The sequence below is a fragment of the Coregonus clupeaformis genome, chromosome 7 (genome assembly GCF_020615455.1).
Source record: "Coregonus clupeaformis isolate EN_2021a chromosome 7, ASM2061545v1, whole genome shotgun sequence".
NCBI lineage: Eukaryota > Metazoa > Chordata > Actinopteri > Salmoniformes > Salmonidae > Coregonus > Coregonus clupeaformis.
Genome location: NC_059198.1, coordinates 34,728,161 through 34,782,026, shown reverse-complemented (window position 1 = coordinate 34,782,026; position 53,866 = coordinate 34,728,161). Strand labels below are relative to the sequence as shown.

General features: G+C 43.1%; 1 protein-coding gene across 2 annotated transcripts; it reads left to right on the top strand.

Annotated features, from left to right (window-relative positions):
• The first annotated feature begins 7,703 nt into the window (after positions 1-7,703).
• Positions 7,704-44,450, top strand: LOC123491217 (matrix metalloproteinase-25-like). 2 transcript variants are annotated; one of them, XM_045221339.1, is made up of 10 exons: positions 7,705-8,345; positions 9,026-9,158; positions 20,653-20,800; positions 29,290-29,600; positions 31,457-31,636; positions 31,812-31,908; positions 32,034-32,116; positions 35,418-35,567; positions 35,798-36,079; positions 43,942-44,450. In XM_045221339.1, exons 1-10 carry the CDS (start codon positions 8,244-8,246, stop codon positions 44,202-44,204), a joined length of 1,749 nt encoding a protein of 582 aa, XP_045077274.1. In that variant the 5' UTR covers positions 7,705-8,243; the 3' UTR covers positions 44,205-44,450. The 2 variants fall into 2 exon arrangements, with proteins under 2 accessions (XP_045077275.1, XP_045077274.1); XM_045221340.1 differs by lacking the exons at positions 31,812-31,908; positions 32,034-32,116 and having other exon boundaries at positions 7,704-8,345.
• The last annotated feature ends 9,416 nt before the right edge of the window (positions 44,451-53,866 follow it).

The window sequence follows — 53,866 nt, the reverse complement described above, 5'->3', positions numbered from 1 at the left end:
TACCGTCAAATCTTGGGTGAGAACCTCCTTCCCTTGTCACGATTTAAACTGAATATGAACCCAAATGCAGACAACTCCACCGAGCCAGAGAAGGTTTAACAGGTTTATTTCAAAGTTAAATTGTCCAGGTTTCCAAAAATAGGGGAAGAGCAAGTCCAGGTCTACAGGGAGGGTAACAGATCCAGGGTTCTGAGCAGGAGTGGTACCGTAACGTCCTAGTGTCCGTGGTGAGTCCAAATGTGAGGTCCAGTAGTGGAAAGCAGGATGGTGGTGGCAGGAGTGAAGCGGAGGCAGGAGTCAGGTTCCAATAATCTGTGGCACAGGAGAAATATAAATAGAACAGGCCAAAAACACAAGAGCGAAAACAAGCAGGTTGTGTCAGCAGCGAGACTAACATGGTCGTCTTGACTATGATCTGACGATGAGTGGCAAGTTTGACCGGGTCTTTAAGGCTGAGGTGATTATGGTGAATGAGCTGCAGCTGGAACCCTGATTCCCGCACACCAGACTTCACTCCTGCAATTAAGAACAGACAGAGGGGAGGGGGAGAGCAGAGAGAGAGAGCTACCTAGCAGCAGTAGGCCTAACAGTACCCCCCCCCCCCCTCTACGGACGCCACCCGGCGGCCGACAGGGTTTATCAGGATGTAACCGATGATGATAATCACGGACCAGAGCAGGATCCACAATGAAGCTCCTGGGAACGTTCCTCAGGACCATAACCCTCCCAATCCACCAGGTACTGGAATCCACGACCCCGGCGGCGAACATCCAGAAGTCGCCGGACAGTGTAGACAGGACCCCCACCCACGACCCTGGGCGGAGGAGGGGGACGAGAGGGCGGGCACAGAGGGCTAACAGACACAGGCTTAATCTGGGACACATGAAAAGTGGAATGAACCCGTAGGGAGGCAGGAAGCTGTAGTTTAACCGCGCAGGGGTTAACAATAGACAGTATTTTAAACGGTCCTATAAAACGCGGCGCCATCTTCTTAGATTCCACTTTTAATAGAAGATCACGTGACTTAAGCCATACCTCTTGACCAGGAGAGTAACCGGGAGCCTGGGACCGGTGACGGTTGGCTTGCCTCTGCATGTACGACGAAGCTCGGGACAGAGCTACTCTGGCCTTCCTCCAGACCTTGAAGCAGCGGCGCATGTGGGACTGCACCGAGGGTACCGCCAGTTCCCTCTCTTGAGAAGGGAACAGGGGAGGTTGATAACCAAGAGCACACAGAAAGGGAGACAAACCAGAGGAAGTGTTAGTCAAGGTGTTATGAGCATATTCCACCCAGGGGAGCATGGAGCTCCATGACCCAGGGTTAGACCCTGTGACACAGCGGAGAGCGGTCTCCATCTCCTGGTTCGCTCTCTCGGCTTGCCCGTTGGTCTGGGGGTGATATCCAGAGGACAGGCTGGATGTGATGCCCAAAGCTTTACAGAAAGCTTTCCATACCTGGGAGACAAACTGGGGACCCCTGTCAGAGACAATATCAGTGGGTAGACCATGAGAGCGGAACACATATTCAACCAAAATATCAGCAGTTTCTCTGGCAGTGGGCAGTTTAGGTAGGGCCAAAAAATGAGCAAACTTAGAAAAATGATCAATTACAGTAAGAATGACAGTCCTTCCAGACGAGGGGGGGGGAAGTCCAGTGACAAAATCCAATGCAATGTGGGACCAGGGACGGCTGGGTATTGGCAGAGGTCGTAGATGACCAGCGCTGGCCTGGGTGGAGTTCTTACTTCGTGCACATACCGTACAAGCAGCAATGAAGGCTCGAGTGTCCGCCTCCATCCTGGGCCACCAGAACTTCCGTCGCAAAAAGTCAAGGGTCCGAGTAACTCCAGGGTGACAGGTAAGGGGAGATGAGTGAGCCCACTGAAGTACCTGGGAGCGAACAGACTCAGGGACAAACAACCGGTTAGGAGGACCGCTCCCAGGGTCAGCTTGTAGATGTTGAGCCTGTCTAACAATCCCTTTGATGTCACATGTAATGGCAGCAATACTGCAGGTAGGAGGCAAGATGGATTCAGGGTTACTACCAGTATCAACAGCAGAATGAACACGAGACAGGGCGTCAGGCTTGACGTTGCGTGACCCAGGACGGTAAGACAGGGAAAAATTTAATCTACCAAAAAATAGTGCCCACCTGGCTTGACGGGGATTGAGCTGCTTCGCTGACTGGATGTATGCAAGATTTTTATGATCCGTCCAAACGATGAAGGGTTGTTCCGCCCCCTCCAACCAATGCCGCCACTCCTCGAGAGCCAGCTTAACGGCGAGCAGTTCACAATTGCCAACATCATAATTCCTCTCTGCCTGAGAAAGTTTTCGTGAAAGAAAAGCACAGGGATGCAGTTTGTTATCTTCAGGTGAACGTTGTGACAACACCGCACCTACCCCAGTGTCGGATGCGTCCACCTCCACGACAAACTGGCGGTCGGGGTCAGGCTGCATCAGAATGGGAGCCGAGGCAAAGCGATGTTTCAGCTCTTTGAACGCTGATTCGGCCCCTTCATTCCAAGCGAACGGTAGTGAGATGGAGGTGAGAGCGGTGAGTGGCGCAGCAATGCGGCTGTAGTCTTTGATGAACCTCCTGTAGAAGTTCGCAAACCCCAGGAATCGTTGAAGTTGTTTGCGGGTGGAGGGGGCTGGCCAGTCCGTGACAGCAGAGATCTTAGCTGGGTCCATCCGCAACTCCCCCTGAGCTATTATGTAACCCAAAAAATAGGTTTCAGACACATGAAATTCACATTTCTCCAACTTCACAAATAGTTTGTTTTCCAACAACCTTTGCAACACCTGGCGCACATGCAGTTCATGTTCCTGGGAGGACTTTGAGTAAATCAGGATATCATCCAGATAGACAAAAACAAAACGATTCAACATGTCCCGAAGGACATCATTCACTAGTGCCTGAAAAACAGCAGGGGCATTAGACAAACCAAAAGGCATAACCAGATACTCAAAATGTCCCAAGGGTGTGTTGAAGGCAGTCTTCCATTCATCGCCTTTACGAATGCGCACCAGGTGATACGCATTTCGTAGATCCAGTTTCGTAAAGATAGTTGCACCATGAAGGAGGGGAAAAGCAGAATTAATTAAAGGCAGATAATATTTGTTCTTAATGGTGATGTTGTTAAGTCCACGGAAATCAATACAGGGTCTGAGGGTCTTATCCTTTTTCCCAACAAAAAAGAATCCCGCTCCTACAGGTGACGAGGAAGGACGAATAATACCTGCCGCCAAGGAGTCCCGAATGTAGTTCTCCATAGCCTCCGTCTCCGGGCGGGAGAGATTGTACAGGCGACTGTTAGGGAGAGGGGCTCCTGGCTGGAGGTCAATGGCGCAGTCGTATGGCCGGTGAGGAGGAAGAGAAGTAGCTCTGTGTTTGCAGAAAACGGATGCCAGGTCATGATACACGTCAGGGACAGCAGAGAGATCCATGGACTCCAGTGGAGGTTGAGGAACAGTGCTGGCAGGGGTCTGAGCAGAACACAAACAGTTAACATGACAAAATGTGCTCCATGAAACAATTCTACCTGTCACCCAATCAATGTGTGGATTGTGTCTTATGAGCCAGGGGATACCAAGGACCAGGGGGGTCTGTGGGCAGTCAATTATGTGAAATTGAATGTTCCCCTGATGATTACTCGACACTCTGAGACAAACAGGGACAGTCTGATGAGTAATACGGGTCAACAATTGTCCATTTAGACCCTTAGCCTGCAGCGGACGGTCCATAGGAACAGTCTCTAAATCCATTTGTTGAGCCAACTCTCGATCTAAAAAGCTTTCATCGGCACCAGAGTCAACCAGCGCACTAACAGGAAAATTCTGGGACTGCCACTGGAGGGATGCCTGGAGCAGAATGCGGGGAGAAGAGGAAGTATCCGCTGCTCGGCTCACCAAAACTTCTCCCATTAATGATGAGCCTGCCCTTTTCCCGGACGAACTGGGCAGGAAGGAACGAAATGACCAGCTTCTCCACAATACAGGCAGACACGAGCCTGAATTCAACGTGCACGCTCCTCTGAGGACAACCGTGCACGACCCACCTCCATGGCTTCGGGTTCAGTGCTCCTAGTATTGACTCGGCCTTCTCCGTAGGGAAGAGGCGGGGAGGAGTTGGTTGACGACAGACAGGTTGCTTGGAACTAACACTCCTCTCACGGCGGCGCTCCCGAATCCGATTATCCAACCTGATGGTGAGTGAAATAAGATTATCCAGCGTAGGCGATTCATCATATGACACCAATTCATCTTTCAAAGTCTCAGACAAAGCATTAATGAACACTCCTTGTAATGCCTCGTCATTCCAACCACTCACTGCCGCTAAAGTCCGAAACTCCACTGCCATCTCCGCCACACTGCGAGACCCCTGCCGAAGAGAAAACAACTGTTTAGCGGCCTCCTTGCCCCGTACGGGGTGGTCGAAAACCTTCCTCATCTCAGTGGTGAAGGCAACATAAGAGTTGCAAACGTCGGACTGACTCTCCCAGACCGCTGATCCCCAAGAACGAGCGGAACCGCTAGTAGAGTTGATAAGGTAGGCAATACGGGATCTTTCTGAGGCGTAGGTGAGTGGCTGTTGTTCAAACACTAACGAGCATTGAGTCAAAAAATCACCACAGGTTCCCATGTTCCCGTCATAGCGCTCTGGAGCAGGAACAAAAGGCTCTCTGATCTGGGCTGGAGGAGCAGGAAAAACAGGCGGAGCGGGAGAAGGAGCAGTTTGTATGCCATGAACGAGGGGTGCAGTATTAACTTGGGTAGTAAGGGCAGACACTTGATTGGTGAGTAATTGAACCTGATTAAGCAGCATCTGACTGTTCTCAGAAATAGTCTTAAACAAAGTATCATGTTGGCCAAGTAAAATGCCCTGATTGGCTATGGCAGTCCGAATTTGAGTGAACTCTGGGGTGGTATCTGAGCTACTGTCTGCTGGGTTCATGTTTGGTCAGATCATACTGTCACGATTTAAACTGAATATGAACCCAAATGCAGACAACTCCACCGAGCCAGAGAAGGTTTAACAGGTTTATTTCAAAGTTAAATTGTCCAGGTTTCCAAAAATAGGGGAAGAGCAAATCCAGGTCTACAGGGAGGGTAACAGATCCAGGGTTCTGAGCAGGAGTGGTACCGTAACGTCCTAGTGTCCGTGGTGAGTCCAAATGTGAGGTCCAATAGTGGAAAGCAGGATGGTGGTGGCAGGAGTGAAGCGGAGGCAGGAGTCAGGTTCCAATAATCTGTGGCACAGGAGAAATATAAATAGAACAGGCCAAAAACACAAGAGCGAAAACAAGCAGGTTGAGTCAGCAGCGAGACTAACATGGTCGTCTTGACTATGATCTGACGATGAGTGGCAAGTTTGACCGGGTCTTTAAGGCTGAGGTGATTATGGTGAATGAGCTGCAGCTGGAACCCTGACTCCCGCACACCAGACTTCACTCCTGCAATTAAGAACAGACAGAGGGGAGGGGGAGAGCAGAGAGAGAGAGCTACCTAGCAGCAGTAGGCCTAACATCCCTCAGCCAGGGCATTGAAAATGGGTCGTGGATGGGTATTCCAGCATGACAATGACCCAAAACACACGGCCAAGGCAACAAAGGAGTGGCTCAAGAAGAAGCACATTAAGGTCCTGGAGTGGCCTAGCCAGTCTCCAGACCTTAATCCAATAGAAAATCTGTGGAGGGAGCTGAAGGTTGCCCAACGTCAGCCTCGAAACCTTAATGACTTGGAGAAGATTTGCAAAGAGGAGTGGGACAAAATCCCTCCTGAAATGTATGCAAACCTGGTGGCCAACTACAAGAAACGTCTGACCTCTCTGATTGCCAACAAGGGTTTTGCCACCAAGTACTAAGTCATGTTTTGCAGAGGGGTCAAATACTTATTTCCCTCATTAAAATGCTAATCAATTTATTTAAAAAAAATTATGCGTTTTTCTGGATTTTGTTGTTGTTATTCTGTCTCTCACTGTTCAAATAAACCTACCATTAAAATTATAGACTGATCATGTCTTTGTCAGTGGGCAAACGTACAAAATCAGCAGGGGATCAAATACTTTTTTCCCTCACTGTATGTATTTCTAATTGTCAAATAAATGAATTCATTCATTGTTCAATTTCAATACAGTTGTACTAATATGATTTAAAGTCACATTCTGCAAAAAAATATGAGTCTCTGGAAATCTTGCAGATTGTGGCTTTGTTGTATAATTTGTGTACATGCAGGTCTCCCTTGCAAAAGAGGCCTTGGTCTCAATGGGACCTTGTTAAAATAAAGGTAAAATACATATTCCCATAACTCTGTTCCTGAGAATGTACACTATATATACAACACTCACTACCGAGTTCCAAACTGCCTCTGGAAGCAACGTCAGCACAACAACTGTTCGTCCGTGGCCAAGCAGCCGCACACAAGCCTAAGATCACCATGTGCAATGCCAAGCGTTGGCTGGAGTTGTGTAAAGCTCGCCACCATTGGACTCTGGAGCAGTGGAAATGTGTTCTCTGGAGTGATGAATCACACTTCACCATCTGGCAGTCCGACGGACAAATCTGGGTTTGGCGGGTGCCAGGAGAACGCTAGCTGCCCCAATGTATAGTGGCAACTGTAAAGTTTGGTGGAGAAGGAATAATGGTCTGGGGCTATTTTTCATGGTTCGTGCTAGGCCCCTTAGTTCCAGTGAAGGGAAATCTTAACGCTACAGCATACAATTACATTCTAGACGATTCTGGTGAGGTCCCTACAGAAATGGTTTGTCTAGATTGGTGTGGAAGAACTTGACTGGCCTGCACAGAGCCCTGACCTCAACCCCATCGAACACCTTTGGGATGAATTGGCACACCGACTGCGAGCCAGGCCTGATCGCCCAACATCAGTGCCCGACTTCCCTAATGCTCTTGGGGCTGAATGGAAGCAAGTCCCCGCAGCAATGTTCCAACATCTAGTGGAAAGCCTTCCCAGAAGAGTGGAGGCTGTTATAGCAGCAAAGGGGAGACCAACTCCATATTAATGCCCATGATTTTGGAATGAGATGTTCGACGAGCCGGTGTCCACATACTTTTGGTCATGTAGTGTATGTATTGCGGTCTCTCTTTCTGTAAATCCCCAGCTTTCTTCCTCTGTTTTAATGTTCCTCATAAACATCCTCTATCTAATCTATTTTTATAAACACAATACTCAGCAGGTTGGAATTCTCCCCAGGGGGTGTCGAACATCAGTTCCAGCAAACAGGGAGGAGTGGAACCCACTGTTTCAGGACATCACCCCGCCTTTCCATACTTCGCCCCCATGTTCTCCCCCATTCATATCCTCTTACAGACCCTCTATTGATTCTTTCTTACATTCCCTCCCTCCTTCTCTCTCTCCTTCATCTTGTCTGGCCCTTTACGGCGGTGGCACACAAAGATACACATCTCTCTCCTTTGAATGAAAAATATGTGGTGAATACTGTTACCGTCTGTGTTGTGGGTTCTACTGAATTCATGTGGGTAGCTGATGTGTATGACACAGGGTCAGTTCTCTGGCCAGTTTGCCGTAGCCTGTGTACGCCGATGACGTCCTCGTTTGGCATCAATTTGGACATACTGTATGAAGGCGTTTGAACTCTTGAATTGATCATCCCCAGATCAGAGGTGGGGTATGGGTTTGATGGGGTGTGGGACAGCCCCTTTTCAGGATGGGGCGTTAGTTTCTGAGCAATATAGAGGACAAACTGTTTGCGTGTCCACCTTCTAAACAAGTGCTCTGCAGAGTCAGAGGAAACAAAAAGTGTGTGTGTGTTTACCAGAATGGAGTGGACGAGAATGAGAACCCAGAAGAAAAATGGTGGGGTGGGGCTGCTGACTATTAGTGCATCCTATTGATCTATACAGTATGTCCATCCATGCGCAGGCCCAGCCTAGTCTCAGGGGACTTAACAAGAGGAAAACACAGACAGAGACTGAGCTCTGCTAAAGAAGCATCTTCAACTATTCTGATGAACTGTTCTCCATCTTGTGCTTTCTCTGCCTACTCAGGAAAAAGGTTGTTTATAGCTATTTATCTATTTGTTTCATCAGAGTTTTCCAGAGAGCTGCAAAGGTTTCAGGTTGAGTAGCCCACGAGAAGCCAGCGGTTATGAGACAAGCATTTGACTGCTTAAGTGGTTACACATTCTGTGGAATGAAACGGACATCGTGTGTTGCCCATCTTTACAAGAGGTCGTGGTGAGCAAACGCATTTTCAGGTTAGTTATGTGTTATAATCGTCTGCTGTTGGTGAGCGGAGCAGGGCTTCTTCTAACAATCTCCATCGGGCTGTGTGCCCCAACGGCTGACCAGTACTCTCGTGGAGTGGTAAGTAGGAAACCCTGCACGCTTCTTCCAGTCCAATAATGACGACCAATTGAATAACCTTCATTATGTGCATTTATGACATTCCCTCAGATTCATACAACATTCGAGATGTACAAATTAGATATTACATACGTTTTCATACATAGTATGACAATGTGGATATTGGAACAATGCCTATGTTCAATGCTAGTATTGGGATTCTACTAATGAATTACGCTAGATCCATACTGCCATTTGCACTGAATTATTTGACTGTGGTGTTGCCCGTAAATATTATGTTTCAGTTATGTGTTTTAAACATATAAAAAGATCATGGTAGTTGTGTGTTTTAAACCAAAGAAAAGCTAATTGTACTCAAATCAATGTGGGCTGGCTAATGTTTAACAATAAATTACCTAAAGTGGTGCATGTTTACAATATTGCTTGGAACTGAGGCCAGTGTATATGCATACTGGAGATAGTTTCACAGTGTGTGTGTACAAAGTGTGTACATGCATGTGTGTGTATGTTGTCATTCTTGAGCTGTCTTTTTGCACAAACATTTGTGGTTCTTCCACATATACACATGCAAACGCACTCAATCACTTCCTTTCAAAAATGCTTTCTTCACATTATTGTGGAAAATATTCTGTAATATATCAATGAATTAGGAATCACTGTGTGTGTGTGTGTGTGTGGAGGACTGGCTGAGTCGGTATGGGTACCTGCCCCCTCCGGACCCTCGCACGGAGAGGCTCCAGACCAGGGAGGGCATCCAGGAAGCTCTCCGCCAGATGCAGAGGTTCGCTGGGCTAGAGGAGACAGGAACACTGGGTAAACTCTTTAGCATACTTTTGCATCCCTGAGTCTAATTATGTTAGATTGGAGAATTTTTTTTGTATTGCTAAATGGACAAAATGCCTATATTATAAATGTTATTAAACACTGTATATATTTTTTCAACATATATACAGTGGGGAGAACAAGTATTTGATACACTGCCAATTTTGCAGGTTTTCCTACTTACAAAGCATGTAGAGGTCTGTAATTTCTATGATAGGTACCCTTCAACTGTGAGAGACGGAATCTAAAACAAAAATCCAGAAAATCACATTGTATGATTTTTAAGTAATTAATTTGCATGACATTAGTATTTGATCACGTACCAACCAGTAAGAATTCCGGCTCTCACAGACCTGTTATTTTTTCTTTAAGAAGCCCTCCTGTTCTCCACTCATTACCTGTATTAACTGCACCTGTTTGAACTCGTTACCTATATAAAAAGACACCTGTCCACACACTCAATCAAACAGACTCCAACCTCTCCACAATGGCCAAGACCAGAGAGCTGTGTAAGGACATCAGGGATAAAATTGTAGACCTGCACAAGGCTGGGATGGGCTACAGGACAATAGGCAAGCAGCTTGGTGAGAAGGCAACAACAGTTGGCGCAATTATTAGAAAACGCAAGGTCCCCCTGCTCAAGCCAGCGCATGTCCAGGCCCGTCTGAAGTTTGCCAATGAACATCTGGATGATCCAGAGGAGGAATGGGAGAAGGTCATGTGGTCTGATGAGACAAAAATAGAGCTTTTTGGTCTAAACTCCACTCGCCGTGTTTGGAGGAAGAAGAAGGATGAGTACAACCCCAAGAACACCATCCCAACCGTGAAGCATGGAGGTGGAAACATCATTCTTTGGGGATGCTTTTCTGCAAAGGGGACAGGACGACTGCACCGTATTGAGGGGAGGATGGATGGGGCCATGTATCGCGAGATCTTGGCCAACAACCTCCTTCCCTCAGTAAGAGCATTGAAGATGGGTCGTGGCTGGGTCTTCCAGCATGGCAACGACCCGAAACACAGAGCCAGGGCAACTAAGGAGTGGCTCCGTAAGAAGCATCTCAAGGTCCTGGAGTGGCCTAGCCAGTCTCCAGACCTGAACCAAATAGAAAATCTTTGGAGGGAGCTGAAAGTCCGTATTGCCCCGCGACAGCCCTGAAACCTGAAGGATCTGGAGAAGGTCTGTATGGAGGAGTGGGCCAAAATCCCTGCTGCAGTGTGTGCAAACCTGGTCAAGACCTACAGGAAACGTATGATCTCTGTAATTGCAAACAAAGGTTTCTGTACCAAATATTAAGTTTTGCTTTTCTGATGTATCAAATACTTATGTCATGCAATAAAATGCAAATTAATTACTTAAAAATCATACAATGTGATTTTCTGGATTTTTGTTTTAGATTCTGTATTTCACAGTTGTAATGTACCTATGATAAAAAGTACAGATCTCTACATGCTTTGATAGTAAGAAAACCTGCAAAATCGGCAGTGTATCAAATACTTGTTCTCCCCACTGTATATACACTACCGGTCAAAAGTTTTAGAACACCTACTCATTCAAGGGTTTTTCTATATTTTTACTATTTTCTACATTGTATAATAATAGTGAAGACATCAAAACTATTAAATAACACATATGGAATCATGTAGAAACCAAAAAGGTGTTAAACAAATAAAAATATATTTTATATATTTGAGATTCTTCAAATAAACACCCTTTGCTTTGATGACAGCTTTGCACACGCTTGGTATTCTCTCAACCAGCTTCATGAGGTAGTCACCTGGAATGCATTTCAATTAACAGGTGTGCCTTCTTAAAAGTTAATTTGGGGAGGGAGGGTACACTGAAGATAGCCCTATTTGGTAAAAGACCAAGTCCATATTATGGCAAGAACAGCTCAAATAAGCAAAGAGAAACGACAGTCCATCATTACTTTAGACATGAAGGTCAGTCAATATGGAACATTTTAAGAACTTTGAAAGTGTCTTCAAGTGTAGTCGCAAAAACCATCGAACTGGCTCTAATGAGCACCGCCACAGGAATGGAAGACCCAGAGTTACCTCTGCTGCAGAGGATAAGTTCATTAGAGTTACCAGCCTCAGAAATTGCAGCCCAAATACAGTGAGGGAAAAAAGTATTTGATCCCCTGCTGATTTTGTTCGTTTGCCTACTGACAAAGAAATGATCAGTCTATAATTGTTATGGTAGGTTTATTTGAACAGTCAGAGACAGAATAACAACAACAAAAATCCAGAAAAACGCATGTCAAAAATGTTATAAATTGATTTGCATTTTAATGAGGGAAATAAGTATTTGACCCCCTCTCAATCAGAAAGATTTCTGGCTCCCAGGTGTCTTTTATACAGGTAACGAGCTGAGATTAGGAGCACACTCTTAAAGGGAGTGCTCCTAATCTCAGCTTGTTACCTGTATAAAAGACACCTGTCCACAGAAGCAATCAATCAATCAGATTCCAAACTCTCCACCATGACCAAGACCAAAGAGCTCTCCAAGGATGTCAGGGACAAGATTGTATACCTACACAAGGCTGGAATGGGCTACAAGGCAATCGCCAAGCAGCTTGGTGAGAAGGTGACAACAGTTGGTGCGATTATTCGCAAATGGAAGAAACACAAAATAACTGTCAATCTCCCTCAGTCTGGGGCTCCATGCAAGATCTCACCTTGTGGAGTTGCAATGATCATGAGAACGGTGAGCAATCAGCCCAGAAATACACGGGAGGATCTTGTCAATGATCTCAAGGCAGCTGGGACCATAGTCACCAAGAAAACAATTGGTAACACACTACGCCGTGAAGGACTGAAATCCTGCAGCGCCCGCAAGGTCCCCTTGCTCAAGAAAGCACATATACAGGCCCGTCTGAAGTTTGCCAATGAACATCTGAATGATTCAGAGGAGAACTGGTTGAAAGTGTTGTGGTCAGATGAGACCAAAATGGAGCTCTTTGGCATCAACTGTATGCTGATTTAGAGTGGTAGAAGGTGGCCTTAGCAGCAGAAACAGATGAAGAAAATGTAGAGAGGAGGGAGTGAAAAGATGCCAGGTCGGCAGGGAGTTTAGTTTTCTTCCATTTCCGCTCCGCTGCCCGGAGCTCTGTTCTGTGAGCTCGCAATGAGTCATCAAGCCACGGAGCTGGAGGGGAGGACCGAGCCGGCCGGGAGGATAGGGGACACAGAGAGTCAAAGGATGCAGAAAGGGAGGAGAGGAGGGTTGAGGAGGCAGAATCAGGAGATTGGAGGGAGAAGGATTGAGCAGAGGGAAGAGATGATAGGATGGAAGAGGAGAGAGTAGTGGGAGAGAGAGAGCGAAGGTTGCGGCGGCGCATTACCATCTGTGTAGGGGCAGAGTGAGTAGTGTGGGAGGAGAGCGAGAGAGAAAAGGAAACAAAGTAGTGGTCGGAGACATGGAGGGGAGTTGCAGTGAGATTAGTAGAGGAGCAGCATCTAGTGAAGATGAGGTCAAGCGTATTGCCTGCCTTGTGAGTAGGGGGACGGTGAGAGGGTGAGGTCAAAAGAGGAGAGGAGTGGAAAGAAGGAGGCAGAGAGAAATGAGTCAAATGTGGACATAGGGAGGTTGAAATCCCCCAAAACTGTGAGGGGTGAGCCATCCTCAGGAAAGGAACTTATCAAGGCGTCAAGCTCATTGATGAACTCTCCAAGGGAACCTGGAGGGCGATAGATGACAAGGATATTAAGCTTAAATGGGCTAGTGACTGTGACAGCATGGAATTCAAATGAGGAGATAGACAGATGGGTTAGGGGAAAAATTGAGAATGTCCACTTGGGAGAGATGAGGATTCCTGTACCACCACCCCCTCTGACCAGATGCTCTCGGGGTATGCGAGAACACATGGTCAGACGAGGAGAGAGCAGTAGGAGTAGCAGTGTTTTCAGTGGTGATCCATGTTTCCGTCAGCGCCAGGAAGTCGAGGGACTGGAGGTTGGCATAGGCTGGGATGAAGTCAGCTTTGTTGGCAGCAGAACGGCAGTTCCAGAGGCTGCCTGCGACCTGGAACTCCAGGTGTGGGGTGCGTGCAGGGACCACCAGGTTAGAGAGGCAGCAGCCATGCGGCGTGGTGCGTTTGTGTAGCCTGTGCAGAGAGGAGAGAACAGGGATAGGCAGAGGCATAGTTGACAGGCTGTAGCAAATGGCTACAAAAATGCAGAGGAGATCGGAATGAAATGAGCTAAGCATCTGGGAGAGGAGAGAGCAGGGCCTCCCTCACCAAAAACTTCTACCTCAGAAACTAAAATTGTTTCACTGAACCACCCGAACAAAAACTCTCCCAACTTCCACCTTTAGAAATCAGAATTGTTGTGAACCACAGCGGTTCAATGTTTAAAGGAATAGACTCAACCCACTTTATTCAGCTAGCTAACTATGACACCATAGCTAACTAGCATGCTAGCATCCAATAACAATAACACACAGTTTAGCACCAACACTTGGTCACAACAAACCACCAATAGTGTGTTAACTAGCTAACTAGCATGCTAGCATCCAGTAACACACAGTTTAGCACCAACACTTGGTCACAACAAACCACCAATAGTGTGTTAACACACTAAACAGATCATTCGTGTCTGTGTCAAGTTCCTTTCATGACGCAGCAATGATTAAACGTTGGGTAGCTAGGACAAGTATATTGTATTTAGCTACTACAGTACAGTTAGCTGGTCATGTTGGGTAGCTAGCAATGGCCACTGTGTTGACTTTGTTTGAAGAACGGCTAGCTAGCTAGCTTCGTGCTACACCCGGCACACAATGGCTACTGTGTTGACTCTGACTCTGTTCGAAAAACGGCTAGTTAGCTCGCTTCGTGCTACAGCCGGCACGGCCGAAGACACTGCCAACCTACAGTAACTACCCACAACAACCCACAATGCCTAGCTATGACGCCATAGCTAACTAGCATGCTAGCATCCATTAACACACAGTTTAGCACCAATACTTGGTTACAACAAACTGCCAAGAGTGTGTTAGCACACTAAACAGATAATTCATGTCCGTGTCTAGTTCCTTTCATAACGCATAACGCAGCAAAAATTAAACGTTGGCTAGCAGCACATTAACATTGGAAACAGCTCTCCACCGTTGCTAAACGTTACCAGTAGCTACCCATAGGGAATCTGTGGAGGGAGCTGAAGGTTTGAGTTGCCAAACGTCAGCCTCGAAACCTTAATGACTTGGAGAAGATCTGCAAAGAGGAGTGGGACAAAATCCCTCCTGAGATGTGTGCAAACCTGGTGGCCAACCAGGTTTGCACACAAACCTTTGCCAACAAGGGTTTTGCCACCAAGTACTAAGTCATGTTTTGCAGAGGGGTCAAATACTTATTTCCCTCATTAAAATGTAAATCAATTTATAACATTTTTAACATGCGTTTTCTGGATTTTTTTGTTGTTATTCTTTCTCTCACTGTTCAAATAAACCTACCATTAACATTATAGACTGATCATGTCTTTGTCAGTGGGCAAACGTACAAAATCAGCAGGGGATCAAGTACTTTTTTCCCTCACTGTAAATGCTTCACAGAGTTCAAGTAACAGACACATCTCAACATCAACATTTCAGAGGGGACTGTGTGAATCAGGCCTTCATGGTCAAATTGCTGCAAAGTAACCACTACTAAAGGACACCAATAAGAAGAAGAGACTTGCTTGGGCCAAGAAACACAAGCAATGGACATTAGACCGGTGGAAATGTGTCCTTTGGTCTGGAGTCCAAATAGGAGATTTTTGGTTCAAACCGCTGTGTCTTTGTGAGACGCGGTGTGGGTGAACGGATGATCTCCGCATGTGTATTTTCCACCGTAAAGCATGGAGGAGGAGGTGTTATGGTGTGGGGGTGCTTTGCTGGTGACACTATCAGTGATTTATTTAGAATTCACACTTAACCAGCATGGCTACCACAGCATTCTGCAGAGATACGCCATCCCATCTGGTTTGGGCTAAGTGGGACTATCATTTGTTTTTCAACAGGACAATGACTCAACACACCTCCAGGCTGTGTAAGGGCTATTTGACCAAGGAGAGTGATGGAGTGCTGCATCAGATGACCTGGCCTCCTCTATCCCCCGACCTCAACCCAATTGAGATGGTTTGGGATGAGTCGGACAGCAGAGTGAAGGAAAAGCAGCCAACAAGTGCTCAGCATATGTGGGAACTCCTTCAAGACTGTTGGAAAAGCATTCCAGGTGAAGCTGGTTGAGAGAATGCCAAGAGTGTGCAAAGACACGGCAGTTGGAACCAAAAATCTCAAATTTGGACTCCAGACCGAAGGACAAATTTCCACCGGTCTAATGTCAATTTCTCGTGTTTCTTGGCCCAAGCAGGTCTCTTCTTCTTATTGGTGTCCTTTAGTACTGGTTTCTTTGCAGCAATTCGACCACGAAGGCCTGATTCACACAGTCCCCTCTGAACAGTTGATGTTGAGATATCTGTTACTTGAACTCTGTGAAGCATTTATTTGGGCTGCAATTTCTGAGGCTGGTAACTCTAATGAACTTATCCTCTGCAGCAGAGGTAACTCTGGGTCTTCCATGCCTGTGGCAGTCCTCATCATAGCCAGTTTCATCATAGCGCTTGATGGTTTTTGCGACTGCACTTGAAGAAACTTTGAAAGTTCCTGAAATTTCTGTATTGACTGACCTTCATGTCTTAAAGTAATGATGGACTGTCGTTTCTCTTTGCTTATTTGAGCTGTTCTTGCCATAATGTGGACTTGGTCTTTTACCAAATAGGGCAAACTTCTGTATACCCGCCCCTACATTGTCACAACACAACTGATTGGCTCAAACACATTAAGAAGGAAATAAATTCCACAAATTAACTTTTAAGGCACACCTGTTAATTGAAATGCATTCCAGGTGACTACCTCATGAAGCTGGTTGAGAGAATGCCAGGAGTGTGCAAAGCTGTCATCAAGGCAAAGGGTGGCTATTTGAAGAATTTGAAATATAAAATATATTTTGATTTGTTTAAACACTTTTTTTGGTTACTACATGATTCCATATGTGTTATTTAATATGTTTGATGTCTTCACTATTACTCTACAATGTACAGAATTGTAAAAATAAAGAAAAACCCTTGAATGAGTAGGTGAGTCCAAACTTTTGACTGGTACTATATATTTGACTGGTACTATATATATATATATACAGTGGGGAAAAAAAGTATTTAGTCAGCCACCAATTGTGCAAGTTCTCCCACTTAAAAAGATGAGAGAGGCCTGTCACTTTCATCATAGGTACACGTCAACTATGACAGACAAATTGAGGAAAAAAATCCAGAAAATCACATTGTAGGATTTTTTAATGAATTTATTTGCAAATTATGGTGGAAAATAAGTATTTGGTCACCTACAAACAAGCAAGATTTCTGGCTCTCACAGACCTGTAACTTCTTATTTAAGAGGCTCCTCTGTCCTCCACTCTTTACCTGTATTAATGGCACCTGTTTGAACTTGTTATCAGTATAAAATACACCTGTCCACAACCTCAAACAGTCACACTCCAAACTCCACTGTGGCCAAGACCAAAGAGCTGTCAAAGGACACCAGAAACAAAATTGTAGACCTGCACCAGGCTGGGAAGACTGAATCTGCAATAGGTAAGCAGCTTGGTTTGAAGAAATCAACTGTGGGAGCAATTATTAGGAAATGGAAGACAAACAAGACCACTGATAATCTCCCTCGATCTGGGGCTCCACGCAAGATCTCACCCCGTGGGGTCAAAATGATCACAAGAACGGTGAGCAAAAATCACAGAACCACACAGGGGGACCTAGTGAATGACCTGCAGAGAGCTGGGACCAAAGTAACAAAGCCTACCATCAGTAACACACTACGCCGCCAGGGACTCAAATCCTGCAGTGCCAGACGTGTCCCCCTGCTTAAGCCAGTACATGTCCAGGCCCGTCTGAAGTTTGCTAGAGTGCATTTGGATGATCCAGAAGAGGATTGGGAGAATGTCTTATGGTCAGATGAAACCAAAATAGAACTTTTTGGTAAAAACTCAACTCGTCGTGTTTGGAGGACAAAGAATGCTGAGTTGCATCCAAAGAACACCATACCTACTGTGAAGCATGGGGGTGGAAACATCATGCTTTGGGGCTGTTTTTCTGCAAAGGGACCAGGACGACTGATCCGTGTAAAGGAAAGAATGACTGGGGCCATGTATCGTGAGATTTTGAGTGAAAACCTCCTTCCATCAGCAAAGGGCATTGAAGATGAAACGTGGCTGGGTCTTTCAGCATGACAATGATCCCAAACACACCGCCCGGGCAACGAAGGAGTGGCTTCGTAAGAAGCATTTCAAGGTCCTGGAGTGGCCTAACCAGTCTCCAGATCTCAACCCCATAGAAAATCTTTGGAGGGAGTTGAAAGTCCGTGTTGCCCAGCTACAGCCCCAAAACGTCACTGCTCTAGAGGAGATCTGCATGGAGGAATGGGCCAAAATACCAGCAACAGTGTGTGAAAACCTTGTGAAGACTTACAGAAAACGTTTGACCTGTGTCATTGCCAACAAAGGGTATATAACAAAGTATTGAGAAACTTTTGTTATTGACCAAATACTTATTTTCCACCATAATTTGCAAATAAATTCATTAAAAATCCTACAATGTGATTTTCAGGATTTGTTTTCCTCATTTTGTCTGTCATAGTTGACGTGTACCTATGATGAAAATTACAGGCCTCTCTCATCTTTTTAAGTGGGAGAACTTGCACAATTGGTGGCTGACTAAATACTTTTTTCCCCCACTGTATATATACAGTGGGGAAAAAAAGTATTTAGTCAGCCACCGATTGTGTGTGTCTGTTCTTTTGCCCATCTTCATCTTTTCTTTTTATTGGCCAGTCTGAGATATGGCTTTTTCTTTGCAACTCTGCCTAGAAGGTCAGCATCCCGGAGTCGCCTCTTCACTGTTGACGTTGAGACTTGTGTTTTGCGGGTACTTTTTAATGAAGCTGCCAGTTGAAGACCAGTGAGGCGCCTGTTTCTCAAACTAGACACTCTAATGTATTTGTCCTCTTGCTCAATTGTGCACTGGGGCCTCCCACTCCTCTTTCTATTCTGGTTAGAGCCAGTTTGCGCTGTTCTGTGAAGGGGTAGTACACAGCGTTGTACGAGATCGTTTCTTGGCAATTTCTCGCATGGACTAGCCTTCATTTCTCAGAAAAAGAATAGACTGACGAGTTTCAGAAGAAAGTTATTTGTTTCTGGCCATTTTGAGCCTGTAATCGAACCCACAATTGCTGATGCTCCAGATACTCAACTATTCTCAAGAAGACCAGTTTTATTGCTTCTTTAATCAGCACAACAGTTTTCAGCTGTGCTAACATAATTACAAAAGGGTTTTCTAATGATCAATTAGCCTTTTAAAATGATAAACTTGGATTAGCAAACACAACGTGCCATTGGAACACAAGACTGATGGTTCCTGATAATGGGCCTCTGTACGCCTATGTAGATATTCCATAAAAAATCAGCCGTTTCCAGCTACAATGTCTACACTGTATTTCTGATCAATTTGATGTTATTTTAATGGACAGAAAAATTACTTTTCTTTCGAAAACAAGGAAATTTGTAAGTGACCCCAAACTTTTGAATGGTAGTGTATATATACAGTGGGGGAAAAAAGTATTTAGTCAAAAAAGATAAAAAAAGATAAAAAGATGAGAGAGGCCTGTAATTTTCATCATAGGTACACGTCAACTATGACAGACAAAATGAGAAGAACAAAATCCTGAAAATCACATTGTAGGATTTTTAATGAATTTATTTGCAAATTATGGTGGAAAATAAGTGTTTGGTCAATAACAAAAGTTTCTCAATACTTTGTTATATACCCTTTGTTGGCAATGACACAGGTCAAACGTTTTCTGTAAGTCTTCACAAGGTTTTCACACACTGTTGCTGGTATTTTGGCCCATTCCTCCATGCAGATCTCCTCTAGAGCAGTGATGTTTTGGGGCTGTCGCTGGGCAACACAGACTTTCAACTCCCTCCAAAGATTTTCTATGGGGTTGAGATCTGGAGACTGGCTAGGCCACTCCAGGCCCTTGAAATGCTTCTTACGAAGCCACTCCTTCGTTGCCCGGGCGGTGTGTTTGGGATCATTGTCATGCTGAAAGACACAGCCACGTTTCATCTTCAATGCCCTTGCTGATGGAAGGAGGTTTTCACTCAAAATCTCACGATACATGGCCCCATTCATTCTTTTCTTTACACGGATCAGTCGTCCTGGTCCCTTTGCAGAAAAACAGCCCCAAAGCATGATGTTTCCACCCCCCATGCTTCACAGTAGGTATGGTGTTCTTTGGATGCAACTCAGCATTCTTTGTCCTCCAAACACGACGAGTTGAGTTTTTACCAAAAAGTTATATTTTGGTTTCATCTGACCATATGACATTCTCCCAATCCTCTTCTGGATCATCCAAATGCACTCTAGCAAACTTCAGACGGGCCTGGACATGTACTGGCTTAAGCAGGGGGGACACGTCTTGCACTGCAAGATTTGAGTCCCTGGCGGCGTAGTGTGTTACTGATGGTAGGCTTTGTTACTTTGGTCCCAGCTCTCTGCAGGTCATTCACTAGGTCCCCCCCGTGTGGTTCTGGGATTTTGCTCACCGTTCTTGTGATCATTTTGACCCCACGGGGTGAGATCTTGCGTGGAGCCCCAGATCGAGGGAGATTATCAGTGGTCTTGTATGTCTTCCATTTCCTAATAATTGCTCCCACAGTTGATTTCTTCAAACCAAGCTGCTTACCTATTGCAGATTCAGTCTTCCCAGCCTGGTGCAGGTCTACAATTTTGTTTCTGGTGTCCTTTGACAGCTCTTTGGTCTTGGCCATAGTGGAGTTTGGAGTGTGACTGTTTGAGGTTGTGGACAGGTGTCTTTTATACTGATAACACGTTCAAACAGGTGCCATTAATACAGGTAACGAGTGGAGGACAGAGGAGCCTCTTAAAGAAGAAGTTAGAGGTCTGTGAGAGCCAGAAATCTTGCTTGTTTGTAGGTGACCAAATACTTATTTTCCACCATAATTTGCAAATAAATTCATAAAAAATCCTACAATGTGATTTTCTGGATTTTTTTTTCTCAATTTGTCTGTCATTGTTGACGTGTACCTATGATGAAAGTTACAGGCCTCTCTCATCTTTTTAAGTGGGAGAACTTGCACAATTGGTGGCTGACTAAATACTTTTTTCCCCCACTGTATATATATATATATATATATATATATATATATATATATATCATATATATATTTTTTTTTTTTAAATATATATATAAAGAGAGTGAGCCTGGATATCGGCATCTTGGTTTCTCCACTAAAATAATCACACACCGTAACTGTTATTGTACACACTGATGAAAGTATAGAATATAATTATAAAAATATGAATGTCCTCTCTATCTCTCCCCCTAACTCTCTCTCTGTCCCCCCACCCTCTCCTCCCTCAGACCATGCTACTCTTTCTCTGATGAAGACCCCTCGCTGTTCCCTGCCTGACATTGTTGGAACAGAAGACCTGAGGAAGAGAAGGAGGAAGAGGAAAAAGAGATATGCTTTGACCGGGCTGAGCTGGAAAAATAATGATATCACCTGGAGGTATGATGTCACTGTCACTCTGAATGCTGATTGGCTGACAGCTGTGGTATATCAGACCGTATACCATGGGTATGACAATAAATTACTGTTTACTGTTCTAATTACGTTGGTAACCAGTTTATAATAGCAATAAGGCACCTTGGGGGTTTGTGGTATATGGCCAATATACCACGGCTAATGGCTGCATCCAAGCACTCCGCGTTGCGCTGTGGATAATAACAGCCCTTAGTCGTGGTATATTGGCAATATACCACACCTCCTCGGGTCTTATTGCTTAATTATACCAGTTACCAGATTCCGAATTAACTTAGTTACCAGATTTCGAAACAACTCAATTACCAGCTGTTTACGTGGCACATACTAGGCCATACTAGTCTCCACTCGATTTAACGTTTAAAAAACATACAGATGCGCTAGTTAAAAAGCTAAGGTTTAAAGTGGGTTTATTTTTTAGAAATAGGTCTTGCCTCTCCCTAAATAGCAGGAAGCAGATTGTACATTCAACTTTCCTGCCAGTTCTTGACTATTGTGACACCATTTACCAGAATGCAGCAGCCACTACTCTTAAACCTTTGGATGCCATCTACCATAGTGCCGTTCGTTTTATCACAGGTGACAGTTTTAATACTCATCACTGTATCCTTTATCAAAAGGTTGGCTGGTCCTCATTAAAGTCCCATAGATCACTTCATTACTCCCTTTTTGTTTAAAAAGCTATACTACTAAGCTTCCGACTTAACTAACTTATTAAAGTATAAAAGAATGAGATACCAAACCCGTTCACAGGATTGGTTAACTCTTGAAGTTCCTCGGGTCTCCACCGAACTAGGATAATCCGCTTTTAGTTTTAATACACCTCATTGCTGGAACCAACTACAAAGCTGTCATCAAGGGAAAGGGTGGCTATTTGAAGAATCTCAACAATAACATATTTTTTTATTTGTTTAACACTGTTTTGTGTTATTTCATAGTTTTGATGTCTTCACTATTATTCTACAATGTAGAAAATAGAAAAAACCCTTGAATGAGTAGGTGTTCTAAAACTTTTGACCGGTAGTATATTTTCTAGGATTGATGAGACCTTGGACTCACTTGCCGGCGCTCAGACTTAGCCAGTGTGTACTGGCAAGATGAGGATCATTGCAAAAATGCTTTTGTGACAATGAGAGGACATTCGAATTCCAGGTCATGGGGTTTGGGTTGACAAATGCTCCAAGCAGCTTTCAGCATCTCATGGACCTGGTTTTGGCTGATTTACGGTGGACAACATGTTTGGTGTACTTAGATGACATCATAGTGTTTGGTCGTACATTCCAAGAGCATGTGAAGCGTTTAGACAAGGTTCTCAGCAGATTGGAGCAGGCAGGACTAAGGTGAAGACATCTAAGTGCCATTTGTTCAGGTTACAGGTGAGCTACACGGGACACATCTCAGCTAAGGGAGTGTCCACTGACCCCATGAAAACAGAGACAGAAGCTTTTTAGGCCTGGCGTCATCCTACAGGAGGTTCATAACAGATTTTGCAGCCATGGCGGAGCCTTTGTACAGATTGACAGATAAGGGGAAAATGTTTGAGTGGAACACAGTGTGTGAAGTGGCATTTAATGAATTGATGTCCAAGCTTACCACATCCCACATACTTGCTTTCCCGGACCCAAATCTAGATTTCATAATGAATACTGACGCATGTGACATAGGCATAGGGGTAGTCCTCTCCCAGAAACACGAGGGTAGAGAGAGAGTAGTAGCATATGCCAGTTGGGCACTGTCAAAACAGGAGAGGAAGTATTCACCTACCAAGAAGGAGCTTCTTGTTGTGGTAGTGTTTCTTAAACATTTCAGACAGTTTTTGCTGGGGAGGAAATTTCTACTGAGAACTGATCACAGCTCACTGAGGAGGCTGAGTAACTTCAAACAACCTGAGGGACAGTTGGCTAGATGGTTAGAGAAACTGGATCAGTTTGACTATGATATTGTCCACATGCCAGAGAGTCTGCACAGTAATGCAGATGGTGTGTCACACCAACACACACAGACAGAGAGTGTAGACACAGCCGACTCACAGGAGGCCACTATCAATCTGAGAGGCATCGAAAACAAGCCTCAGGGTGTCACTATTGAGCCTGTAGTTGGAGCTCAAACAAGCCAGTCCCCACAAATGCAGCTTTCCTTTTGGAAGCACATGATAGAGATCCTGTGGTCTCCCAGTTAAATAAATTGAAAAAAGAGGGTAGAACAGAGCTCCCTGTGGAGTTGCAATCGGAGCCAAAGTTCAGGCCTTTCAAACAAGTGTGGGGGGCATTACATGTGAAGAATGGGGTGTTATGCCTTGAGAGTCAAATCTATGAGACAGATGACACCATCTGGAGAGGGGTTGAACCAGATGAGCTCGTACATGAGATACTTACCTTCCGTTTGGCCACTCTACCATAAAGGCCTGATTGGTAAAGTGCTGCAAAGATGGTTGTTCTTCTGGAAGGTTCTCCCATCTCTGCAGAGGAACTCTGGAGCTCTATCAGAGTGACCTTCGTGTTCTTGGTCACCTCTCTGACCAAGGCCCTTCTCCCCCAATTGCTCAGTTTGGCCAGGTGGCCAGCTCTAGGAAGAGTCTGGGTGGTTCCAAACTTCTTCCATTTAAGAATGATGGAGGCCACTGTGTTCTTAGGGACCTTCAATGCTGCAGAACATTTTTGGTACACTTCCCCAGATCTGTGCCTCGATCACAATCCTGTCTTGGAGCTCTACGGACAATTCCTTTGACCTCATGGCTTGGTTTTTGCTCTGACATGCTCTGTCAACTGTGGGACCTTATATAGACAGGTGTGTGCCTTTCCAAATCATGTCCAATCATTTGAATTTACCACAGGTAGGGCTGTGGTGGTCACAAAATATTGTCAGCCGGTGATTGTCAAGCAAATAACTGTCGGCCTCAAGGTAATTGACCGTTAATTAACGTAAACACATTTAGCATCTCCTGGCTTCTACGCATAGCCTACAAGCCACTGATGCTGACCTTTGGAACATCTACATTTTAAAAACTCTAATAAATCCTTGTAATATAGCCTACACCTTCACAATAAATCCATTATTTATTTTAGACAGGTCTAAAGAAGCATGAAATGAAGAAAATGTAGTCTACTCTGAGTTGTCCTTATGTTAGGTCCTGATCTGGCTATGCCAAATGTCTGTGGGCTACACTAGTTCATTTAGCAGACAACATTTGCTTAGAATTCCGTGGCATTAATTTATAGTATGAAGAATACAATTGAACAAAGCTGAATAAAATATAAAGGATATTTTCTCCAAACGATTTGAGGGAGTGCGCACATTCGGCTATTCTGTGTTGAGCGGTTAACAAAGAAATAGGTATTCCTATATGCTTAATTTAGAGTTATTAATGTAACTTTAGTTGTTCTACAAACATTGGGCTATACAGTGCCCTCCGCTGATATTGGCACCCTTGGTAAATCTGAGCAAAACAGGCTGTGAAATGTTTTTATTTGCTGTTTATCCTCTTGGTCTTTCATTCAAAATATTCACAAAAATCTAACCTTTAATTGAAGTAAAATGATTGAAAAAAATAAATGTGAAATTTACTCCGAAACATGTGTGCCACAATTATTGGCACCCCTACAAATTATTTTCAGTAAAATCTAACTGAAGTTTATTCCCATTCATATTTTATGTTTTTAAGTTCACCTGAGTGATTAGGTACACTTAAGTGGTAAGCCATGACTTCCTGTTTCACTGGGGTATAAATATGAGGTGACACACAGGCCAAGTTCTCATAGTCATCCATCATTATGGGAAAGACCCAAGAATACAGTAATGATGTGCAACAAAAGGTTGTTGAGCTGCACAAATCAGGAAATGTCTATAAAAAAAATAGCTCAACAGTTGAAAATGCCCATTTCCACTATCAGGGCAATAATTAAGAAGTTTAAGCAACTGGAGATGTTAACAATCGGCCTGGAAGAGGACGTGTGTCTATATTGACCCCACGCACAGTGAGGAGGATGGTTCGAGTAGCCAAAAAATCTCCAAGGATCCCAGCTGGAGAATTGCAGACGTTAGCTGGGTCTTGGGGTCAGAAAGTCTCCAAAACTACGATCAGACATAACCACAAGTTGTTTGGGAGGGTTGCCATAAAAAAGCCTTCATCAAACAACAAACTCAAGCGCCTACAGTTTGCCAAATGTTACTGGAACTTTCAATGGGACTTGGTTCTATAGTCAGATGAGACCAAAATATAGCTTTTTGGAAACAAACACCAGAGGTGGGTTTGGCATAGACAGAAAGATAGCCATGCAGAAATGTACCTCATCCCCACTGAAGTATGGTGGTGGATCTTTGATGTTGTGGGGCTGTTTTGTCTTCCAAAGGCCCTGGACAACTTGTTAGGATACATGGTATCATGGACTCCATCAAGTACCAGCAGATATTACATCAAAACCTGACTGCCTCTGCTAGGAAGCTTAAACTGGGCCGTGGTTGGATCTTCCAGCAGGACAATGATCCAAAGCATACCTCAAAATCAACACAAAAATGGTAAACTGACCACAGAATCAAGGTTTTGCCATGGCCATCCCAGTCCCCTGACCTAAACCCCATAGAAAACCTGTGGGATGAGCTGAAGAGGAGAGTCCACAAGCATGGACCTCGGAATCTGAAGGATCTGGAGAGATTCTGTATGGAGGAATGGTCTCAGATCCCTTGCCATGTGTTCTCCAAACTCATTACGCATTATAGGAGAAGACTCTGAGCTGTTATTTTGGCAAAGGGAGGTTGCACAAAGTATTGAATGAAGGGGTGCCAATAATTGTGGCAAACATATATTTGAGAAAAAATATTTGTTTTATGATAAGAATAATTTTTTTCTTTCAATTATTTTACTTTAATTAAAGGTTAGATTTCTGTGAATAGACCAAGAGGATAAACAATTTTTTCTTTAAATTCACAGCCCGTTTTGCTCATATTTACCAAGGGTGCCAATATTAGTAGAGGGCACTGTATGTTTTGATTTTTAATACATTGTAAGGCTGCATGATGCGACTCTAATGATGATTTGAAAAATGTCGCTTGAAAGGCATGAGCTCTGCTTAGTTTTTTGCGCAGGCACACACAACATCAGTCACTTATTCACAATTTGACAAGCACTTGATAATGCCTAGAATTTCACGGCGGCATCCCCTTTGTGTGGCCGTAATGCACCCTAAAAAAATGAAAGTGCATGTCTGCGCATGTCCTTATCCATCAAGATGGCGCCGGAGGAGATGGTTGCCGTTTTACGGCCCTCTAACTGTGTGTTTTTTCGCGTTTTTTGGAATTTATTCTGTACATAATGTTTCTGCCACCGTCTCTTATAACCAAAAAGAGGTTCTGGATGTCAGGACAGCGATATCTCACCTCGTATTGGACGAAGGTTTTTTCTTCAACGAGTCAGAAGCAAAGGATATTCTACAGACACCCGACAAGGCCCAAATCCCTGTCATTCGCATGAGAAAGAGACAGAGATATCGTGGACGTAGGTCGGGGTGCCTTGTAAGGATCCGACGGCGAGCGAGTAATCTGCCTCTTCTATCAATCCTATTAGCCAACCTACAATCATTGGAAAACAAAATGGACGACCTAAGATCAAGGATATCTTCTGTTTCACCAAGTCGTGGCTGAACGACGACATGGATAACATACAGCTGGTGGGATATACGCTACATCGGCAGGATAGAACGGCTGACTCCGGTAAGACAAGGGGTGGCGGTCTGTGTATATTTGTAAACAACAGCGGATGCATAAAATCTAATACTAAGGAAGTCTCGAGGTTTTTCTCGCCTGAGGTAGAGGATCTCATGATAAGCTGTAGACCACACTATTTACCAAGAGAGTTTTCTTCTATATTTTTCATAGCTGTCTATTTACCACCACAAACCGATGCTGGCACTAAAATTGCACTCAATGAGCTGTATAAGGCCATAAGCAAACAGGAAAACGCTCATCCAGAGGCAGCGCTCCTAGTGGCCGGGGACTTTAATGCAGGGAAACTTAAATCCGTTCTGCCTAATTTCTATCAGCATGTTAAATGTGCAACCAGAGGACAAAAAAACTCTAGACCACCTTTACTCCACACACAGAGACGCATACAAAGTTGTCCCTTGCCCTCCATTTGGCAAATCTGACCATAATTCTGTCCTCCTGATTCCTGCTTATGAGCAAAAACTAAAGCAGAAAGCACAAGTAACTTGGTTAATAAGGAAGTGGTCAGATGACGCAGATGCTAAGCTACAGGACGGTTTTGCTAGCACAGACTGGAATATGTTCCGGGATTCTTCCGATGGCATTGAGGAGTACACCACATCAGTCACTGGCTTCATCAATAAGTGCATCGATGACGTCGTCCCCACAGTGACCGCACGTACATACCCCAACCAGAAGCCATGGATTACAGGCAACATCCGCACTGAGCTAAAGGGTAGAGCTGCCGCTTTCAAGGAGCGGGACTCTAACCCGGACGCTTATAAGAAATCCTGCTATGCCCTCCGACGAACCATCAAACAGGCAAAGAGTCAATACAGGACTAAGATTGAATCGTACTACACCGGCTCCGACAGGGCTTGCAAACTACATTACAGACTACAAAGGGAAGCACAGCCGCAGGCTGCCCAGTGACACGAGCCTACCAGACGAGCTAAATCACTTCTATGCTTGCTTCGAGACAAGCAACACTGAAGCATGCATGAGAGCATCAGCTGTTCCGGTTGAATATGTGATCACGCTCTCCATAGCCGATGTGAGTAAGACTTTTAAGCAGGGCAACATTCACAAGACCGCAGGGCCAGACGGATTATCAGGACCTGTATTCCGAGCATGTGCTGACCAACTGGCAAGTGTCTTCACTGACATTTTCAACATGTCCCTGACTGAGTCTGTAATACCAACATGTGTCAAGCAGACCACCATAGTCTCTGTGCCCAAGAACACTAAGATAACCTGCATAAATGACTACTGTTATTTTATTTTACTGCTGCTCTTTAATTATTATTATATATATTTCTTTACTTATATATTTTTACCTTATTTTTTTCTTTAAACTGCATTGTTGGTTAAGGGCTTGTAAGTAAGCATTGCACTGTAAGGTCTACACCTGTAATATTAGGTGCATGTGGCAAATAAAATTTGATTTGAATTCCAAGGTGCATATTGAAGATATTGGAAGACCTGTTATCAAGTACTTTTCATCAGCCAACCAGATGAGTAGGCCTAACAAACAGCAAAAGCACTAGCCCATGTCAATCTACTATCCCCCATAGTACAAAGATCGACCTATTCTGTTCTGTGCAAGAAATAAATATTCCAAACATAGTCTAGGACAGTTGTGGGATGCGATATATCCCAAATTAATAAAACCACTATCATTAAAAAACAATTTTTACACAATGTAGCTGACGCAACAGATCAGAATGTTTAGCTTAAAATGTTGATAAACTATTAGGCTATTTCTTCACATTATAAGCGCAGCAATGCACACATGGTAGTAAGCTATAAGCGCAAATGTTCCATTAGAGGAAAACACCATTATAAAAAGTGACCGCAAATGCAATTATGCATGTCATGCTTTTATTATAAAGGTGCATTTTTATGGTGAAAATTATCTTCCCCAAACTTGAAACTCACGCGCTGCTTATGTATGCGCAAAGCTGTCATCAAAGCAAAGGGTGGCTTTTTGAAGAATCTCAAATATAAAATATATTCTGATTTGTTTAACACTTTTTTGGTTACTACATGATTCCATATGTGTTCTTTCATAGTTTTGATGTCTTCACTATTATTCTACAATGTAGAAAATAGTAAAAATAAAGAAAAACCCTTGATTGAGTAGGTGTTCTAAAACTTTTGACTGGTAGTGTACAGTATTCATTTTTTTTGTATCCGTTTCCATACTGTTTCCCTATCTTTAGTAGATATACCATACGGTTAAAGAGAAAATAGCCTAATTAATGAAAAAAGCATCTAATCAACAATGGTATTATTTTCAATTAACTCTGCAACTCTTCCAACTATTGATGTATTTCACAACTGCCGTCAGTTTGATGCCAAAACATTGACAACAAATACATAGTGACAATGTAAAAAAAATGAATAAAGGATATTTCATGCTAAAACCCTCATATTATTCATTAAGGTGATGGTTTATATTCAGGATAATGTTTTACAGCTTTGTCATTCTATTTTTAATTTTTTTAATCATTTTATTTAATTATTTTATGCATTTTACATATGCTAAGGTCACACAGAGGGCCAGAGATAGTTACAGACAACTGTACAAATCTGAAGTACCCAAAAGGGCCACTAGATGTCTTGTGATAGACATAAAATCCTTGAAAGATACCATGATTCTGGTAGTTTACTGGTAAACTTTGAAAGTTTCCAGTAATATACCCTTCTTTGCAACCCTAATCTCCTCTCATGCCCTGCCTCATTCTCCCCCACTCCAGTGTGCACAGCTACCCCTCCCCCTCCCTGTCCCCCTCCCTTCGCCCCGAACTGGTGGACCTCATCCTCACCTACGCCCTCCGTGTGTGGAGCAACCCCACCCCCCTCAACTTCCACCTTCTTCGCCCCTCCCGGGACCACCCCGACCAAGAGGGGGACTTCAGGGTGTCCTTCCTCAGCTCCTACCACGAGGACGGGTACCCCTTCGATGGCAGAGGGGGCACCCTGGCTCACGCCTTCTTCCCTGGGACGGCGGACATGGCGGGGGACACCCACTTTGACAATGGGGAGAGCTGGAGTTACGGGTATGGAGGTGAGGGAGAGGCTTACGGCTTAACACACATACACAGTGTGTACTTCTGTGAATAACATAATGAGATTTGAATTGCTTTCTCTTTCTCTTTCCCTCTCTATCCATCTATCTCATTTCCTCCCCCCATCTCTTACTCTCTCCCTCTCTTTCCTAACCTTGTCTCTCCCTTTTTTTCCCTCCCTCCATTTCTGTCATTCTCTCCCTCTATCGCCAAATTGCCTATACCTACAGTATATGTACATGTCTACCTCAATTACCTTGTACCCCTGCACATCGACTCGGTACTGGTACCCCATGTAGAGCTGAAGTCGGAAGTTTGCATACACTTAGGTTGGAGTCATTAAAACTCATTTTTAAACCACTCCACACATTTCTTGTTAACAAACTATAGTTTTGGCAAGTCGGTAAGGACATACACTAAGTTGACTGTGCCTTTAAACAGCTTGGAAAATTCCAGAAAATGATGTCATGGCTTTTGAAGCTTCTGATAGGCTAATTGACTTCATTTGAGTCAATTGGAGGTGTACCTGTGGATGTATTTCAAGGCCTACCTTCAAACTCAGTGCCTCTTTGCTTGACATCATGGGAAAATCAAAGATGAACGTACTTTGTTGCGAAAAGTGCAAATCAATCCCAGAACAACAGCAAAGGACCTTGTGAAGATGCTGGAGGAAACAGGTACAAAAGTATCAATATCCACAGTAAAACGAGTCCTATTACGACATAACCTGAAAGGCCGCTCAGCAAGGAAGAAGCCAGTGCTCCAAAACCGCCATAAAAAAGCCAGACTATGGTTTGCAACTGCACATGGGGACAAAGATCATGCTTTTTGGAGAAATGTCCTCTGGTCTGATGAAACAAAAAATATAACTGTTTGGCCATAATGACCATCGTTATGTTTGGAGGAAAAGGGGGGCAGCTTGCAAGCCGAAGAACACCATCCCAAACGTGAAGCACGGTGGTGGCAGCATCATGCTGTGGGGGTGCTTTACTGCAGGAGGGACTGGTGCACTTCACAAAATAGATGGCATCATGAGGAAGGGAAATTATGTGGATATATTGAAGCAACACCTCAAGACGTCAGTCAGGAAGTTAAAGCTTGGTCGCAAATGGGTCTTCCAAATGGACAATGACCCCAAGCATACTTCCAAAGTTGTGGCAAAATGGCTTAAGGACAACAAAGTCAAGGTATTGGAGTGGCCATCACAAAGCCCTGACCTCAATCCTATAGAAAATGTGTGGGCAGTACTGAAAAAGCGTGTGCGAGCAAGGAGGCCAACAAACCTGACTCAGTTACACCAGCTCTGTCAGGAGGAATGGGATAAAAATTCACCCAACTTATTGTGGGAAGCTTGTGGAAGGCTCCCCGAAACGTTTGACCCAAGTTAAACAATTTAAAGGCAATGCTACCAAATACTACTTGAGTGTATGTAAACTTCTGACCCACTGGGAATGTGATGAAAGAAATAAAAGCTGAAATAAATCATTCTCTACGATTATTCTGACATTTCATATTCTTAAAATAAAGTGGTGATCCTAACTGACCTAAGACAGGGAATTTTTACTAGGATTAAATGTCAGGAATTGTGAAAAACTGAGTTTAAATGTATTTGGCTAAGGTGTATGTAAACTTCCGACTTCAACTGTATATAGCAAAGTTATCGTTACTCATTGTGTATTTATTCCTTGTGTTATTATTTTTCTATTATTTCAATTTTTTTCTCTTTGCATTGTTGGGCCCGTGAGTAAGCATTTCACTGTTAGTCTACACCTATTGTTTACCAAGCATGGGATAAATACAATTTGATTTGAGATCTATTGTGTCTCTTTTTCTCTCCTCTCCATCTCTCTCTCAGATGACATTGGCACCACTGATCTCTTCACGGTGGCGGTGCATGAGTTTGGCCACGCCCTGGGCCTCTCACATTCCTCTTCCAATCCCTCCATCATGAGGCCATACTACCAGGGGACTGTGGGGGACATCCAGAGCTATACACTACCTACCGATGACAGGCTGGGAATACAGGCTATTTATGGTACACACCATCACACTCACACACAGTGCACACACACACATTTGAAGTCTTTATTTGGGTCCTCAACAAAGGGAATTGTCATAAAGACCCATATGCAGTACATACGCACGCATGCACAACACAAACAGACACAGGAACACAAATGCTCAAAAAACACTGAAATGGTATTTCATAGGAAAGAGAAGAAAGTCTGCAACGCATCCCACTCCGGCCCCCACCACTCCCAAGCTACCTTTACTGCCCAGTCCTCCATCCCCAAGACTAACACCACAGTGAGTGTATAACTGGGCAAATACTGCACTACTACTATTGTTACAGTTAAGATACTATATCACAATATCATGAAAATATCATAAAGATACAGTACCCTCTCTCTACCGCCACTTACAAAACACAGCCCAGACCCTGCTCTGCCAGATCGCTGTGAGGGGAAATATGATGCCATTGCCAACATCAGAGGAGAAGTCTTCTTCTTCAAGGGTAAGAAGAACAACCATTTTTCATGTAAACCCCAGAAACATGTATGGGCTTGGGAATGTTAGTGTCTGTGTGGCGCCATTTTCTCACGAGCCAAAAGTGGTCCCCGAAAATTGCATACTACAGTGAGATCCAAAAGTATTTGGACAGTGACACATTTTGTGTTGTTTTGCTCTGCACTTCAGCACTTTCGATACAAATAAAGGGTAAATAATGTATTGTGTCATTTCGGAGTCACTTTTATTGTAAATAACAGTAGAATATGTTTCTAAACACTTCTACATTACCATGATTATGGATAATCCTGAATGAATTGTGAATAATGGTGAGTGAGAAAGTTACAGAGGTACAAAGATCATATCCCCAAGACCTGCTGACCTCTCACCATTACCAATAACAGGGGAGGTTAACATTTGGGGGGGTATGACGCTTATGCCTCTGTAACTTTCTCACTCATCATTATTCACTCATCATTCATGATTATATATTCTTATTTACAATAAAAGTGACTCCAAAATGACATTATTTACCATTCATTTGTATCCAAAGTGCTGAAGTACAGAGCCAAAACAACACAAAATGTGTCACTGTCCAAATACTTTTGGATCTCACTGTAGTATACAATTTTCGGGGACCACTTTTGGCTCGTGAGCGCTACTTTCAGAACTACTGGCTAAAAAGTATACAAAGTACTGGTGTCTCTCTTTAAAGGGAAGATTGCAGAATTAGGTTGCTGTTAAACATTCTGATTGGTTTCATCCTTCCAACTAAAAGTCCCAATACGACATATCACTTTAGAATTGTATTTTGGGCAACATTTTTATTTTTATCTGAATTTAACCAAGGTGATGTCGTTCAGAAAAGTGACGTCAAGAGAAGAACACACGTGTGAATACACAGCAGGAGTGAAGTCACTGTCCACATAAGACAGGAAAGACCCACATCATTGTTTATTTTATTTTATATTTTGGCACTTATCATCTGACCATATCCTGTGATTTCTTTATTCTGTATCAGCTAAAAAAAAAAAAAAACACTTATACAGCAGGCAGGCTTTTAGCATAGCGCATTTTACACCACTGCTGGTTTACCCCTACTAGCTAACCCCTAGCAGCCTTGAAACACATCTCTTATTAGCAGCTCAGCACATCAGCATTTCTCATACTGTTACACAAAATCAAGATAAACCTTTATCATCATAGTAGACATTGAACGTCTATAACCAAACTGGCTAAAACTGTTGTTGGCCGATGGTAGCTATAGCTCTCCACATGCTAACCTGAGTACTAACATTACTAACGTTACTAGCAGCAGTAACAGTAAATCCAGGTATAATGGCTAACACACACATTGGCTACCATGATATCCTGCAACTTAAATCGGCCAATAAAGATCAGACAGTTCAGCAAAAATAAAGACATACCTTGAAATAAACAATGACATTAATCCAAACAATGACATTAATATTTGACCATTTATTTCTGCAAAACGTGCAGTGTTGATGGAGTTGTTGTAGCTTGCTTGTTAGCTAGCTAGCTTATTCCATCCCCAAACACCATGCTAGATCCGAGTGGGCCAGTTCATTTTGAATGGCCCGGTGCACTTAGATAGCTGGCTATTGTTTAGTTGCGTCATTTCAAATCTGGTATTAGGAACAAAAGAGGTCAATACACGTCTTCTAAAATAGACTAGTATTTTAATTAATGCAAACCACTTCAATAGTAAATATGATGTTCGTATATACGGGTCCACTGAAATACCACGCAGGGCACTCAGAGAACTGATCCATTGTTCTGAGTTCTTCTTCAAATACTCTGACAGAGATAGTTCCCGCTCCCTGCTGAGCCTATCAGGGTAGAGACTGAGCGTGGTTTAGACTTACTCAGCCTCTCCGTTGGCACACAGGCTGGTCCCAGACCCTTGGCGCTTTATCGTTGCACACTGTTGCCAGGCATAAGTTGTTATCATCACAACCTGTAGAGTCAGCACCCATAGACACTGTTCCCCTGTACCTACGTCCTTGGACGGTTCACAGATCACAAAGAGGCAGTGTTCGTATCTGTGAGAAATACAAGTCTTATCTCATCCTACCCCCTAACGTTCCTCACATGAATCACAGCTTGTTATGTGAAACAATTTATATCAGTACAGTACAAACCCATTATGTTTAATCATTAATGCATTCCTTCTAAGCTAGTCATCACATCTAGATCCCCACACTATCTTTGTTTTTTTGATCATCTACTAGCAACATAACATGACAAAACTCTTTGGGCACTTTAGTACCTACTTACCCAATTCGCCTCCATCACCGAAGCCACCAGCCGTCTGTTCCTTTCTTGACGTCAAAGCCCAATGGTATAGGAGTTTTTGATAAATGTCAATCAAATTGCGAAAATAGAAGTGTATATCATTTTTTTTGCATAAAGACGTTTAGATGGAATACAATCCATTTACGTTGTTAGATTTGTGAAATATACTGTGTATCGTGTAACCTTTCCTTTAACACTTATCCGAAGTGTACTTATTAAAAGTAAACTGTAACCCGTACATTGTACACAAATACGTATGCATAGTGCCATGTTCATCCAGAATGCCGCAGCCCGTCTGGTGTTCAACCTTCCCAAGTTCTCTCACGTCACCCCCCTCCTCCGCACACTCCACTGGCTTCCAGTTGAAGCTCGCATCCGTTACAAGACCATGGTGCTTGCCTTTGGAGCAGCGAGGGGAACGGCACCTCTGTACCTTCGGGCTCTGATCAGTCCCTACACCCAAACGAGGGCATTGCGTTCATCCACCTCTGGCCTGCTGGCTCCCCTTCCTCTGCGGAAGCATAGCTCCCGCTCAGCCCAGTCAAAACTGTTCGCTGCTCTGGCACCCCAATGGTGGAACAAGCTCCCTCACGACGCCAGGACAGCGGAGTCACTCACCACCTTCCGGAGACATTTGAAACCCCACCTCTTTAAGGAATACCTGGGATAGGATAAAGTAATCCTTCTACCCCCCCCCCCACAAAAAAAAAATTTGTAAAGTGGTTATCCCACTGGCTATAGGGTGAATGCATCAATTTGTGAGTCGCTCTGGACTAGAGCGTCTGCTAAATGACGTAAATGTGCCCTTGAGCAAGGCACTTAACCCTAATTGCTCCTGTAAGTCGCTCTGGATAAGAGCGTCTGCTAAATGACTAAAATGTAAAATGTAAAATGTAAATGTAATATTGTACACCCAAAACACACACTTTCCCATTCTCTCTCCCCCCAACCTGTGCCTCTCCCTTTATTTTCTCTCTCCCTCCCTCTCTCAGGTGCTTTCTTCTGGCGTGCTCGGCAGTGGGGTTCTCTGGTGTCTTTCATCCCAGCACTGATCCACAACTTCTGGGTTGGGCTCCCCCTATGGCTGGACCGGATCGACACAGTCTATGAGAGGAGCGACGGACACATCGTCTTCTTCATCGGTGAGAGAGGCAAAAAATATTCCAAAATATATAATACTGCATAATATTATATGTTATACCGTAAATATATAATATTCTGAATTGTATATTGTTTACTGTTATGTGCTTGTATGAGTAGTATATGAATGCCCAAATGAGCGTCTACTATCTGTTTATGTCTGATAAATGATATATTTCAATTTGATTCATCTCTCTCTGGTTGTCCTCTGTCCTCTCTACTCTCTGTGCAGGAGCCCAGTACTGGGTGTTCAAAGACAGGGCCTCTCTGCCTGGGTACCCACGCTCCCTGGAGGAATGGGGCGTGCGTACCATGGACGGTCGGGCACTGGAGAGGGTGGAGGCGGTGTTCGTGTGGGCACACAACGGGAAAACATACGTGTTCAGCGGAGGGGAGTTCTGGAGATTTGACGAAGGGGGGCGGGTCAGGAAACTGGAGGGGGGGTACCCCAAAAGGGCCTCCCTCTGGACAGGGGTGCCCTCTGACCCCGATGACATCATCAGCTGGGGAGACGGTAAGAGAGGTGCTCGAGTTAGTGGTTGCCCCTAATTACAGATCCAGGATCAGATTAGCCTTTACCCAATCCAACCATTTTACCCAGGGATGGGCAACTGACAGCCCCCCATTTTGTAGACCCGCGGATAATTAAAAAAAAATAGGAACTCAGTCGGGGTGTCAACTTACTGTTGAGAGTTAGAACAATAGAATACACAAGGTGCAATTTCAAAATGTGGTTGTGCATCAGCAGTTTTTCTATTATGTCAGTCACTGACAGTCACTCAATTAGCCCATGTCTGCTAAACATTTTTTGATTGGTAAGTTAGTCTAGCGGCCAGCTATCTAAACTGGTAGTAAGCATGGTCGAATTACCGACCTATGGCAAAATTAGCTGTAAAACTGCAGGAAATTAGCTGTAAAACTGCAAATTCTTCTCTCCGCCCCTTGGCAAAATGAGTAGAATTGCATGAAATGAGTTATAAAATTGCAAAATCTTCTCTCTGCCCCATAGCAAAATGTGTAGAATTGCAGCAAATGTACTTAAAACTGCAACATTTTCTCTCCGCCCCATGGCAAAATGTGTAGAATTGCAGGGAATTAACTCTAAAACTATAAATGTTTCTCTTCGCTGTCAAGAAGGGGGCCGCTAAAATGTTTTGCTCACAACAAAATGTTGCTTAGGGCCCCCAAAAGGCTAGGGCCGGCTCTGTGGGTATGGATTTACTGTGGGTATGGATGTGGGTACGCAGACCCATGAGCCACTCATGATGAGTTCAGTTCTAAGGTGACATATGGAATTGTTTTAAGATGATCATACTATGGATCATTTAGCTACAGTGGGGAGAACAAGTATTTGATACACTGCCGATTTTGCAGGTTTTCCTACTTACAAAGCATGTAGAGGTCTGTAATTTTTATCATAGGTACACTTCAACTGCGAGAGACGGAATCTAAAACAAAAATCCAGAAAATCACATTGTATGATTTTAAGTAATTAATTTGCATTTTATTGCATGACATAAGTATTTGATACATCAGAAAAGCAGAACTTAATATTTCGAACAGAAACCTTTGTTTGCAATTACAGAGATCATACGTTTCCTGTAGGTCTTGACCAGGTTTGCACACACTGCAGCAGGGATTTTGGCCCACTCCTCCATACAGACCTTCTCCAGATCCTTCAGGTTTCGGGGCTGTCGCTGGGCAATACGGACTTTCAGCTCCCTCCAAAGATTTTCTATTGGGTTCAGGTCTGGAGACTGGCTAGGCCACTCAGGACCTTGAGATGCTTCTTACGGAGCCACTCCTTAGTTGCCCTAGCTGTGTGTTTCGGTTCGTTGTCATGCTGGAAGACCCAGCCACGACCCATCTTCAATGCTCTTAATGAGGGAAGGAGGTTGTTGGCCATCCTCCCCTCAATACGGTGCAGTCGTCCTGTCTCCTTTGCAGAAAAGCATCCCCAAGGAATGATGTTTCCACCTCCATGCTGGTGTTGTGTTCTTGGGGTTGTACTCATCCTTCTTCTTCTTCCAAACACGGCGAGTGGAGTTTAGACCAAAAAGCTCTATTTTTGTCTCATCAGACCACATGACCTTCTCCCATTCCTCCTCTGGATCATCCAGATGGTCATTGGCAAACTTCAGACGGGCCTGGACATGCGCTGGCTTGAGCAGGGGGACCTTGCATGCGCTGCAGGATTTTAATCCATGACGGCGTAGTGTGTTACTAATGGTTTTCTTTGAGACTGTGGTCCCAGCTCTCTTCAGGTCATTGACCAGGTCCTGCCGTGTAGTTCTGGGCTGATCCCTCACCTTCCTCATGATCATTGATGCCCCACGAGGTGAGATCTTGCATGGAGCCCCAGACTGAGGGTGATTGACCGTCATCTTGAACTTCTTCCATTTTCTAATAATTGTGCCAACAGTTGTTGCCTTCTCACCAAGCTGCTTGCCTATTGTCCTGTAGCCCATCCCAGCCTTGTGCAGGTCTACAATTTTATCCCTGATGTCCTTACACAGCTCTCTGGTCTTGGCCATTGTGGAGAGGTTGGAGTCTGTTTGATTGAGTGTGTGGACAGGTGTCTTTTATACAGGTAACGAGTTCAAACAGGTGCAGTTAATACAGGTAATGAGTGGAGAACAGGAGGGCTTCTTAAAGAAAAACTAACAGGTCTGTGAGAGCCGGAATTCTTACTGGTTGGTAGGTGATCAAATACTTATGTCATGCAATAAAATACAAATTAATTACTTAAAAATCATACAATGTGATTTTCAGGATTTTTGTTTTAGATTCCGTCTCTCACAGTTGAAGTGTACCTATGATAAAAATTACAGACCTCTACATGCTTTGTATGTAGGAAAACCTGCAAAATCGGCAGTGTATCAAATACTTGTTCTCCCCACTGTATTTGATTTATACAAATATTTGATAAAATATCGTATTTGGCCTTTACTACTATAGCCCATAGAAACGCATTGAATAACACATTCATAAATGGCAAAACAGACGACAGTCATTAGTTTGTAGCCCAAATGTATGGACGCTACAAACAGAAGTTGGCACATCGACGGTACCTACTTCAGACGAGTCCCCTGACAGTTGTGGGGGTCATAGAGCAAAATAGAGATCACCATCGTGTTCGTGAGAGTCATAATAGTTTGTAGTTCATACCGTTCGGACACTACAGACGTTTTCAGTGAGAAGAACAATTTTTGGGATGTCTCATGGTCTGAGAAACATCGCTTTTAAATTGACACTATGGAATGCAATGACATCCCTTTTAACCTTTTTAAATGCCTTAATGAATTATCACTATTAACTATCCTATTATCACTATTAACTATCCTATTATCACTATTAACTATCCTATTATCACTATTAACTATCCTATTATCACTATTAACTATCCTATTATCACTATTAACTATCCTATTATCACTATTAACTGTACATACCGTTTCTATCTTTATACCATATTTATCAATTCTAATCCCTACATAAACTCACTCGGACATACACACACACACACACACACACACACACACACACACACACACACACACACACAGGAGCTGCATGTGGTCTCTCTCGCACTCACAGCTGCACTGGGCACTCTCTGACCACGCCAACATCTTGTGAGCTGGTGAGTAGCCTCCTAGAAAGCTAGCGAGCAAGACGGCTAACGGCTAATTGCTAGACATTCAAAGAGCACATTTATATCATCACTCAAACACATTTACTTACGATTAAACAACATACACTAACTTCTGTAACATTCTGACATGAACAAATACGTTTTAAATCGAATTCGGTCCTGAAAGGGGGGAAATATAGAAATGAATCACACAGAGAAGTTGTTTCAGCTTCAAGTCAGTGTAATGAGTGAGCTGGGAAGCTCCATGAGCCTTTTATAGGAATTCTTAGGCATAACCAATAAAACTCAGCTCAAACAGAAAACACAGATCATATTATCAACATTCAGACAAATGATAGCATATCACTTGCTTGTACACATTATGATTCTGTATTATTTCGTTATGGCATTAAGGCACATTTCATTCTATCACACATACATTTTTCATATGGGTGTCCTCGGAAATCAAACCCACAATCCTGGTGTTGCTAGCACCATGCTCTACCAACTGATGCACCATGCTCCACATTTTGTTCAGTTACAGCCTTATTCTAAAATTGATTAAATCAATGTTTTTCCTCATCAATCTACACACAATACCCCATAATGACAAAGTGAAAACAGGTTTTTAGAAATGTTTGCAAATGTATAAAAAATAAAAAACAGAAATAGCTTATTTACATATTTCCGAGACAGGATTGTGTCGAGGCACGGATCTGGAGAAGGGTACCATATAATTTCTGCAGCATTGAAGGTACGCAAGAACACAGTGGCCTCCATCATTCTTAAATGGAAGAAGTTTGGAACCACCAAGACTCTTCCTAGAGCTGGCCGCCCGGCCAAACTGAAAAATCGGGGGAGAAGGGCCTTGGTCAGGGAGGTGACCAAGAACCTGTTGGTCACTCTGACAGAGCTCCAGAGTTCCTCTGTGGAGATGAGAGAACCTTCCAGAAGGACAACCATCTCTGCAGCACTCCACCAATCAGGCTTTTACGGTAGAATGGCCAGACGGAAGCCATTCCTCAGTAAAAGGCAGCTCGCTTGGAGTTTGCCAAAAGGCACCCAAAGGACTCAACATTGAACTCTTTGGCCTGAATGCCAAGCGTCACGTCTGGAGGAAACCTGGTACCATCCCTACGGTAAAGCATGGTGGTGGCAGCGTCATGCTGTGGGGATGTTTTTCAGCGGCAGGGACTGGGAGACTAGTCAGGATCGAGGATGAAAACCTGCTCCAGAGTACTCAGGACCTCAAACTGGGGCAAAGGTTCACCTTCCAACAGGACAACAACCCTAAGCACACAGCCAAGACAATGCAGGAGTGGCTTCAGGACAAGTCTCTGAATGTCCTTGAGTGGCCCAGCCAGCACACAGACTTGAACCCAATCGAACATCTCTGGAGAAACCTGAAAATAGCTGTACAGCGACTCGCCCAATCCAACCAGACAGAGCTTGAGAGGATCTTCAGAGAAGAATGGGAGAAAATCCCCAAATACAGGTACACCAAGCTTGTAGCATCATACACAAGAAGACTCAAGGCTGCAATCGCTGCCAAAGGTGCTTCAACAAAGTACTAAGGAAAGGGTCTGAATACTTATGTAAATGTAATATTTCTAAAAATCTGTTTTTGCTTTGTCATTATGGGGTATTGTGTGTAGATTGATGAGGGGATATTTATTTTATTTTATACATTTTAGAATAAGGCTGTAACGTAACAAAATGTAGAAAAAGTCAAGGGGCCTGAATACTTTCCGAATGCACTGTACAAGTGGGAAACCTGCATATTTTTTGTTACCCGAGTTGCCGAGTTGTGATGTTTCACCACTGACCTTTGACCTTTTCAACCAAAAGATGACAACAAATCAATTTGACAATTACAAACTTATCAATGTGAATATAGCCAGTTTGGCCATATTGTCAATGTTAAGCAAGCTAGCTAACTTTATTATTAGTAACGTTAGCTAGCTTGTATAGCTACCTAAATATTTTTGGTTGAAGAATTGTTCCGACTTCAAAAGCACTTGAACACAATCATGTTGGTCTTATAACTTCCCACTTTCCCACTTCCCACGAGCACATGAATGCCCCATTTGTCACATGAATATAAATATATTGTATGCAACTTTACTGAGAGTGTGATATTGGGAGATTATCAATTGTGGAAAAGTCTGTCCTCTCCTCGACCCCTCCATCCTCCTCTCCTCTGTGACACGGAAACCGATGAGTGGTCGAGGAGAGTGTCAATATGTTAGTAATCGAAAGGAGGAGTATGCTCTCCTCCTCGAATACCTACTTTGGCAGAGGATGCACAAGAGTTTCCTCCCGGCAGCTAGCGCGGAAGTGTTTTAAAATCTGCCACACCCCCTCGAAGGAGAAAAGCATGCTCACATTTAAAAACTATACGCTACTTACAGTTCAAGTCGGAAGTTTACATACACTTAGGTTGGAGCCATTAAAACTTGTTATTCAACCACTCCACAAATTTGTTAACAAACTATAGTTTTGGCAAGTCGGTTAGGACATCTACTTTGTGCATGACACAAGTAATTTTTCCAACAATTGTTTACAGACAGATTATTTCACTTATAAATCACTTTATCACAATTCCAGTGGGTCAGAAGTTGACTGTGCCTTTAAAGAACTTGGAAAATTCCAGAAAATGATGTCATGGCTTTAGAAGCTTCTGATAGGCTAATTGACATACTTTGAGTCAATTGGAGGTGTACCTGTGGATGTATTTCAAGGCCTACCTTCAAACTCAGTGCCTCTTTGCTTGACATCATGGGAAAATCAAAAGAAATAAGCCAAGACCTCAGAAAAATATTTTTGGACCTCCACAAGTCTGGTTCATCCTTGGGAGCAATTTCCAAATGCCTGAAGGTACCACGTTCATCTGTACAAACAATAGTATGCAAGTGTAAACACCATGGGACCACACAGCTGTCATACCGCTCAGGAAGGAGACGCGTTCTGTCTCCTAGAGATGAACGTACTTTGGTGTGAAGAGTGCAAATCAATCCCAGAACAACAGCAAAGGACCTTGTGAAGATGCTGGAGGAAACGGGGACAAAAGTATCTACAGTGCCTTGCAAAAGTTTTCATGGTGGTGGCAGCATCATGCTGTGGGGATGTTTTTAATCGGCAGGGACCGGGAAACTGGTCTGAATTGAAGGAATGATGGATGGCGCTAAATACAGGGAAATGCTTGAGGGAAACCTGTTTCAGTCTTCCAGAGATTTGAGACTGGGACGGAGGTTCCACCTTCCAGCAGGACAATGACCCTAAGCATACTGCTAAAGCAACACTTGAGTGGTTTAAGGGAAAACATTTAAATGTCTTGGAATGGCCTAGTCAAATCCCAGACCTCAATCCAATTGAGAATCTGTGGTATGACTTAAAGATTGCTGTACACCAGCGGAACCCATCCAACTTGAAGGAGCTGGAGCAGTTTTGCCTTGAAGAATGGGCAAAAATCCCAGTTGCTAGATGTGCCAAGCTTATAGCGACATACCCCAAGAGACTTGCAGCTGTAATTGGGGGGGGGGGGATAACCTGAAAGGCCACTCAGCAAGGAAGAAGCCACTGCTCCAAAACCGCCATAAAAAAGCCAGACTACGGTTTGCAACTGCACATGGATTGTACTTTTTGTAGAAATGTCCTCTGATCTGATTAAACATAAATAGAACTGTTTGGTCATAATGACCATTGTTATGTTTGGAGGAAAAAGGGGGGGCTTGCAAGCCGAAGAACACCATCCCAACCGTGAAGTACGGGGGTGGCAGCATCATGCTGTGGGGGTGCTTTGCTGCAGGAGGGACTGGTGCACTTCACAAAATACATTGCATCATGAGGAAGGAAAATTATGTGGATATATTGAAGCAACATCTCAAGACATCAGTCAGGAAGTTAAAGCTTGGTCGCAAATGGGTCTTTCAAATGGACAATGACCCCAAGCATACTTCCAAAGTTGTGGCAAAATGGCTTAAGGACAACAAAGTCAAGGTACTGGAGTGGCCATCACAAAGCCCTGACCTCAATCCTATAGAAAATGTGTAGGCAGAACTGAAAAAGCATTTTGCGAGCAAGGAGGCCTATAAACCTGACTCAGTTACACCAGCTCTGTCAGGAGGAATGGGCCAAAATTCACCCAACTTATTGTGGGAAGCTTGTGGTTTGACCCAAATTAAACAATTTAAAGGCTACCAAATACTAATTGAGTGTATGTAAACTTCTGACCCACTGGGAATGTGATGAAAGAAATAAAAGCTGAAATAAATCATTCTCTACTATTATTCTGACATTTCACATTCTTAAAATAAAGTGGTGATCCTAACTGACATAAGTCAGGGAATTTTTACTTGGATTAAATGTCATGAATTGTGAAAAAACTGAGTGTAAATGTATTTGGCTAAGGTGTATGTAAACTCCCGACTTCAACTGTATATAACCTTTTATCACTTTACACATTTATTTTGGGATTCCACTCCTGTGAATTTGCCTGATGACGTGCGAGTGGAGAAGGAGAGTCTAATTTCATACAAGCGCATTTCTTTCAATGTTTCCTCTCCTCACCTCCGCTCTTCGATTACCTTTGACCTTTTTCAAAAGGAGGCGAGGAGAGGACGGAGGAGAGGAAGCGAAGTGTCAAGCAAAACCAATTGAGAATCTCCCAATGTGTTTAGTTGACCACATCTCTCCTTCAACTACACAAACCATACTATAATCACTCTCTTCCCTATGCCCCTCAGGAGATGCTTATTTTTTCAAGGACACCTCCTACTGGGTGCTAAAGAGAGGGGGATTGGACCAGGGAAGTATCACTCCAAAATCCACATCAGTGGATTGGATGAAATGTAAGGTTGCTGGACCAACTCCCACCCACTTACCCAAGATACCTCACCCTACAGGCAGAGACTGTGCCCAGAGTAGAACTGTGACAATAGAAGCATCTTATTGGCTAATCATACTGTCTGTTTTCGTTTTGTTGTTATTTTCTGTTTCTGTATGTTAGTGTTTTCTTTTTCAATGTTTTTTTCTCTGTCAACAATAATGATTACAATGATTTGGTGAAAATGAAATTAAATAGGTAAAATGACACACAGCAAGCAAGGTTCATGAGTTGTGATGATTTCAGTGCTCTGAGGAATTATAAGACATTAACAGTGTAGTTATGTATGTCCGTTTGGTCATTATGTCTTGTGTTGTATGTTATCTGTACGCCAAGTATGCCTGTCCTTTGTTGCAAAGACAATTTCCATATGGGATATTAAATTATACTATTCTATCCTATCCAGTGTAATGTCATGATTGGTTCAATTATAATTTAGTCGTTCTGAACTTAGTTTAGGAGCACGTTCAGTTGATTGAATGTTTTGCTATGTTTGCAAACAAGGATACAGAGACGTTGGTAAAGACAGATTTCTATCAAAATGATGTAAATCAAATCAACATGTATTTGTCGTATGCAATACATACATACATACAGTGGGGAGAACAAGTATTTGATACACTGCCGATTTTGCAGGTTTCCCTACTTACAAAGCATGTAGAGGTCTGTAATTTTTATCATAGGTACACTTCAACTTTGAGAGACGGAATCTAAAACAAAAATCCAGAAAATCACATTGTATGAATTTTAAGTAATTAATTTGCATTTTATTGCATGACATAAGTATTTGATACATCAGAAAAGCAGAACTTAATTTTGGTACAGAAACCTTTGTTTGCAATTACAGAGATCATACGTTTCCTGTAGGTCTTGACCAGGTTTGCACACACTGCAGCAGGGATTTTGGCCCACTCCTCCATACAGACCTTCTCCAGATCCTTCAGGTTTCGGGGCTGTCGCTGGGCAACATGGACTTTCAGCTCCCTCCAAAGATTTTCTATTGGGTTCAGGTCTGGAGACTGGCTAGGCCACTCCAGGACCTTGAGATGCTTCTTAGGGAGCCACTCCTTAGTTGCCCTGGCTGTGTGTTTCGGGTCGTTGTCATGCTGAAAGACCCAGCCACGACACATCTTCAATGCTCTTACTGAGGGAAGGAGGTTGTTGGCCAAGATCTCGCGATACATGGCCCCATCCATCCTCCCCTCAATACGGTGCCGTCGTCCTGTCCCCTTTGCAGAAAAGCATCCCCAAATAATTATGTTTCCACCTCCATGCTTCACTGTTGGGATGGTGTTCTTGGGGTTGTACTCATCCTTCTTCTTCCTCCAAACACGGCGAGTGGAGTTTAGATCAAAAAGCTAAATTTTTGTCTCATCAGACCACATGACCTTCTCCCATTCCTCCTCTGGATCATCCAGATGGTCATTGCCAAACTTCAGACGGGCCTGGACATGCGCTGGCTTGAGCAGGGGGACCTTGCGTGCGCTGCAGGATTTTAATCCATGACGGCGTAGTGTGTTACTAATGGTTTTCTTTGAGACTGTGGTCCCAGCACTCTTCAGGTCATTGACCAGGTCCTGCCTTGTAATTCTGGGCTGATCCCTCACCTTCCTCATGATCATTGATGCCCCACGAGGTGATATCTTGCATGGAGCCCCAGACCGAGGGTGATTGGCCGTCATCTTGAACTTCTTCCATTTTCTAATAATAGTGCCAACAGTTGTTGCCTTCTCACCAAGCTCCTTGCCTATTGTCCTGTAGCCCATCCTAGCCTTGTGCAGGTCTACAATTTTATCCCTGATGTCCTTACACAGCTCTCTGGTCTTGGCCATTGTGGAGAGGTTGGAGTCTGTTTGATTGAGTGTGTGGACAGGTGTATTTTATACAGGTAACGAGTTCAAACAGGTGCAGTTAATACAGGTAATGAGTGGAGAACAGGAGGGCTTCTTAAAGAAAAACGAACAGGTCTGTGAGAGCCGGAATTCTTACTGGTTGGTAGGTGATCAAATACTTATGTCATGCAATAAAATGCAAATTAATTACTTAAAAATCATACAATGTGATTTTCTGGATTTTTGTTTTTTCCGTCTCCCACAGTTGAAGTGTACCTATGATAAAAATTACAGACCTCTACATGCTTTGTAAGTAGGAAAACCTGCAAAATCGGCAGTGTATCAAATACTTGTTCTCCCCACTGTACATACATGGTGTACAAAGTACAATTAAATGCTTACTTGCAGGTTCACCTCGTAAGATTGAAAAAAACATATGAACATAGAGTCCCAAACTAAAGATGTGTTGTGAAAATACTGAATGCAATGTGTGTAAATGTGCCCATATAGTTTTTCAAACATATTTCATGATCCAAAAGCAAATGAGTCATCATTAACCAAAACTAATGATGATTTGCAACAGTACACGTTACAGTAATAATATAACTTTTTGCGGTAATTAGTTATAAAACGGAGTACTGTTCCAATTTGAGTAATAATCTTACAGTTACTGATCAAAGATAGGTTGTCGTTACTTCATTACTTTCGTTATCATTCCCTTCCTATTCAAGTTATTGAGGCAAATAAATATGTATGATGATAATTATTCCCTCTCTGTTGGCGCAATATAAAAAATCCCCCCGCCCCAGATTCAAATTGTTTTCGTCATGACCTCACTAAGTTCCTGTTTACGGACGTACACACTACTAACTTCTTTAGTGACGGAAATTAAAAATGGCTAAAACATTGAGTTTCTCAGCGTGGAAGTACTCGCATTACTTCCCGGAAACACATCTCCACTGCTAGAAACACAACTTCCAATCTCTTGAAGCACCAGCAAAAGAAACAAGCCAAGACAAAACTTGTAGCAAAAGACCACTGAGACCTGACTACTGCTGCTGAAGATGACTGTAGGCCCACTTCATCCAAACAACCAAGGCTTGATTTTAATCGGGAGGACAGGCTGTAACCCAGGTCATGGATGACAAGACGCAACAAGAGACACTGAGATGCAAATATTAGGGCTCATCCTCCAATTTACAAAAACAGATAAACCAAAAAGTGTGTTAAAATAGACATACAAACTGAATTGAAGTGGAAAAACTGTCCTAAAGCTTCAAAAATAAAAAAGATGAAGTCAAAAACTGCAGAACAGAACGTAACATACATTAAATCAACTCATAAATCAACTCATAAATCAAAACTGACAAGAGGGAGCTTTACATTGAGAATATATTGGGAGTGGCCAGTTGCATTCTCAGGAAGAAGTGCAAAACATTCCTTTTCAATAAACATTAAGTTTCAGGGTACTGATAAGATTTTAACAGTACACAGTATCAATGTATGAAAGATACTTTGCTATTTCAAAACGTGAAGGAAAAAAGTGTTCCCCTGCAGTGAACAGAGGGGTGGCACTTTCCAACACCCCTTCGGAATCATACTTTAAACCAGGGTTTCCCAAACTCAGTCCCCTCTGGGTGCACATTTTGTTTTACACAGCTGATTCAAATAATCAAAGCTTGATGATGAGTTGGTTATTTGAATCAGCTATGTAGTGCTAGGGTAAAAAACAAAATGTGCACCCAGGGCAGGCCCCAAGACCGAATTTGGGAAACCCTGCTTTAAACAACAGAATTCTGGTCGGACCTCCTTTACCAGAACACAGCTGGCTTCCATGCTGCATACATTGGGCCGGTAACTGCGGACACACTGAAGTAAACCGAATACATTACCTAGAACTTTGACTGTTTGTAGATAAGGATATGAGTTATTATAACGGTAGATGACACCAATGACTGTTACAACATAAACTATGCTGCATCGACTCAACATAGAGAAACGATAATAACAAATGTGCGGTTTTTACTGTGCGGTCGTCACATCCAGGGAGAACTGAACAAGCTTGTATCTGGGTATGGGGTATGTAGTCGAGGAAATGCTGCCCTTATCCACAGTAGAATCCTCCTCTTTCAGACAGACTTAGCTAAATACAGATGACAGGCAACGAAGGGCCACCAGAATTGAAAACATTTGCAAGCTATCTGGATAAAGAATGCACTGAGATGGAATTCGAGCTTAATAAAATGTTTGAGGGCTATTTACTCTCCCTCCACACCAGAGATGCTCATGTGACGCACACAAATATGTATGGTCACATTTTTTATGTTTTATTTAGTTTGTTATTTTATGGAGCCATCCCTTGTATCATTTTCTAGGCCTCCCAGGTATTTGCATTGAATATAATATATATGATTACTGCCGCTAGGGGGAGCTGCTACTGCTGGGATCATGAGGTCTTGTTGCTTCTTCAATCTTGGAGAATGCCTATTACTAAACACTACTAACTTTTCTCCATCTCATCATTCCACCCTGTTAATTCAGGTATGTAATGCGCAAAAGTGCAAAATGACTCACGAAATGTTGAGATAACGTGGTTAACTACATAGACCATGAGTTGGATGATGTTTGAAGGCAATTGAAGGGAGTTTTAAACGAGTTAAAAATTGGTTGGTGTTTTCCCCCATTATGAGTAATGGAGGTTTGCTAGGTTGCTAATGTTTCATATGTAAGAAAAGGGAATAAGATGGCATCCAAACTTTTTTCAACATTGTTTTTAGCTCCTATTTGCTTTATTTTCTATGAAGAAAGGCTCAGTTTACTTCAGGTAATATATGTAAATATGTGACGTGATGTTAAAATGTGTTGAAAGTGTTTATATTTGTAAGAAAATAGCATTTAACAATTCACTAGCTTTATGCTAACTGAATTTAGCTTTGCTAAGCTCTAGCTAACTCTAGGCTATTGGGTTTCAGCTATTGTTAGCTCACATGTTGATGGTTTAAAATGTAATGGTTGTAGCATTGTTTAGCACAGGCCTCCAGTCATTGGTAGCTTTATGGGAATTGACACTGCTAGTACAGTGAGTTCTATATAATGTTATATAGCCTCTTATGGTACAATTTGATGGTTTTACATGCCAAATAGCTTATGTTGCTATTTGCTTAATACTACTGATTTGAATAGCCTCACATTATATTCAGTATCCATATATTTTTTTTAATAATGTAATTTAGCAGACTTACAGAAGCAATTAGGGTTAAGTGCCTTGCTCAAGGGCACATCAACAGATTTCACCTAGTCAGCTTGGGGATTCAAACCAACAACCTTTTGATTACTGGCCCAACTTCTTAACCACTAGGCTACTACCCAGCCCACAATTAGTGAATGGTAGTAGGTGAATATGTTTCAATGTGAACGTGTAGCTGTATGGAGATAGCTTTTCGAACTTGAGACCTTTATTTTTTATACTCAATATGGAATGTGAAGACTTAATACTACAATGCAGTTGTAATGTGTAATTGATTTTGACAACAAGAAAAAAGAAAATAACTATATTTGAATACATCTTGGAGAATGCCTAATACTGAACACTACTAACTTTTCTCAGTCTCATCATTCCACCCTGTTAATTCAGGTCTATTATCTCCTGACCACGTCTCAATCTGAAGTGTGTAACACTCATCCCACACACTAAACCTAATATCAAGCAAGGATGTGGATAAGTGGCTGACAATGAACACCGATTCCAGCGTAGTCTACAGAAGCGCTCGGCCCTCTGGACTAAGGCGAGCCGTTTGACCGTTGCTTCAGAGCTTGTGGAGGACGTGTGTAGCAGAAAACTCCTGGTGCCCACAATGAAACTCGTTCCTTGATGCCCTGTCCCGAATTACCAAGGTTCCCATCGCAGAGTTGAAAAAAAAAAAGTACAGCTTTTTTCGTAGCAGGGCGCCTATCAAGGGGGTTATTTCTGGGGTGGCACAAGAAATAAAGGCAAAGGATATAACTGAAGACATCGATGGAGTGGTTGGTGCACGTCGACTGACCTGTATGTTGGACGGAGAAAATAAATTCACTTCATCCATGCTACAGTTCTTTGATGAAGAGTCTCTCACTTCTCATATAAAGTTAGGATTTATGAGATACCCTGTAAGAGCTTTTGTGCACAAGCCCCTTCAGTGTCATAAATGTAAAATATTTGGTCACGTGTCAAGAGTGTGCAGAAGGGAAGAATATCGTATGCCAGATCAAGGGAAATGCTGCAACTGTGGAGGTGAACATGCGCCTGAATTCTTGGAGTGCCCTGTTAGGGTGAAGGAGAATGAGGTGGCAAGGGTAAGGAGTGTCCAGCGTGTCTCCTATCTGGAGGCGGTGAGAAAATTGGAAGGAACGAGTGGCGGGGGAAGAAGCAATGGTAGTAGAGCCACCACGACCAGGGAAGGTTGCTCATCAACCGAGGGATAGTGAAAAGCTACATTTAAAAAAGGTGGACTTTGTGTTATTTATTGCAATGGTCATAAACTGTACAGCAAAAGTGGAGAAAAAGTCTAAGAAAATTGGAATAATTGTGAATGCCGCTGAATGTTTTTTGGGTCTTCGTGATTTCACAGCCGAGGTGGTGCAAGAAATCCTGTCGGTGAATGTACCTCCATCACAGGCCCCTGAGCCTGTGTAGGGATGTATTTTGGAGTGGACTGTGATTGAAGAAGTGTGATGGGTTTTCTTAGTTTCCGTGTTTAATTTTGTATGATGTTGTTTTCCCCCTTTCCCTAAATGTTTTTTTCTTTTTTTCTTATTCATTACCCCGTCCAGCTGGTGGCGGTAATGCAACATTAACATTGGATAACAACTGCCGTTAAACCCCATCAAAGAAGATGAAGAAGAAGAACCAGTGGTGGCAGTAATACACTAACTATGCGTCCATCTGCCTGAGAAAGAAAAAAGAAGAAAAAAAGAGCCGGGGCATTTTGAAAATTCTGTTGCATTGAACATGTTTGTTACGAGGAGGACACGCAAAATTAGGGCATGGAAAGGGTACTACAACACTCAATGTCCAGGTATATTATTCATGTCTATCTAGAGAACACAGGCACTGCTCCCATAGCTACCAGAGTTAGTTGGCTAGCTAGCTAAGTTAGCTACGCTAGCCTGCTGTAGCACATAGCTAGCTAGCTATATTGCTGTGTAACAACCAACAGAAAAAACACATTTTTAAATTCAAAGTTACTAACTAGCTAGCTACAAATGTATTTAACTGTAATAAACTGGGAATTTTTATATAAATTGCAGGTTAGCTAGACATTTTGACTAGTTAGCTAGCTAGCTAGCTTGCAAACAAGTTTGTTTTTGCTAACAAAGATTCTAGGGTTAACGTTAAAAAGCTAGGCTAGCAGTAGCTACAATACATTTTTTCTTTTTTGTATTTTCTAGTATTCAAATATAGTGTTCAAATATTTTAACTAATATTAAAATCATGTTATTGTGCTAATGATGCTTTTCTGTTTTCATAACGGGCAGTTGATCAGCTGAATAAAATAAAATAAAATAAAATAAAATGTATTGGTCACCTACACATTGGTAGCAAAATGCTTGTGCTTCTAGTTCCGACAGTGCAGCAATATCTAGCAAGTAATATCTAACAGTTCCACAACAAATACCTAATACACACAAATCTAAGTAAAGGAATGGAATAAGAATATATAAATATATGGATGAGCAATGTCATTGTCAGAGCGGTATAGGCTAAGATGCAATAGATAGTATAGAATACAGTATATACAGTGGGGAAAAAAAGTATTTAGTCAGCCACCAATTGTGCAAGTTCTCCCACTTAAAAAGATGAGAGAGGCCTGTAATTTTCATCATAGGCAGAATAACAACAAACAAATCCAGAAAAACGCATGTCAAAAATGTTATAAATTGATTTGCATTTTAATGAGGGAAATAAGTATTTGACCCCCTCTCAATCAGAAAGATTTCCGGCTCCCAGGTGTCTTTTATACAGGTAACGAGCTGAGATTAGGAGCACACTCTTAAAGGACGTGCTCCTAATCTCAGCTTGTTACCTGTATAAAAGACACCTGTCCACAGAAGCAATCAATCAATCAGATTCCAAACTCTCCACCATGGCCAAGACCAAAGAGCTCTCCAAGGATGTCAGGGACAAGATTGTAGACCTACGCAAGGCTGGAATGGGCTACAAGACCATCGCCAAGCAGCTTGGTGAGAAGGTGACAACAGTTGGTGCGATTATTTGCAAATGGAAGAAACACAAAAGAACTGTCAATCTCCCTCGGCCTGGGGCTCCATGCAAGATCTCACCTCGTGGAGTTGCAATGATCATGAGAACGGTGAGGAATCAGCACAGAACTACACGGGAAGATCTTGTTAATGATCTCAAGGCAGCTGGGACCATAGTCACCAAGAAAACAATTGGTAACACACTACACTGTGAAGGACTGAAATCCCTGCTCAAGAAAGCACATATACATGCCCGACTGAAGTTTGCCAATGAACATCTGAATGATTCAGAGGAGAACTGGGTGAAAGTGTTGTGGTCAGATGAGACCAAAATGGAGCTCTTTGTCATCAACTCAACTCGCCGTGTTTGGAGGAGGAGGAATGCTGACTATGACCCCAAGAACACCATACCCACTGTCAAACATGGAGGTGGAAACATTATGCTTTGGGGGTGTTTTTCTGCTAAGGGGACAGTACAACTTCACCGCATCAAAGGGACGATGGACCATGTACCGTCAAATCTTTGGTGAGAACCTCCTTCCCTCAGCCAGGGCATTGAAAATTGGTTGTGGATGGGTATTCCAGCATGACAGTGACCCAAAACACACGGCGAAGGCAACAAAGGAGTGGCTCAAGAAGAAGCACATTAAGGTCCTGGAGTGGCCTAGCCAGTCTCCAGACCTTAATCCCATAGAAAATCTGTGGAGGGAGCTGAAGGTTCGAGTTGCCAAACGTCAGGCTCGAAACCTTAATGACTTGGAGAAGATCTGCAAAGAGGAGTGGGACAAAATCCCTCCTGAGATGTGTGCAAACCTGGTGGCCAACTACAAGAAACGTCTGACCTCGGTGATTGCCAACAAGGGTTTTGCCACCAAGTACTAAGTAATGTTTTGCAGAGGGGTCAAATACTTATTTCCCTCATTAAAAATGCAAATCAATTTATAACATTTTTGACATGCGTTCTTCTGGATTTTTTTGTTGTTCTTCTGTCTCTCACTGTTCAAATAAACATACCATTAAAATTATAGACTGATCAGTTCTTTGTCAGTGGGCAAACATACAAAGTCAGCAGGGGATCAAATACTTTTTTCCTTCACTGTATGAGATGGGGAATGCAAGATATGTAAACATTATTAAAGTGACTAGTGTTCCATTTATTAAAGTGGCCAGTGATTTTCAAGTCTGTATGTAGCAGCAGCCTCTCTGTGCTAGTGATGGCTGTTTAACAGTGCCTTGAGATTGAAGCTGTTAACAGTGGCCTTGAGATTGAAGCTGTTTTTCAGTCTCTCGGTCCAAGCTTTGATGCACCTGTACTGACCTCGCCTTCTGGATGATAGCGGGGTGAACAGGCAGTGGCTCGGGTGGTAGTTGTCCTTGATTATCTTTTTGGCCTTCCTGTGACATTGGGTGCTGTAGGTGTCCTGGAGGGCAGGTAGTTTGCCACCGGTGATGCGTTGTGCAGACCGCACCACCCTCTGGAGAGCCCTGTGGTTGTGGGTGGTGCAGTTGCCGTACCAGGCGGTGATACAGGCCGACAGGATGCTCTCAATTGTGCATCTGTAAAAGTTTGTGAGGATTTTAGGTGACAGGCCAAATTTCTTCAGCTTCCTGAGGTTGAAGAGACGCTGTTGCGCCTTCTTCACCACACTGTCTGTGTGGGTGTACCATTTCAGTTTGTCAGTGATATGTACGCTGATTAACTTAAAACTTTCCACC

Excerpts from the sequence above, each read along its gene's own strand:
- LOC123491217 (XM_045221339.1), top strand. The coding sequence starts at position 8,244 with ATGTGTTATAATCGTCTGCTGTTGGTGAGCGGAGCAGGGCTTCTTCTA. Across the intron at positions 8,346-9,025 it reads ACCAGTACTCTCGTGGAGTG|GACTGGCTGAGTCGGTATGG; the intron begins GTAAGTAGGAAA and ends GTGTGTGTGGAG. Across the intron at positions 29,601-31,456 it reads CTGGAGTTACGGGTATGGAG|ATGACATTGGCACCACTGAT; the intron begins GTGAGGGAGAGG and ends TCTCTCTCTCAG.